The sequence below is a fragment of the Castanea sativa genome, chromosome 3, assembly GCF_040712315.1.
Source record: "Castanea sativa cultivar Marrone di Chiusa Pesio chromosome 3, ASM4071231v1".
Taxonomy (NCBI): domain Eukaryota; kingdom Viridiplantae; phylum Streptophyta; class Magnoliopsida; order Fagales; family Fagaceae; genus Castanea; species Castanea sativa.
Window position 1 is genome coordinate 58,346,829 of NC_134015.1, and position 72,089 is coordinate 58,418,917.

At 37.2% G+C, this 72,089-nt stretch overlaps 4 protein-coding genes across 7 annotated transcripts; 3 read left to right on the plus strand and 1 right to left on the minus strand.

Annotated features, from left to right (window-relative positions):
* The first annotated feature begins 41,949 nt into the window (after positions 1-41,949).
* On the plus strand, positions 41,950-42,402 carry LOC142629240 (F-box protein CPR1-like). The gene has a single exon (XM_075803197.1). It carries the CDS (start codon positions 41,950-41,952, stop codon positions 42,400-42,402), a length of 453 nt encoding a protein of 150 aa, XP_075659312.1.
* Positions 42,403-42,569: 167 nt separating this feature from the next.
* LOC142629241 (uncharacterized) lies at positions 42,570-46,584 on the plus strand. The gene is made up of 2 exons (XM_075803198.1): positions 42,570-42,677; positions 45,196-46,584. Exons 1-2 carry the CDS (start codon positions 42,570-42,572, stop codon positions 46,582-46,584), a joined length of 1,497 nt encoding a protein of 498 aa, XP_075659313.1.
* A 4,138-nt stretch (positions 46,585-50,722) lies between these two features.
* Positions 50,723-55,533, plus strand: LOC142628127 (folate synthesis bifunctional protein, mitochondrial-like). 4 transcript variants are annotated; one of them, XM_075802130.1, is made up of 4 exons: positions 50,955-50,986; positions 52,361-52,719; positions 53,503-53,580; positions 53,873-55,533. In XM_075802130.1, exons 2-4 carry the CDS (start codon positions 52,659-52,661, stop codon positions 55,345-55,347), a joined length of 1,614 nt encoding a protein of 537 aa, XP_075658245.1. In that variant the 5' UTR covers positions 50,955-50,986; positions 52,361-52,658; the 3' UTR covers positions 55,348-55,533. The 4 variants fall into 4 exon arrangements, with proteins under 4 accessions (XP_075658247.1, XP_075658245.1, XP_075658246.1 ...); XM_075802132.1 differs by lacking the exons at positions 50,955-50,986; positions 52,361-52,719 and adding an exon at positions 50,723-50,820; XM_075802131.1 differs by lacking the exon at positions 52,361-52,719 and having other exon boundaries at positions 50,961-50,986.
* Positions 55,534-56,157: 624 nt separating this feature from the next.
* Positions 56,158-58,551, minus strand: LOC142628128 (uncharacterized). The gene is made up of 2 exons (XM_075802134.1): positions 58,033-58,551; positions 56,158-56,531 (listed from the first exon to the last, which is right to left on the minus strand). Exons 1-2 carry the CDS (start codon positions 58,349-58,351, stop codon positions 56,320-56,322), a joined length of 531 nt encoding a protein of 176 aa, XP_075658249.1. The 5' UTR covers positions 58,352-58,551; the 3' UTR covers positions 56,158-56,319.
* Between the last annotated feature and the right edge of the window lie 13,538 nt (positions 58,552-72,089).

Sequence of the window (72,089 nt, forward strand, 5' to 3'; positions counted from 1 at the left end):
AACCAGAAGTTTCCCCTCCACTGTTCAAGTGTCACTTCCCCATTAATGCGGCCAGGGTGGTAGGTGCAGGGTCTTTAATGTGGAGGTAGCAGCCTTTATCTTTGACATTTTTCCAACATCGGTGCTTCTAAGACATTCAAGGGTTCACCCCCTTTAACCATTGGTTTTGTCCGTGTCCTTCCCTAACCTTTACCATGAAGTCCCGGGTTCTTCGGTGTCAGTCCGAAGGGAAAAATCATCCTCGGCTGGATCCTCGGACCCTCGGCGTATGGGCCGACCCGTAGTACTAACAAGTCCTAAACCCAAGAGCAGGTCGGCCTTCCTTAGCATGACCCAACGGCCCATATTCCCATCAAGGTCTTTTTACTCCCCACAATAGCCCCTCAAAACTCTAATTTTCGACATCCGAGGAGAAAAATAGGGTTTTGATCTAACAAGGATCCACTCCACACACTTTATAAGTGATGGCACGTGTGGAAATCGTTTCGCGTCCCAGAAGATGCCACTTGGCGGTTTTATTTTCAAAAACGCGCGCATTTATTACTGTAAGTTACTCTTTGTCTCCCATGTTCAACGGTGAGATGGGCATCCAACGGTCCTCGTTACTCCACGAAATTTTAGGCGGGACAAATATAATTTCGAGGCCGCCTTTTCGCACGTCGTGACGCTTCGGGAACCTGCGCCTTCATTTAATTCATCAGGGACTAATCCCATCAAAACATCAACAATCATACTTTACCTGCAGAAAACCGTGGAAACCTGTACCTTCAACTTTGTAAGTTCTTGCTCTCTCTATTCTTAACCTTTTCTCCTCGGATACAGTCCTCGGCTGTCTTCGTAAATATTCTCCCCTTTAGAGTTTAGCCTTTCGTTCTTTTCTAATGGGTAGGTTTAAGTGTCTAGTTGATACCGCCGCTGGGATGGAAGGCTTTAGGGCCAAATACCGTATTCCCAGCGATGTAGGGTTAAAATATTGCCCGGCAGAAGCCGTGGCCGGTTCTAGGAAAGAGGGAGAGGTTATCATCCCAATGGTAGCCTTTATAGAGGGTGGGATGACCCTTCCAATGAAACCTGTAACTAGGGAGTACCTTCGCAACCACCGGTTGTGTCCCAATCAGTGCCTCCCAAACGTTTTTAGAGTTTTGGGTAGTGTAGATGCTCTGAACGAGCAGATGGGTTTAAACCTCACATGGCACGATGTCGTGTTTCTATATGAGTCCCATAAACTTTCAAACGTAGGTTACTACATTAAGTCCCGTTCTAGTGTCGTTAGGTTAATCTCCTGTCTGCCCAAATCCAACAAAGGCATGAAGGACGACCACCTGATCGTCTCTGGGAACTGGCACGACGGCTTCCACTGCCCAGTTGAGTGGGGGGATCCAGGTGCGATGCCGTAGGATTAATCTCCCCACAACACAACTTCTTCTAACACACACAGAAATGCATATTCATACTTACTTAAACTTGTTAAATATCTGTGTGAATCTGACCAGGTTTGTTTGTTTTGATGTCTTTTTTGCAGATAAGCAACACGTGCGTCCTCGTCTGAGTCACTGTAACGTCGCAGATCTAAACCGAGTACTTCGCTCCGAGGTGTTCGTTAGCGAAGACTTACAACTCCGGGCTGCTCATCTCATTCTAGGGTACACTCCCATTTCCTCGGACTTCCAAGAGATAGAAAATGCCATAGTTGCGGGTGACCGAAGACGAAGGAGGATAAACGTAGCTCGGCCACACTTTCTGGACGACCGCGACCTCTCGGACGCTCCTAACACCGTTTTGTTCAACTAGCCTATAGCAGCAATTCCCCTCGCCGTGCACTCACAAGCAACTGTCGTTCCAGAAGAGCAGGTGTCTTCTTCGCATACACTTGACGACGAGATAGATCAATTCCATTTCGAAGACACCGAGAGACCTCGCGGGAATCAGTTTGTTGTACTTTCCTACGAGGAGGAAGAAGCCACCGAGGCCTCTGGAATTGCAGGGTTTGTGGTTGCCCTACCCGAGGACGAATCTGAAGAAGATATGGGAAGAATGCAGGGTCTCCTTACCAATAGAGCTGCTAAGGTTGTAAAGAAAAAGACGGGGACGTCCCAAGTTCCCCCATCCTTACCACCTCCCCCTCCTCCAGCTGAGCCAAAACTTCCAGCTGAGGATCCCAAGAAGAAGAGGAAGGGGGATACCGAGGGGACGATCAATAAGGACCCCAAGAAACCACGACAACAACTCCCACCGGTTCAGCAGCAGAAGCTGGACAAAGGCAAGAGTAAGGCCCGCTCGGTTGAAATCGGGGAAATCAGGGACGAGGCTGAAGTGCGCCGAGCACCGACCACCTGGTCCCCCGATCTAAGACTGGACGGCGCACCCATCTCCTGCCAGTCCAGTATAAGGGCGGTTCAACAAGGCCATGCCCACCACTTGGCCGAAGTGTTGGAACGCCCTCTCCTGCTGCCCAAGGACATGGAGACCTTGGAAAAAATGGGCCAGCCACAACTATTCCTCTCACTAAAAAGAGACTTAGCGCTGGTAAGTTTTTCCCTTTTTTAGGAAGATTCCACTTTTAACAATATTTATAAGTAAGTTTTTTTTTACTATTCCTAATTCCATCATACTTTGTTACAGGCCATTCAGGAGGTCTTTGTAGCCGAGAAGTTTATAGAAGACACTCGGAAGATAGCCAGAACTGAGCTCGAAATCAGGCTGGAGACTGAGAAGTCCTTGGGCACAGCCCTTGCTGAGAATGAGAAGTTGACCTCAGAGGTGGCTGATCTGAGGAGAGAGAAAAATGGGGTCGAGTCAAACTTGAAGACCATGAAGACCCAGATAGAAGGACAGTGCAAGCTCCTTCGCGAAAGAGATGAAGAGCTCTCCCAAGCTCAAAAGGAGTGCTCGGATCTGAAAAAGGAACTGGCGTTGATGAAGGAAGAAGCCAGCTCATTCCAACTCTCTCTTCAAGCTGCCAAGCAGGCGAGTTTCGAAGAAGGGGTAGCAACCACAGAGGAGCAGCTGACAGAGGAGTTCGCGGCTTTATGCCAGGAATACTGTCAAAAAGTATGGGGGGAAGCTTTAAACGTAGCAGGAGTTCCTCCATCTTCGGATCTGAGGAAGTCCGAGAACGTTTGGCTTCCCCTGGAAATACAGGAGATTGAAGAAGCTCCTGCTGCTACTCCTACCCCTGAGACAACTCTTCCTGCTCTACCTCCGGTGGTCCCACAGCAAATTCCTGATCCTACAGAACCTTCTGGTTCCAACAAAGAGAAGGAAGGAGGAGGGGATGCAGAGAAGGACTTGAGCCAGACAGTGGAACCCAACGTCCTTCCAACGAAGACAGCAGATAAGGGAAAACAAGTCTTGACTCCCTTTGAGCTGGAGTTGAGAAAGACCGAGGGCACCAGTACCTCTCAGCAAGACCCCCCTACCAAAGCTTAGGACCTATCTTTAGGACTTCTCTTTTTCCATATTTTAATTATATATGTAATGTATATTTGACTGATTAATGAAGAACAATTTCATTTGCTTTTCACTTGGGTTGTATCTGTTTTTACTTTATTCTTTTTGTACTTATTACAGAAGTTTCTCAGAGTAAATAAATCTAACTCCAAGGACTGCACAATCATAACTTTCACATAATCACGCGCATATTATTAAAGATTTAATAAAATGTGACATGGTTAATATATTTGAACAATGCCTCGATTAAAAAGAAGAGAGGACCTCATATAACGATTAAACCCTTATAATGCATAACACTGTTTCTAGTAGGATGTAAGATCCGAGGACCATTCCTTACACAAAATTGCTTAACACTTAAAGATATAAAACTTAAGATCCGAGTTTAATAAACAGTAACGCATAAACATCCAAACATAATAAGGAGATAACCTTGATCAAATTTGTGGTCCGAAGATAAGACTTAACCAAGTTTCTGTTTGATTCTTAAAAATTATAACTTCAAATGTTAATTTTCCCAAAATAGGAGGTCCGAAGACCCGGCATAGCTAAGGTTCTGTTTAACAAATGACAAGACATCAATTTCCACAAGGTTGGTGGTCCGAGGACGACACTTAACCAAGTTTCTGTTTGATTCTTAAAAATGATAACTTCAAATGTTAATTTTCCCAAAGCAGGAGGTCCGAAGACCCGGCATAGCTAAGGTTCTGTTTAACAAATGACAAAACATCAATTTTCACAAGGTTTGTGGTCCGAGGACTGCACTTAACCAAGTTTCTGTTTGATTCTTAAAAATGATAACTTCAAATGTTAATTTTCCCAAAGCAGGAGGTCTGAAGACCCGGCATAGCTAAGGTTCTGTTTAACAAATGACATGACATCAATTTCCACAAGGTTTGTGGTCCGAGGACTGCACTTAACCAAGTTTCTGTTTGATTCTTAAAAATGATAACTGCGAGCATCAGAGCTACTCATAACTTTGAAATATTAATTGACAAAAGCTCATTTCATTAATAATAATACCTTCTAAGATTATTTACATTCCATGGTCGTGGTACAATTCGTTCGTCTAGGTCAGCTAGCCTATACGACCCTATGCCTGCTATTGAAACAATGCGATAGGGGCCTTCCCAGTTAGGTCCCAGCTTACCCCAAGCTGGGTTCTTAGAAGTGCCTACAACTTTCCTTAATACAAGATCACCAGGCGCAAGTGGCCTTAGCTTCACGTGGGCATCATATCCTCGTTTTAGCTTCTGCTGATAATAAGCCATTTGGACCATAGCTGCCTCACGCCGTTCCTCAAGTAAATCAAGATCTTTCTCTAGAAGTCCCTTGTTACTCTCTGGGCTAAAAGAACTTGTCTTTAGAGTAGGAAAACCAGATTCCAGTGGTATCACCGCCTCGGCTCCATAAGTCATAGAGAATGGCGTTTCTCCAGTGGACCTGCGCGGTGTGGTCCGATACGTCCACAGGACATGAGGGAGCTCTTCTACCCATTTGCCTTTCGCATCATCCAACCTCTTCTTGAGCCCGTTGACTATGACCTTGTTAACGGCCTCGGCTTGCCTATTTCCTCGAGGATAAGCTGGGGTAGAGTATCTATTTGTGATACCCATGTCACCATAATATTGCCTAAAGGCGTTGCTGTCAAATTGAACGCCATTGTCTGAGATAAGTGTATGCGGTATACCAAATCTAGTGACAATATTTTTCCATATAAATTTCTTGGAATCAACATCTCGGATATTGGCTGAGGGCTCAGCTTCAACCCATTTAGTGAAGTAGTCTGTTCCCACGAGCAGCCATCTTTTGTTTCCAGCAACTCTCGGAAATGGCCCTACAATGTCCAAGCCCCATTGTGCGAAAGGCCAAGGGCTGGAGAGAGGGTTAAGAACCCCTCCAGGTTGGTGAATATTAGGGGCGAACCTCTGACATTGATCACATTTTCTGGTATAGTCCTGAGCCTCCCTCTGCATATTGGGCCACCAATAACCCTGAGTCAGGGCTCTATGGGCTAAGGACCTTCCCCCAGTGTGGCTCCCACAAATTCCCTCATGCAATTCCTCCAGTAATGCTTCTGTTGATTCAGGGTGTACACACAACAAGTACGGTCTTGAAAAGGATCGTTTGTATAGCTTCTGGTCCTCGGACAACCAGAAACGCGGCGCCTTTCGACGTACCTTTTCTGCTTCAGCCTTGTCCTCGGGAAGGATGTCATTCTTAAGAAAAGATATGATCGAATCCATCCAGCTAGGACCAGGCCTTATTAGATGGATGCGAGGCGCGTTAGCAGTTACAAGAGAAGGTTCTACCAAATCCTGAACGAGGATAACCCTTGGTAAACCTTGAGCCGAGGATGTTGCCAACGTAGCCAAGGAATCTGCATGAGTGTTTCCACTCCTAGAAACGTGAGCTAAGGCAAAGGAGTCGAATTCAGCCTTCTAGCGTTTGACCTGGGCCAAATATTCCTGCATTCTAGGGTCTCTAGCCTCCATGGTCCCCATGACCTGGGCGACCACTAACTGAGAGTCTGAGAACACATGGATTTCCTTGCCACCCATCTTATGTACCATCTGCATGCCTACTAAGACTGCTTCATACTCGGCCTCATTGTTAGTAGCCGAGAAGGCCAATCTCAAAGATTTTTCGAAGACAATTCCTTCAGGGGACATTAGAACAAGTCCAACACCAGACCCTTTTTGATTAGCAGCCCCATCCACATAAACTCTCCAAGCCGAGGGCGATACGGCCGTGATCACACCAACTGATTTTTCACCCATGTGTGCTTCTTTCGAAGTTTCTTCTAACAATGGTTTAGTAAACTCTGCCACCAAATCAGCGAGGACCTGACACTTTACCGAAGTGCGAGGCTTGTATTTAACATCAAAGGCTCCCAAAATGGTTCCCCATTTTGCCACCCTGCCAGAATAATCAGCACTACGCAACACAGCCTTGAGAGGCAACTGGGTCAAAACAACCACAGTATGAGATTGGAAATAATGAGGAAGTTTGCGCGTGGCGTGGACCATAGCCAGAAGTGCTTTTTCCAAGGGCAGATAGCGCACCTCGGCCTCATTCAAGGACTTACTAACGTAATAAATCGGTCTTTGCACTCCGCTTTCACTCCTTATAAGGACTAAGCTCACCGCGTGGACAGCCACAGCCAGATAAGCGAACAAAACCTCGTCCACCTCAGGGCGAGATAAAATGGGTGGGCGAGAAAGATAATGCTTAAGCTGTTGGAAAGCTAACTCGCAGTCCTCGGTCCATTGAAACCCTTTCCACTTGTTCAACAACTGAAAGAAAGGACGGCATCGGTCAGCTGACCGAGAGATAAATCTATTCAACGCAGCAATCATTCCGGTCAATTTCTGAATCTCTTTTGGGTTCCGAGGCGGCTGCAAATTCTGAATAGCCTTAACCTGCACTGGGTTTACCTCTATGCCCCTATGAGTAATCATATATCCCAAGAACTTTCCAGATCCCACGCCAAAAGAGCATTTGGAGGCGTTAAGGCGCAACTTATACTTCCTTAGCATCTGGAAGGTGTCGGCCAGATCTGTCATGTGTGAAGGTACTGTCTTACTCTTCACCACCATGTCATCCACGTATACTTCTATGGTTTTCCCCAGTTGCTGTTCAAACATTCGGGTCATCATTCTTTGGTAAGTAGCCCCAGCATTTTTTAATCCAAATGGCATGACCTTATAATGATAGTTCCCGGTTGGAGTAATGAAAGCAGTCTTCTACTGATCTTCTAACGCCAAGGGAATTTGGTGGTAACCCTGGAAGGCGTCCAAGAAACTCATCCGAGGATGTCCGACAGTGGCATCTACCAGTTGATCAATCCGTGGCATTGGGAACGAATCTTTAGGACAGGCCTTGTTCAGATCAGTAAAGTCCACACATACTCTCCACTTGCCGTTCTTCTTTTTAACAACAACAGTATGAGCCAACCATTCAGGGTAGAAAACTTCTTTGATAGCCCCCGCCCTTTTGAGTTTAAGAACCTCTTCCTTCACAGCCTCAGAATGTTCCCAAGAAGATCACCGAGGTGGCTGCCTCCTCGGAACGATGGCAGGATTCACGTTTAAACAATGACAAATGAAGTTCGGATCTACGCCTGGAGCCTCATAGGGGTCCCACGCAAAGACATCTAAATTATCCTTCAGAAATTTCAACAACTCCATCTTCTCTTGGTGTGGCAAACGTATGCCAACTTGGAAGAACCTCTCTGGATCATCTGCTATTACAAACTTCTCTAACTCCTCACAAACAGCCTCATCTCCTGTCATGGCTCCAGGTGCCTCCGGAGCTGTTAATTGCTATGACTCCTGGATGGGCAAAGTTGATAACTTAATTTCTGACTGACGAAGTACTGCAGCCGATATGCATTGCCTGGCCACTACCTGGCTGCCGAGGATTTCCTCAACATGTTCCCCCGAGGGGAATTTAACCTTAACGTGCAAGGTAGAGGAGACGGCTCCCAGAGCGTGCAGCCATGGCCTAGCGAGGATGGCTGTATATGGAGAGTACGCGTCAACCACAATGAAATCCACCTTAACCGTTTCGGTACCGGATTGAACGGGTAAACGGATCTGTCCCTTCGGCATAACGGCTCTCCCTTCAAAGCTTATAAGTGGGGAGTCGTAAGGAGTTAGATCTTCCAACTCCAACCTTAGCCCTTTAAATAGATCAGGGTACATGATATCTGCACCGCTGCCCTGATCTATCATCACCCTTCTCACATCATAATTCCCTATCCTGAGGGTAACCACAAGAGCATCGTCATGGGGCTGGATAGTCCCTACTTTATCCTCCTTGGAGAAACCCAAGAGGGGTAAAGTGCCCTTTAATCTCTTCGGCCTGCTACCCACATCCTCGGCCTGAGGATGGGAAACCGCCATCACCCTAGTGGGACCTGAGCCGGTCCTACCAGGTGCAGCGAAGATAACATTAATTGTTCCCAATGCTGGCCGAGATGAATTGTTCCTCTGGTTGTTTGAACCAACTTGACTGACCTGCCCAGTGGGCTGACACAAGTGCTGCTTTAACTTTCCCTCACCGACGAGCTGCTCTAGATGGTTCCACAGGGTCCGACAGTTCTCGGTAGTGTGGCCCATATCCTGATGGTACTGACAAAAGAGGTTTTGATTTCTTCTCGCAGGGTCCCCTGCCATCTTGCCGGGCCATCTGAAGAAGGGCTCCTTACGAACTTTTTCTAATAACTGATGCACTGGTTCTCGGAACACAGTACTTACAGCCTGAGGTGCTGCCGAGCCGGATTGTCCGAAGTAATCCCTCCTCGGCTTGTTGTTGTGATATCTGTCCGACCTGAAATCCCTTCTCTCCTGCGGGATAACCTTCTCCTTTCCTTTCCCCTGCTGCTGGTCTTCCTCTACCCTTTTGTACTCATCAATACGATCCATAAGACGGCGTACGTTGCGGACGGGCTTTTTCGTCAAAGACTTTCTTAGGTCGTGATCAGTAGGGAGACCCACCTTAAAGGTATTAAGCGCCACCTCATCAAAGTTGCCATCTATTTCATTAAACATCTCCCAGTATCGATCGGAGTATGCTTTCAGTGTCTCCCCTTCCTTCATGGCCATGGATAGCAACGAGTCCAATGGCCGAGGGACTCTGCTACACGTAATGAACCGCGAAGCAAATGCCCTAGTTAGCTCCCCAAATGAGCCTACGTACCCCGATTTGAGACCGTTAAACAATCTCATATCAACAGGTCCCAAGCTGTATGGGAATACTTTACACATCAGAGTCTCGTTGTGAGAGTGCACTGCCATCCTCTGGTTGAAGTGACTCACGTGCTCCACCGGATCAGTCCGGCCATTATAGATGGTAAAGGTGGGCTGGGTGAACCTCCTGGGAAGCCTCCCCCTCTCAATCCTCCGTGAAAACGGAGATTTAGAGAGTTGGTGCAACGCCCTACTCATGGTATCGTTGCCTAAGCCCCTAGAACGAAGCTTCTTATGTCTGCGGGTTGGCTGGTCGTCCTCCTCACCGGAGGATGTTGCGCTGGTGGGGGAACACGACCTTGAACTGTAGCCAACTCCCCTATCCTTCTCCGAGGAAGAACTAGACGAGGACGGGGAAACCTTACGTTTGGCACGGCGTAACTTCCTCTTCAAACGATTGATTTCCTTCTGCATGGATTTAGAACCCTCATCGTGGGTAGTGCTACCCCTACCATGAGTATGGCTAGCCCCTGGGTATTCTGTATGGACGCTTCCCTCACGATCCCTACGATGTTCAAGACGTTCGAAATGATCTTCCGGTTGTGATCCTTGTGACTCTGCATGGTGAGAGCCTAAGCCTGCCATAATATCCCTACCTCTTCTAGACTAGATTCCCACAGACGGCGCCAATTGTAAGTGCACAATTGCACCTGGCCCCAAGAACAGTTATGGGCTCAAGCCCAATGACCCTTAAACAATATGAATTTGTAGAGTGTGGGCTTGAAACCCAGGTTAGAAGTGTGTGAGGATTAAATGACAAACTAAGATTGCAAGTACTTGGAAACAACAAGGAATATTGTAAATCAGCTTCCTCGGATGTAAGCCGAGAGTTGTTCTTATATTATATCTTTTTCTTTGCTTCTTTTTCCTTTTAGGTTACAAAAAGTCCGTCCCCTTTTCTGTTCTAGGTTCCTCCTTAAATACTCCTCTTTTTAATATTTTGTACATGTGTTGCCCCAACTCCCCCTTAGCCTAGATATTTCTTTTCTTAGTGCCTTTGAATAGTAACCAGAAGTTTCCCTTCCACTGTTCAAGTGTCACTTCCCCGTTAATGCGGCCAGGGTGGTAGGTGCAGGGTCTTTAATGTGGAGGTAGCAGCCTTTATCTTTGACATTTTTCCAACATCGGTGCTTCTAAGACATTCAAGGGTTCACCCCCTTTAACCATTGGTTTTGTCCGTGTCCTTCCCTAACCTTTACCATGAAGTCCCGGGTTCTTCGGTGTCAGTCCGAAGGGAAAAATTATCCTCGGCTAGATCCTCGGACCCTCGGCGTATGGGCCGACCCGTAGTACTAACAAGTCCTAAACCCAAGAGCAAGTCGGCCTTCCTTAGCATGACCCAACGGCCCATATTCCCATCAAGGTCTTTTTACTCCCCACAGCAAGCATAGTAGAAAAGGTAGAGGTAGAGATAGAGATAGAGACCAAGGTCACCTCGAGACAAGAGCCTCACCAAAATAGGTAGAGATGGAGATAGAAGACGAGTACCACCCGGAGAATATTCTATTATTGATAATGATTACCCTAATTTAATAGATTTACAATATAGTAGTGATTTGATTAATTAATTTATTAATTGATAGAAAAAAAATTATAAATTTTATTAATCAAATAATGAAAATTACATAACTTGTCAAAGGAAAACAAATTACAACAATTGAAGAAAAGAATTACATGGTTTCATTTCCATCCTAAAAAGAAATATTACAAACTTACTCTAGATTATAGAAATTAAGTTAAGGGGTTAAGGTAAGTTAATGTGGTAGGCACTCACCCTGTGGAAACTAAAATCTGTCTTTTAGAGTAAAATGACCAATATGAGCACGCTCACTTAGTCTATTATAAAATCTCAAATAAAGACATCAACATATAATTTTTTTCTTTCCTTTCAAAAAAAAAAAAAAAAAAACCTTCATATATTCAGATATTGTTCGCATAATTGAAAATAGCAAGCTAAGACAAAAAAGGGTTAGTCATGAATCAAATAAGTTGATAACATTTTTCTCAAAAAAAAAAAGTTGATAACATGCAATCCAAGAAATAAAACCATGCAGTGCCACCTATTCTAAGATGTGTGGATCTCCACAAAATCATATTGAAATGCATGAAGCCGTGAACATGTGAGAATGTGTGTACAAATCCTAGATATTGTTTTTTCATGATGGATGAACACATTTCTATATCCTTAATCAAAACCCACTAAACAAAGTTTATGGTTCTATAAGGTTTGAAAGCGTTTAAACTCAACCTAACATGCACAACCGTCACATCAAAATATGACCTACAAAATAGGTAAATTTGTCATGAATTTTGACAAGGATGTTGATAAAAAAGGAAATGAAAATTTTAAAAATAATTTAAAATCTTCAACAACCTTGTTGAAAAATTAAATCCATAACAAAAGCCAAAATATATAGTCAAACATACGCTTTAAAAAAAGGTCGATGGACTAAAGGATTAAGGTCTATAGCCATTCGTCTTGATTTTTGACGATCTTATTTCCGAAGATGTTTCAAGGAACTTGTCTGATCAATTTCTATATGTTCTAGAATCCAAGAAAACTTGGTCCATATTAGTATGAGGTTTGTATTTAAAAAAAATAAAAATAAAATAAAATAATAAAAAAAAAAATCAGGTAAGGTTTGTTTTGTAGTCAACTTAAATCTTGAACTTCCCTCCGATGTATACGTTCATATTAGAGAATCAAAGTGACTATGAGAAGTTTAAGCCATGTACACTGTATTCAACAACTAAGTCTAGTTTACGGGTGTTAGAAATACTGAATCAATGTATTGTATTTTTCAAGTAATAGAATATACATGAGTGTCTTTATATAGGAGGCAGAGCGTGCCGTACAAGTAAGGGTGCTATACAAGTAAATAAGGTGGGCCTAAAGCCCACATACCCTAATATACGTTAACAACCCCCCTTAAACTCAAGATAGATGTGAAACCAACTTGAGGTTGTCAACCAAAGTATGAAGGCATCCCTTAACTTGGTGAAGATATCTGCAAGTTGATCTCTAGAGGAGACTGAGATCAGCTTGAGAACACCATGGACAAGATGATGACAGATAAAATGACAATCGATCTTGATGTGTTTAGTCCGTTCATGGAAGACATCATTGTAAGTAATATGAATGGCACTCTGGTTGTCACAATAAAGAGGAGTAGCAGAAGATGTGGACACACCTAAGTCTTTGAAAAGCCATCGTAGCTAAAGGAGCTCAGATGTGGTATCAGCAAGGGCACGATATTCTGCTTCAGTACTAGAGCGGGCCACATGAGTTTGTTTCTTGCTTCGCCAAGAAATCAGAGAAGAACCAAGGAGAAAGAAATAACTAGTGGTGGACCTATGATCAGTGGGATCTCCCAATCAGCATCAGAAAATACACGGAGAACAAGAGGAGACTGAGCAGAGTAGAAAAGACCATGGAAGATAGTGTCCTTTAGGTATTGAAGAATGCGCAAAATAGTAGCATAATAAGTCGATCGTGGAGCAGACAGATACTGGCTCACTTGGTGAATAGCATAGGAAATGTCTAGACAAGTGACAGTGAGATAAATTAGGCTACCAACCAAGCATCTATAAAGAGAGGGATTAGACAATGGTTTCCCTCCCTGAGGGAGTTAGATGCGCATTAAGCTCAACTAAAATGTCAACAGTCTTGCTATCAGTGAGTCCAGCTCAAGACAAGAGTTTAGAGGCATACTTGGCTTGAGTAATATAAAGTCCATTTGTAGAATGAGTGATTTCAAAACCCAAGAAGTAGCTGAGATGTCCAACATCTTTCATCTCAAACTGCTGACTGAGAAAATCATTGAGTTCTTGAATGCCACTGAGGTCATCGCCAATGGCAAGAGCCCCATGTAATCTGAGCAAGGACTATTATTGCATGAATTGGCCTACTTTGTTTTCCTTTGAATGAGTGCTTTCTCATTAATAAAAGTAGGACTCAATTCAAGAGTGGGTTAGTTAAGCAAACCTTTGCTGCTACACTTGGGCACTCCAGCTAGTTTCTATGCATTGTAAGTCATGTGATTATTCAATCAAGCTTCGCTTTTGATGCTTGTTTAATGTGTAATGGAAATGGGAACTGATGGTTCCATTTTTTTTATGTTGAATTATCATGTTTAAACAACCATTTATTAAATAACAATTTACTTGAAAAAAAATAAAATAAAAGTAAAGATGAGAGGAAGAATAATATGAGTCCCTTAACATATGTGAATGTAAGTCTTCATACTTATGCAATCGATAGAACTGTAAGTCTTTGTTCTATGATATGTGATGTGCTTATTTTTGAGACATTAGAATGAATCTCTATACCTAAAAAGAAAAGGTTTTTATTATTATTAGCAACTGTGAACATGTTTTCTATCCTTTGGAAGAATATAGTTATGTATCTTGGATATCTTATGGATCCACCAACTTATTCAAATTCTTTGGAGGTAATTTAGATGCCATGGACACCCATTTCACCTCTTTCCTGCTTGCATATCTTTCGAAATAATTAATTGGTCAATCATGGTTTGAATTCTTCTTATAAATTGATGGTCAATTACTGTATTTGGTTGGACATTATTATTAACAAACCTACATTTTGTTTAGATGGTTAAGAACAAGGAGACTTCAAATCCCAACACTAAACAATCCCAAAATAGCTCAAATGTTAGAGTTCAATGGCCATCAAGAGTAACGATTATCTTTTGTGAAGCTTGTGTGGACGAGGTATTTAAGGGTAATCGACCTAATACCCACTTTAGTAAAAAGGGTTGAACAAATATTATAGCAACTTTTGAAAAGAAAACTGGAAAGGAATATCCTAGGGCGAAGTATAAGCATAAGTGGGATGGAATGAAGAAAGATTGCGTACTTTAGAATAAGTTGAAAGGAAGTGAAACTGGATTGGGATAAGATGTAGCCAAAGGAACAATCGCTGCAATTGATGAGTGATGGGAGAGGAAACTAATGGTATGTTTTGTATAACCCATTGTATGTATTTTATATTAGTAGATATTTTTTTATCCTTTGAATAATGTGACTGTTAGGATGTTTTAACTTGTTGGGCTATTAGGGTGTTTGAATTACAAAGATAAAAGCTTGGCTATATCTTTGAACAGAAAGCTATCAAATCAAGAATTAATGCAACTCTTTTCATTCTTCTCCCAATTTTCTGCCAATTCATCAACTTTATTTTTTCACTAGTGTTGACTATTTTCTACATTACTGTTGTAATTAGTGAATTTGATGTAATTAGTGAATTAGCTACATTACTTGGCTGTTATAAGTGGTTACTTGCTAGACTCAAATGCTGAAATTGCAAAGAATAATCTTCAACCTGTTACAGTATAATTGCTGAAATTGCAAAGGATAATATTCAACCTGATTTGACAAACTCATATTTCATATGATACAAAATAGAATTAGAAGGAAAACATCCAAAGGAGATGCACAATTACTGATATAAATGGCTCTCTTATTAGAAAATTCAGCATCCTCTATCTTTATAGGATTCCTAAGGATCCATAGAACTGTAGAACTGTAGGAGTGGGACAGCAAAATCACTATTGATGTGTACTATTACAGTATCAATAAATGCTTTAGGCATTGTCATATCTTCAAGAATGCATTGTGGTGTTTGCCAGTCAAGTTGTCTTTGAGCCTGCCAAGGGGATTTTCGTCACAGACTAACTACGGCAATCATGATCACTAGGTAGATACTTTTGTGGGCTTTTATTGTGCAATAGATACTTATTGTGATTTATCTGATTATTATTTTTTAAATGTTTAATAATTTTTTTATTGTGATTTATCTAATTTATTGCTATCATATTTTAGGTGTTATTCCTATAAATTACAATGATTATATTGATAAAAGTGATGATGATCATTCTTATGATGTGAAAAATGATGAACATGAGGATGAGGAATTATATGATCTTGTTGTTGCTAGACGTCATGCTGCATTGACATATTATATGAAATATATTGATAAACAACTTTGTAGAGATTTTGAATAAACTGGCTATATGTGGTTGATGGATTGTTTGACGGATAATGAAAAGAAATGTTACGAAATATTTAGAATGAAGCCACATGTTTTCCTTTAATTGTGTAATGTTTTACAACATACATATTAAGCCTTCAATTGTGTAATATTTTACAACATACATATTAAGCTTGAAGAGTCAGTAGGTAAATGTTTGATGATACTTGGACAAGGAGCATGTAACAAGTTGGTTCAAGAAAGATTCCAACATTCTGGTGAAACTTTACATGGACATTGTCATAGAGTTTTGAAATGCCTTAACATAATATCAATGGATATTCTCAAGCCTTCTGACCCTACATTTAGTGTAGTTCCAAGACATATACAAAAGAATCCATTGTACATACCACACTTTCAGGTATTCATTTCATACATTCTTATTTGCTTCTAATATTTGTAAGGATTATTTCCTAAGTAACTAAAATTTATATTCTATTTTAGGATTGTATTGGTGCTATTGATAGAACACATATCCAAGTTGTTGTTAGAGACAACAAGAAAGTTCCATATCATAATCATGGTTTTAAAACCTGGACCATTCATTGAACCGTAAAAGAAAAATATTCAAGATTTTTAAGGTCAAACCGAGATTGAACCGGAGTCGAACCGTGATGACATCATAATTAATTTAAATATATTAAATTAATATAAATACAAAATTTGACTAAAATAATCCCTAAATAAATATAAAAATTTATATTTCAAATGTATTTTTTATATCATAACTTTCATAAGATAAATAAAAAAAATATTAAATTCAAAGCAAACATAATAAATAAACAAATATATAATTAAATGCATAACAATGTCAAGGTTCATTTGCTGATTATAAAAAAACGTAGTTGATATACTTAAATCACTAACCAAACCAAATAGTAAACCGTTGTTATCAATTTTAAATCTAATATAAAATATTATTAAAATATTAAAGAGGACAGTTGATGAAGCTTAAGCTACTGGGGTAGTAGTGATACTGTGGTAATAGTGCTATATCAATCTCATCTTCCACCCATACAATACATGTGCCAATTCCTCTGGCCTGCTGTGCCAGTAAGGAAACAGATTCACTTTGATGTATCAAATTTGAACTTTGCTTAGTTAATGATAGTTCCTCGTATGCTTCTTATCAAAATATATATATATATATATCAATATCATCAAAAAGAAATGAATAAATAAATATATCAATACTTATGTGATCTGACGTTTATGGTACACAATGGGCAAGAAACTCAAGGCGTGTTTTAGTAATTTTGGATGATTAGTGGTTGTTGGTTCAAATTTAAATTTAATGTTAAGATTAATATTTTGCTCTAATAATAACAATTAATAACAACTTATTATTTCAAATTTGTTATAAAAATATTATGGATATCTCATTTCTCTTTTAAATTTCTTATACTTTTCAAAGAGAAATGATATGTCCATAATATTTTTACAACAAATCCTAAATGTCAAGTTGTTACTGGTTGTTATTGTTGGGTTAAAAAAGTAATTTCAGTGCAAAATTTAAATTTGAACCAATAACAACTAATAACCTGTGATTTATTGTGAAAATATTATAAAAATATTATGAACATAGCACTTTTTAAATTACCTAAGTACAACCCGTTTTTCCTTTTTTTTTGTTTTTTTTAGTTTTTTCTTCCTTTTTTCTCCATCGTTTGATTGATTGATTTATCTTCTCCGCCGTTTATAATTCTACATCTTTATCTCTTTCTTTCTTTTTCTTTTTTTATTAGTATCTTAAAATTTTCTCATCCACCCATTTAAAAATTTTACCTTCCCAATGCCTCTTTTACTTTCCCAATGCCTAGTTGCCTACACGTTTCTTCCGGGAACTCTCTTTTTTTATGAGCTCTCTTTCTTCTTCACAAATCTCCTCAGTCCTCACAAAACTCTTCCTCTGCTCCTTCGGTTTTTTTTTTTTTTTTGTCAAAAACTCCTGCAGAGCATTGCATTGTCACCGTGCAGTGGCTGCTCCTTTCTTCTTCTTTTCTTTTTCTTTTTATTTTTGTCAAAAAAAAATTCGCAGAAGCACTCATTGCCTAAAAGAAATTTTCGCCTGAGACTATCCAGAACATTGATGTGAGCTCAACGTTTGACAGAAATGTGCCGGCTGAAGCTATAGGCCAGCTAGGCCACCGCCTAAGGCCCCACTTATAAGAGAGGCCCCCAAATAGTAATAATATATTATACAATATTGCTTTTTCATCTTAAAAAAAATTTATTACAACCGGCCATAACCAAATCCCATCAGGCCATGAAGGCCCGTTTCTCATAGGGGCCCATTTCTCACCAAAAAAAAAAAAAAAAAAAAAAAAAAAAAAAAAAAGATTACAAACGGCTATTACCAAAAATCTTATCAGGCCATGAAGGCCCATTTCTCACAAAGGCCAGTTTCTCACAAAGAAAAAAAGCTGAAGTGACTATGTGACACGAAGGCAAAAGGCTAATCCCATCAGGCCATCACCAAAGCTTTAGCTTGCAGAAGAAAAGATTACAAACAGCAGAAATCTTTAGCGTGTAGAAGAAAAGATTACAAAAGGCAGAAAGAAGAGACAAATAAGAAAAGGCAGAAAAAAGAAAAAAGAAAATAAACACTCACTCTCTGACTCTCTTCATCTTGATTAAAAAAAAAACACTCTTTTTAGTTGGCTTACACACAGGGCCGACTCAATGAATTTGGGGGCCCTAGGCGAAAGCTTTAAATGGGGCTTTTTATTATATTTAATTATAAATTCATATATATTTTTCAATTAAAATTTATTTTTCTTGCTTTTTGAGAGGCAAAATTACTAATTAAATTTTGGCCAGTTGATTTGTATTATGTTTTGAATTAAACGACTTGCAACAAAAACAAAATACTTTATCTAGGTCTTTCGAATACACTAACCATTTTCTATCATGTTTCTCCCCATTTGGTAATTTTCAAATATAATGTGTAGTAGAAAAATGTCTAGAGTTCTTATCTATAGGAAAGTTTAGATCATCAACTCTTATTGGACCATTTTCTACTAACAAATCTCTTAATTTTATATCAATAGTTTTCCATTGACTTGGATCAAAAATAGTTGTAGGAATATAATTAGGTTGATCATTAATATTTTCACTCTCCTCTAAATTATTTTGAGCTTCATTATCAAGAATGGTGACATTACATGTTTGAACATTATCATGACCACCTTCATTATTATCATTTTGTTGTATATTTTCATTATCTTCTAACTCTTTTTGATGAATTTCTTGTTCATTTATGAAACCTTCACTCAAATTTTCTGCAAGATTTTGTTTTTTACTAGTAATAAATTTGTCCATAGCTCTTTTTTTTTTTTTTTTTTTAGTTTTTCATATCTAGATAGATATTTTCTAGTAGACATTTGTAATTCAAAAATATTTATGAATAAATGAAACACAATCTATAATAAATAAAAATTACAATTTAACTAGAATAATATAAATTTAATGTATAAAACAATAGAACCTGGTTTATCAAAATCATAATTGCAGCTTTACTTGATATGATCACTTTACACTTTAAACCTGCACAAAAAAATTAAAATTAATATTAATACAAAGTAAATTATTCTAAATTTATAATTTTGTTATCAATACTCTTTTTTTTTTTTGTAGCAATAAAATTTTTTTTTAGCAAAATGTGTAGGACTCAACTTGATTGGATCCACTAAGACTAAGACTAAGAATAGCCCCCTATCCCTTCATGACTCCATCCCACTAAATCTGATTTCTTTAAAAGAAAAAAAAAAACAAAACAAACTAAGGACTAAAGTTCAGCAGTTCAGCCAAAAAGAAAGAATAAAAACCCAGCAGCAATTTTTCCTCAAGAAAAGAAAAAAAAAAACCCAGTAGCAATGAGCAAACTCCTCTTCAAAAAAAAAAAAAAAACCCAGACACTTAGCAGCAAACATGAAGAAGACGAAAGAGGCAAAGGAAGTGAAAACAAAAAAGAACCTGAAATGAAGATTTGTCAACACACCAAGTCTATTGCCAGCACCAATTGATGTGTAAGCCAACTAAAAAGAGTGTTTTTTTTTATAATCAAGATGAAGAGAGTCAGAGAGTGAGTGTTTATTTTCTTTTTCTTTTTTTCTGCCTTTTCTTATTTGTCTCTTCTTTCTGCCTTTTGTAATCTTTTCTTCTACACGCTAAAGATTTATGCTGTTTGTAATCTTTTCTTCTGCAAGCTAAAGCTTTGGTGATGGCCTGATGGGATTAGCCTTTTGCCTTCATGTCACATAGTCACTTCAGCTTTTTTTCTCTGTGAGAAACTGGCCTTTGTGAGAAATGGGCCTTCATGGCCTGATGGGATTTTTGGTAATAGCCGTTTGTAATCTTTTTTTTTTTTTTTTCCTGTGAGAAATGGGCCCCTGTGAGAAACGGGCATTCATGGCCTGATGGGATTTGGTTATGGCCGGTTGTAATAATTTTTTTTTAAGATGAAAAAGCAATATTGTATAATATATTATTACTATTTGGGGGCCTCTCTTATAAGTGGGGCCTTAGGCGGTGGCCTAGATGGCCTATAGCTTCAGCCGGCACTTACACATCAATTGGTGCTGGCAATAGACTTGGTGTGTTGACAAATCTTCATTTCAGGTTCTTTTTTGTTTTCACTTCCTTTGCCTCTTTCGTCTTCTTCATGTTTGCTGCTAAGTGTCTGGGTTTTTTTTTTTTTTTTTGAAGAGGAGTTTGCTCATTGCTGCTGGGTTTTTTTTCTTTTCTTGAGGAAAAATTGCTGCTGGGTTTTTATTCTTTCTTTTTGGCTGAACTGCTGAACTTTAGTCCTTAGTTTGTTTGATTTCTTTAGATTTTTCTAGAATGCTATGGAATGGTCCGAATGGACCCATTTAAAAGAGTTAAAGTATTGATTCTTTTAAGTTAAAGTATTGTTCTAGAGACTTCTAGTTCTAGTCTTACACGTTTTGTTTATTTGTTTTTTTTTTTTTTTTTAAAGAAATCAGATTAGTGGTATGGAAGTTAAAGTGTGATCTAGTCCTACACAGTTTTTTTTTTTTTTTTAAGAAATCAGATTTAATGGGATGGAGTCATGAAGGGATAGGGGGCTATTCTTAGTCTTAGTGGATCCAATCAAGTTGAGTCCTACACATTTTGCTAAAAAAAAATTTTATTGCTACAAAAAAAGAAAAAGAAAAAGAGTATTGATAACAAAATTATAAATTTAGAATAATTTACTTTGTATTAATATTAATTTTAATTTTTTTGTGCAAGTTTAAAGTGTAAAGTGATCATATCAAGTAAAGCTGCAATTGTGATTTTGAAAAACCAAGTTCTATTGTTTTATACATTAAATTTATATTATTCTAGTTAAATTGTAATTTTTATTTATTATAGATTGTGTTTCATTTATTCATAAATATTTTTGAATTACAAATGTCTACTAGAAAATATCTATCTAGATATGAAAAACTAAAAAAAAAAAAAAAAAAGAGCTATGGACAAATTTATTACTAGTAAAAAACAAAATCTTGCAGAAAATTTGAGTGAAGGTTTCATAAATGAACAAGAAATTCATCAAAAAGAGTTAGAAGATAATGAAAATATACAACAAAATGATAATAATGAAGGTGGTCATGATAATGTTCAAACATGTAATGTCACCATTCTTGATAATGAAGCTCAAAATAATTTAGAGGAGAGTGAAAATATTAATGATCAACCTAATTATATTCCTCCAAATATTTTTGATCCAAGTCAATGGAAAACTATTGATATAAAATTAAGAGATTTGTTAGTAGAAAATGGTCCAATAAGAGTTTATGATCTAAACTTTCCTATAGATAAGAACTCTAGACATTTTTCTACTACACATTATATTCGAAAATTACCAAATGGGGAGAAACGTGATAGAAAATGGTTAGTGTATTCGAAAGACCTAGATAAAGTATTTTGTTTTTGTTGCAAGTCGTTTAATTCAAAACATAATACAAATCAACTGGCCAAAATTTAATTAGTAATTTTGCCTCTCAAAAAGCAAGAAAAATAAATTTTAATTGAAATATATATATGAATTTATAATTAAATATAATAAAAGGCCCCATTTAAAGCTTTCGCCTAGGGCCCCCAAATTCATTGAGCCGGCCCTGGACAGAATGTTATGGTTGAAGCTTCAACAATGGTGATTTGGTGCTGTGAGTCTAATATTTTTATTTTTTAAATAAAAATAGCTGATTTGAACCGTGAAAACCGTTCATGGTTCTCAAACCCGGGCGATTTAACCACGGTTTTTAGGGATAAAAGAACCGTAATAGTGAGAGGTTTGCGGTTTTTCTGATCGGACCGTACAGTTCGGTCCGAATTTCAAAACCATGATTATAATAGAAAGAGTGTCATCTTTTAATACGATGGCAATATGCGATTTTAATTTACTTTTCACATTTATTATGGCTAGATGAAAAGGTACCGCCATAGTTTTAAAAATCGGACCGGATCGAACAGTCCGACCGGTTCAACTAAAAGCCGGTCTTTAATCTGGTATGATTATGACATAAAACCGAAAATAAACTAAAAATTGCTAAATAATAAAAACCGGCCCGATCAATCCTGTTACTATTTCTCACCTAAAACTAGGTCGTTTAAGCGGAGGAGTCCTAAAAACTAACCCTAACAGTTAACACTCTCATTTGAAAATCTCACTTCTCCTTAACAGTTAACACTTTCATCTGAATATCTCACTTCTCCTCACTCTTAGAGAGGGTTTGGATAGAGATTATTTTTTCTGCGTTTACTTTTTTGCGTTTTGCTTTTTTTTTTTTTTTTTCTTTGTTTGCTGCTGCGGTGGGGACAAATGCACTGTGCATGCACTGTGTGTGCACTTTTCATGTACTTTTTTAACAATTTTTTATTAAAAATAAGTTCCGCAACACTATTCACACATTTAAAAATTATTTTGCTACAGTGTTTTCAATTTTCAGTTTTCAACAATAAGTTCTATTTAAACGGATCCTTAGTATTCTAACTTTTCTCAAGTCTCACACGCCTCTCAACTCTTAAGAGTCAAGCCTCACCGTCTCACCCACTCTGTGAGTCAAGCGGCACGCCTCTCTGCCTCGCCCACTCTGCCTGAGGCCTTGGGTTCGAACTGCTGCAATGGCGCCTTTGAGAACCACAGGCGCTATTGTCGTTGCTGCTGCTATATCCATGGCAGTGCTTTCCTACTTGTTCAGCTCCAAAAAACCCAACTTGGCCCTCTTATAAAGAGGCTTTTTTTTTTCTGCTGCATTTTAATGATTTGCTACTTCAGATAAGCAGATTTTTTTTTTCTGCTGCTTCATTTTTAATGATCTACACATGCTCATATTCACGAGAGAGAGAGAGAGAGAGAGAGAGAGTGTGTGTGTATTGAAGAGAGAGATATGAAAAGTGAAATGGGAAAATGTAAAAAAGTAATGTTGAAACTTGAACCAAACGTGTGGCTGGCAGTGGTTGTATAGATTTAAAAACGTGTGGTAGTTGGGATATTAAAGTTTAGGAGATGTGTTGGGGAAAAAATATCAAGTGGGTAATGATATTACTAGCTATTTGTGCACTTATTTTTTATTATTTAAAAGGTTAAAAAATAACTAAAATATTTAATAGTGGGTTGTGGGTTCTTGTATATGTTTTTTTGTTTTTGTTTTGGTTGAATTGTGTTGAGTGGTGTCTAAAAGTTGGTAAGCTAAAGTTTAATGTTTACTATTATTTAATTTTTTAGTTAAAATGACCAAGTATAAAATTATTTTTTTTATTTTTTTAATTATTAATTTTATAATATTAATTAAATTATTTATGACGTCACCGGTTCGATTATCGGTCGGACTTCGGTCCGACCAGAAAATCGATAATCAGTCTCTTTTTCAGTTCTTTCACCGTATCGGTTTTTAAAATCATAGATGTAGCACATGATACACGTATTTTCTTAAATGCTATCCATCAACAATCTGTAAACTTTCCAAAACCATCACCAGGTATATAATATTTTTATATATTAAATATGTATGAAAGATATTATTTATGTACATCTTATATTTTTTTTCCCTTTTACTAGGAATATATTATTTAGTTGATGTTGGATACCCTTTAAGGAATTTGCCACCTTATAAGGGACAGAGGTACCATCTTTCCGATTTTTGACGAGCTGGTCGAGGGAATCACATAGAAGAGAGGTTTAACTATGTTTACTCATCACTTAGAAGTGCGATTGAGTGAACTTTTGGAGTGTGGAAGAAAAGATGGAAAATTTTGAAGGAAATGTCATCTTATGACATTAAGGACCAAAGAAACATTATAGTTGCTATTTGTGTTTTGCATAATTTTATTAGAAAACATGATAGGAAGGATGAGGGATTCAATGAGGATGAGCATGACTTGGATAGACCAAGAAACAATAGTAGTGGAGAGGGTAGCAACAGACAGGCAAACGTCTGTGGCAGCGCCACGTTGATCCCAGGGTGTTCCCAAGAACACCTGGACTGAAAAAAAAATTATTTTATATATAATAATTAAAATTATTTTATTTGTTTACCCTTAAAAAAAATGAGGAACACCCTCAATCAAAATTAGGAACACTCTCAACTAAAAAAAAAATTTTGTTCTTACTTTCAAGCAAAAAAAAAAAAAAAATTGAACTAAAAAATGAAAAAAAAAAAAAAAAAGGTAACAAAGCAAGCCCACCAGGAAAAAAAGCCCAACATCAATCGGTAAAGCAAACCCAATCTAAAGAAAGGTAAAGCAAACCCAAACAAACCAAAACCCAATATACTAAAACCAGAAACCAACAGAAGGCGCTTGAAAGAAAGAAAGAAACCTAACCTAAAGTCTAAAGAAAAAAACCTAACCCATAAACCCAATATACTGAGCTCTAGAACGCCAGAACCAACGGATCACTGGATCGGAGAAGGAGATCTCCAGATCGGGCTTCAAACTCGAGCTCCAAAACGGCAGAACACATCAGATCGGTCTTCCTCGCCTCAACCTGCTGCCCGAGTCCCAACGGCGCCGCCCCTCAGCCTAAGGCCTCTCATCTCTCTCTCTTCATCTCATTCTCTCTTTTTTTAACATTTACCCTGTTTGTTTTTGGCTTTATCCGGTGTTGGTGTTGGTGCTTTTTTTTTTTTTGATACAGTGTTGGTGTTGGTGTAAGTGCAAGATGTTGGTGTTGGGGAGATTATTAGTTGTATTTTAGTGTTGGTGTTGGTGTCTTTTGGTGAGATACAATAAATTGGTTTTATCTTATTCCCAGGGTTTTATCTTATTCACTGTGTGGTGTGTGCTAGTTGATTAGTTCAAACTAATTGTCATAAAATATGTAATAAATCACTCTTTTTTAGACTTGGACTTAAGCTATATTGCCTATATATATTTGCTGCACAATTTATTGACCTTTCTTTTTTTTGTTAAGTAATAGTGTGATATTCCAAGTATCAAACAACCATAGTAATTAGTTGAATTAATTAATTTGGTTGTTTGGGAAATTAATTAACCAATAATTAATTGGGGAAAACAACTAATAAACAATAATTAATAATTTAATTAACCAATATATTATAAAAGACAAACAAAAAAATTATGTTAGGCTAAATAACAATTAATAATTTTATAATTAATGAAACAACAATATAACAAATTACAGTATATAAAAGATAAATAAATTAATGAAACAACTAAACAACAATACATTTGGGAAAACTCCACTGAGAAAAATTATGTTTCTTAAGGAACACCCTGGGAAAAATTCCTAGAGCCGCCACTGGCAAACGTTGAGAATATATAAGATGAGGAGATGAAATTTGTTCGTGACAAAATAGCTCAGTCCATTTGTGGGTTGTTAACAATATTTTTATTATTTCTATTTTGGTTTTTAATGTTTTGGATAAGATCTTTTTTTATTATTATAATGGATTGTCTAGTATTAATATTGTTGGCAATAAACATTTTAATATAATTATTTTCCTAATCATTTTAATATCTTCCTCTTGATGAGCTCTTTTTTTTTAATATTTTAAATTTGATAAATTTCTCTCCCTAAATTCAACAATGACAACATCATTATTTTTGTTATTATTAATGTAATTGTTAAGCTTAATTACATATTTTCAATTAAAAAAAAACACTGATTACAGGAAAAATGACAATATAGCCTTAACAAAATAATTAAGTCCTTTTTTGGAATTTACTCCAAAAACAGTTATTTTAAAACAGCTTATCCAAACGTTTAATATAGCTTTAAAAATAGAAAACGCATATTTTCACATTTTTACCAAATGTTTATCTGTGGTTTTTAAAATGGTGTTTTCAAAACGCACCTTTTGAAACAACTTATCCAAACGAGCTCTAAGTGTACCAAATATATTGTTTCAAACTTTAAATTGAGTGTTCATTTGGATGCAATTTTTTGTTAAAACCTTTTTTTTATTTACTTAATATATATATATATATATATATATATATAGAGAGAGAGAGAGAGAGAGAGAGAGAGAGAGAGAGAGAGAGGGTTGGGTTGGGTTGGGTTGGGTTCAAGTTACACCAAGTGTAACTTGAAGTAATGTTACTGTAAGTGCACAATTGCACCTGGACCCAAAGACAATCACGGGCTCAGGCCCAATGAGCATTAAACAATAAAATTTGTAGAGTGTGGACTTGAAACCTAGGTTAGAAGTACCGGGAGCGTGATAACAGGTTTTTATAAGTAAATACAGGTAAATAACGAATGATAATTGCAAATGGATCTCCTCGGACTTGAGCCGAGGACTACTTCTTTATTATTTCTCTTTCTTCCTTAAAGATTACAATTTCTTAATTTCTTTCTTAGTTACTGATCCCCCTCCTCTCTGGCCTCCATCCCCCTTAAATACTTCCTTTCGTGACACTTTTTGGACAGTGACTAGAAGTTTTTTGCCCTACTGTTCAGGGGTCACTTCCCCATTAATGCGGCCAGGGAGGTAGGTGCAGTGCCTTTAATGCGAAGGTGGCAGCCTTTGCCCTTGATATTTTCTTTAACACTGGTGCATCTAGAAGGTTCAGGGTGTCCCCCCTTTAACCATTAGTCTTTCCAGAGTTGTGCCTTGACCTTCATAATGAAATCTTGAGTTCTCTTAGATCAGTCCGAGGAGGAACTCACCCTCGGTTGTATCCTCGGAACCTCGGCATATGGGCCGATTCGCAGAGTTAAATTCTGGAGCAGGTCGGCCCTTCATGCTACAGTCCAAAGGCCCATATGCCCATTTGGGTCCTTTTACCCCCCACAATAGCCCCTCAAAACTCTATTTTTCATCATCCGAGGAGAAAAATAGGGTTTTGATCCAACGAACACTTTCCCCACACTCTCTGTAAATAACTACACGTGTGAAAACCGTTTCGCGTTCCAGAGGGTGCCACTTGGCGGTTTTATTTTAAAAAACGCGCGCATTTATTACCATAAGTTACAACTTGTCCCCCATGTTCAACGGTGAGATGAGCATCCAACGGTCCTTGTTTCCCCGTGAAAATTTGGGCGGGAAAAATACAATTTCGAGGCCGCTTCCCGCACGTCGTGACGCTTCGGGAACCTGCGCCTTCATTTATTTCTCTAGAGGCTAATCCCATCAAAACATCAATGATCACCTTTTGTCTGCACAAATCCGTGGAAACTCGCACAACTTCAAGTCTGTAAGTTCCTGCTCCTTTTTTCTCTTAACCCTTTCTCCTCGGACCCTGTCCTCGGCTCCCCTTATAATCATTCTCCCTCTTAGAATTTAGCCTTTCGTTCCTTTCTGATGGGAAAGTTCAAGTGTCTAGTTGATACCGCCGCTAGGATGGAAGGCTTTAGAGCCAAGTATCGTATTCCCAGCGACGTAGGTTTAGAATACTGTCCGGCGGAAGCCATGGCCGGTTCTAGGAAGGCTGGAGAGGTTATCATCCCAATGGTAGCCTTTGTAGAAGGTGGGATGACCCTCCCAATGAAGCCTGTAACCAGGGAGTACCTCCGCAACCACCGGTTGTGTCCCGATCAGTGCGCCCCAAACGTTTTTAGAGTTTTGGGTAGCGTCGACGCTCTAAACGAGCAAATGGGTCTGAACCTCACCTGGCATGACGTCGTATTTATGTACGAATGCCACAAACTCACTGGAGTCGGTTATTTCGTCAAATCCCGCTCCAGCGTAGTTAGGTTGATCTCCTGTTTACCCAAGTCCAACAAAGGCATGAAGGATGACTACCTCATCGTCTCTGGCAATTGGCACGACGGCCCCCACTGCCCAGTTGAGTGGGGAGTTCCAGGTGCGACACCTTAGGATTTAACTTCCCATCCCATAACTCCCTAAATCATCTAGGAATGTACATTTGCATTTACTCGAGCGTATACCTTTACTTTATTATATGTTCTGCGCCTCTGACCATATTTGTTTATTTGGATGTTTTTCTTTGCAGATAAGCAAAACGTGCGCCCGCGCTTAAGCCACTGCAACGTTGCAGACTTGAATAGAGTGCTACGCTCCGAGGTGTTCGTTAGCAGAGACCTACAACTTAGAGCGGCCCACTTGATTTTGGGGTACGATCCCGTCTCCTCGGACTTCCAGGAGATCGAGAACGCCATAATCGTGGGTGACTGAAGGCGTAGGAGAATTAACGTAGCCAGACCCCACTTTTTGGCCGACCACGACATCCCTGACGCCCTACATACAGTGTTGTACACACAGCCCATAGCGGCAGTTCCCCTCGCTGTGCACTCTCAGGCTATTGACGTCCCAGAGGAGCGAGTGTCTTCCTCGAACACATTGGACGAGGAGATAGACCAGTTTCGGCTTGAGGACTCCCCACGACCTCACGGAAACCCGTTTGTTATCCTTTCCGACGAGGAAGAAGAAGAAGTTGAGGCCTCTGGGATCGCGGGTCTAGTGATAGCGCGTCCAGACGACAGTTCCATTGAAGAAGAGATGGACAAGCTAAAGGATCTTATGACCGATAGAGGCGCCTGAGTGGCAAAGAAAGGGACACGGGGGTCCCAGGTTCCCCCGATTTTACCACTACCTCCTCCTCCTCCAGCCGACCCTAAGCCTCCAGCCGAAGATCCCAAGAAGAAAAGGAAAGCGGAGGCTGAGGGGGCTGGAGGTGAAAAGCAAAAGAAGATGAAACAGCCTGCGCCGGCCCAGCAGCAGAAGTTGGACAAGGGCAAAGGGCGCGCCCGCTCAGTTGAAAGCGGGGAGATCAGAGACGTGGCCGAGGTGCGCCGAGCACCAGCTACCTGGTCTCCTGACTTGAGACTGGACGGCGCTCCCATTCCCTACCATTCCAGCATTAGGGCGGTCCAGCAAGGCCACGCTCACCACTTAGCCGAGGTGCTGGAGCGCCCTCTTCTGCTGCCCAAGGACATGGAATCCTTGGAGAAGATGGGCCAGCCGTAGCTGTTCCTCTCGTTAAAAACGGGTTTAGCTCTGGTAAGTTCCACCTTGCACTCGTACCTTATATTCACTTGTAAATACTTTAGCATATTTAACCTCCCAACATTTTTGCAGTCCATCCAAGAAGTTTTCGCGGCTGAGAAGTTCGTGGAGGATTCTCGGAAGCGCGCCGGGATGGAGCAAGAACTAAGGCAAGAGGCAGAAAAGTCCTTAAGCCAGGCCCTAGTTGAGAATAGGAAGCTCACATCAAGGTTGGCCGATCTAAAAAGAGAGAGAGATGGTGACAAGGCCAGCCTAAAGACGATGGAGACCCAAGTGGAAGGACAACGTAAGCTCCTTCGTCAAAAGGATGACGAGCTCGCCCAAGTCCAACAGGCACGCTCTGACTTGGAAAAGGAGCTTACGCGGGCTAAGGAGGAGGCTTGCGCCCATAAGCACGCACTGGGGGCTGCGAAGAAGGCCAGTTATCAGGAGGGGGTGACTAGAACGCAAGAAGAGCTGACAGAGGCTTTTGCGGCCTTGTGCCGAGAGTACTGTCAGCAGGTCTGGGGAGAGGCCATGAATGCAGTAGGGGTTCCTCAAGCTTCCGAGATGAGGAAGCTCGAGAACATCTGGCTTCCCCTAGACATATAGGAAATTGAAGACCCTCCTGTTGCTGCCTCTCCTGCCCTTCCTCCTGTGGTGGAAGAGCTCGTTCCTGCTCCCACAGAACCTGAAGGTTCCCATAAAGAGAAGGACGAGTGCGGTGGTGCCGAGAAGGAGCAGATCCAAAGCGTGGAGCCCCCCATTCCTTCAACAAACAAAGGGAAACAAGCCTTGTCCACCTTTGAGCTGGAATTGAAGAGTACTGACGCTGGCAGCAGCTCCCTTCAAGACCCCCCTTCCCTAGTTTAGGGCCTAGTATAGGAACTTTCTGTACTTCCCTTCTTTGTATATAATTAATGAAGAAAATTTTTATTCAACTTTCGTTCATGTTGTCTTTGTTTTACTTTATTCTTTTGGTGCTTGCCATGAAAGTTTTCAATAACAAATAGTTAAAGGGAAAACAGAATAAATAAGTATAACTCCACCATGCAAACCACTATGACTTCAAAACAGCCACATAACTTAATTTAGATATCAAATAATGTCACAGTTAGACAACTCACATGACAGTTAAACCTTTTGTAACCTGACGTATTGCTTTCAGTAGGATGTAAGGTCCGAAGACCATTCCTTACAAAAATTTGTTTAATACTTAAAAATGAAGAACTTGAGATCCAAATTAATGAATGGTGAGATAATGATTTCCACAAAACGGGTGACAAGAATAAGAACAGTGACAAGATATTAAGAACAGTGGCAAGGTTTGTGGTCCGAGGGCTACACTTAACCAAGTTTCTATTTGATTCTTAGGAATAGTAACTTCAAATGTTAATTTCCCCAAAGTAGGAGGTCCGAGGACCCGGCATAACTAAGGTTCTGTTTAACAAATGATAAGACATCAATTTCCACAAGGTTTGTGGTCCGAAGGCTACACTTAACCAAGTTTCTATTTGATTCTTAGGAATAGTAACTTCAAATGTTAATTTCCCCAAAGTAGGAGGTCCGATGACCCGGCATAACTAAGGTTATGTTTAACAAATGACAAGACATCAATTTCCACAAGGTTTGTGGTCCGAGGGCTACACTTAACCAAGTTTCTGTTTGATTCTTAGGAATAGTAACTTCAAATGTTAATTTCCCCAAAGTAGGAGGTCCGAGGACCCGGCATAACTAAGGTTCTGTTTAACAAATGACAAGACATCAATTTCCACAAGGTTTGTGGTCCGAGGGCTACACTTAACCAAGTTTCTGTTTGATTCTTAGGAATAGTAACTTCAAATGTTAATTTCCCTAAAGTAGGAGGTCCGAGGACCCGGCATAACTAAGGTTCTGTTTAACAAATGACAAGACATCAATTTCCACAAGGTTTGTGGTCCGAGGGCTACACTTAACCAAGTTTCTGTTTGATTCTTAAGAATAGTAACTTCAAATGTTAATTTCCCCAAAGTAGGAGGTCCGAGGACCCGGCATAACTAAGGTTCTGTTTAACAAATGACAAGACATCAATTTCCACAAGGTTTGTGGTCCGAGGACTACACTTAACCAAGTTTCTGTTTGATTCTTAAGAATAGTAACTTCAAATGTAAGAGGTACTTATAACTTTGAAATGTTAACTAACAAAAGCACATTTTATTAATAATAATACCTTCTAAGGTTATTTACATTCCATGGGCGTGGTACAATTCTTTCATCTAAGTCAGCTAGCCGATATGACCCTATGCCTGCTGCTGAAACAATGCGATAGGAGCCTTCCCAGTTGGGACCTAACTTACCCCAAGCTGGGTTCTTAGAAGTACCCACGACTTTTATCAGTACAAGATCACCAAGTGCGAGCGGCCTTAGCTTCATGCGAGCATCATATCCCCGTTTTAGCTTCTGTTGATAATAGGCCATTTGGACCATAGCTGCCTCGCGTCGTTCCTCAAGTAAATCAAGACCTTTCTCAAGGAGTCCATTGTTATTCTCCGGGCTAAAAGAACTCGTCTTTAGGGTGGGAAAACCAGATTCCAGAGGTATCACCGCCTCGGCTCCATAAGTCATGGAGAATGGCGTTTCTCCCGTGGACCTACGCGGTGTGGTCCGATACGTCCACAGAACATGTGAGAGCTTTTCTACCCATCTGCCTTTCGCATCGTCTAACCTTTTCTTGAGCCCACTGACAATGACCTTGTTAACAGCCTCGGCTTGCCCGTTTCCCTGAGGATAAGCTGGGGTGGAGTATCTATTTATGATGCCCATATCACCACAATACTTCCTAAAAGCCTTACTGTCGAACTGAACGCCATTGTCCGAGATGAGTGTGTGTGGTATACCGAATCTAGTGACGATGTTTTTCCAGACAAACTTCTTGGAGTCAACGTCTCTAATATTTGCTAAGGGTTCGGCCTCAACCCATTTAGTGAAATAGTCTATCCCCACGAGAAGCCATCTTTTGTTTCCTGCAGCTCTCGGAAATGGCCCCACTATGTCCAATCCCCATTGGGCAAAAGGCCAAGGACTGGAGAGAGGGTTAAGAACCCCTCCAGGTTGATGAATATTAGGGGCGAACCTCTGGCATTGATCACATTTTCTGGCATAGTCCTGAGCCTCTCTCTGCATATTGGGCCACCAATAACCCTGAGTCAGAGCTCTATGGGCTAAGGACCTTCCCCCAGTGTGGCTTCCACAAATCCCCTCATGCAGTTCCTCTAGTAGTGCTTCCGTTGATTCAGGGTGCGCACACAACAAGTACGGTCCTGAGAAGGATCGTTTGTACAGCTTCTGGTCCTCAGACAACCAGAAACGCGGCGCCTTTCGACGTATCTTTTTTGCCTCAGATTTGTCCTCAGGAAGGGTATCATTCTTAAGAAAAGATATAACCGGGTCGATCCAACTAGGTCCAGGCCTTATCAGATGAATGTGAACTGTGCTGACAACGGTAAGAGTTGGCTCCAACAAATCCTCCACGAGGATAACCCTGGGAAAGTCCTGAGCCGAGGACGTCGCCAACGTAGCCAAAGAATCTGCATGGGTGTTTCCACTCCTAGAAATATGAGCTAAGACGAAGGAGTCAAACTCAGCTTGCTGACGCTTGACCTGGGCCAAATATTCCTGCATTTTGGGGTCTCTAGCCTCCATGGTCCCCATGACTTGGCCGACCACTAACTGAGAGTCCGAGAACACATGGATTTCCTTTCCACCCATCCTACGTACCATCTGCATGCCCACCAAGACTGCTTCATACTCGGCCTCATTGTTAGTAGCCGAGAATGCCAATCTCAAAGATTTTTCGAAGACAATTCCCTCAGGGGACATTAGAACAAGTCCAACACCAGACCCTCTTTGATTAGCAGCCCCATCCACATACACTTTCCAAGTCGAAGGCACTGCGGCCGTGATCACACCAACTGATTTTCCATCCATGTGTGCTTCTTTTAGAGTTTCTTCTAGCAATGGTTCAGTAAACTCTGCCACCAAGTCAGCGAGGACCTGGCCCTTCACCGAGGTGCGAGGCTTGTATTTAACGTCAAAAGCCCCTAAAATGGTTCCCCACTTTGCCACCCTACCAGAGTAATCGGCGCCGCGTAACACCGCCTTGAGAGGCAATTGGGTCAGAACCACTACGGTATGAGACTGGAAATAATGAGGAAGCTTGCGCGTGGCATGAACTATGGCCAGAAGCGCTTTCTCCAAGAGCAGATAGCGCACCTCGGCCTCATTTAAAGACTTACTAACGTAGTAGACCGGTCTTTGCACCCCGCTTTCATTCCTTATAAGGACCAAGCTGACCGCGTGGATTGCCACTGCCAGATAAGCAAACAAGATCTCGTCCGCCTTGGGACGAGACGAGATGGGCGGCCGAGAAAGATATTGCTTAAGCTGTTGGAATGCTAACGCGCAGTCTTCGGTCCATTGAAATCCTTTCCATTTATTCAACAATTGGAAGAAAGACGGCATCGGTCAGCTGACCGAGAGATAAACCTATTCAATGCAGCAATCATTCCGGTCAATTTCTAGACCTCTTTTGGGTTCCGAGGCGGCTGCAAATCCTGAATAGCCTTGACCTGCGCTGGGTTCACCTTTATGCCTCTGTGAGTAATCATGTATCCTAAAAACTTTCCGGACCCCACGCCAAAAGAGCACTTTGAGGCGTTAAGGCGCAGCTTGTATTTTCTTAGCACCTGGAAGGTGTCGGCTAGATCTTTGACGTGTGAAGGTATTGTTTTGCTCTTCACCACCATATCATCTACATACACCTCGATGGTCTTCCCTAGTTGCTGTTCAAACATTCTTGTCATCATTCTTTGGTAGGTAGCCCCAGCATTCTTTAACCCGAATGGCATGACCTTATAGTGGTAGTTCCCTGTTGGAGTAATGAAAGCAGTTTTCTCCTGATCCTCCAATGCTAGTGGAATCTGATGGTAACCCTGGAAGGCGTCCAAAAAACTCATTCGAGGATGTCCAACAGTGGCATCCACCAGTGGATCAATACGCGGCATTGGGAACGAATCCTTGGGGCAGGCCTTGTTCAAATCTGTGAAGTCCACACATACTCTCCACGTTCCATTCTTCTTTTTAACCACAACCGTATGCGCCAACCATTCGGGGTAGAAAACTTCTTTAATAGCCCCAGCCCTCTTAAGTTTAAGCACCTCTTCCTTTACAGCCTCGGCATGCTCTTTGGAAGAACGCCGAGGTGGCTGCCTTCTCGGCACAATGGCAGGGTTAACATTCAAACGATGACATATGAAGTTCGGATCTACGCCTGGAGCCTCATAAGGGTCCCACGCAAAAACATCAATATTGTCCTTCAGAAATTCCAACAACTCCATCTTCTCCTAGTGTGGCAAACGTATGCCGACTTGGAAGAACCTCTTTGGATCATCGGCTATCAGAAACTTCTCTAACTCCTCACAATGAGCCTCCTCTCCTGTCACCATTCCAGGTGCATCAGGAGCTGTTAACTGCTATAAGTCTTTGGTGATCAGAGCCAAAGACTCGGCTTCTGTCTGGTGCAGCACTACAGCCGATATGCATTGCCTGGCCACCGATTGGCTGCCGAGGATTTCCTCAACATGTTCCCCTGAGGGGAATTTAACTTTAACATGCAAGGTAGAGGAGACAGCTCCCAGAGCGTGCAGCCAAGGCCTGGCGAGGATGACTGTGTATGGAGAGTACGCGTCAACCACAATGAAATCCACCTCAACCGTTTCTGAGCCAGATTGAACGGGCAAACGGATCTGTCCCTTCGGCACAACGGCTCTCCCTTCAAAGCTTATAAGTGGCGAGTCATAAGGAGTAAGATCTTCCAGCTTCAATCTTAACCCCTTAAATAGATCAGGGTACATGATATCTACACCGCTGCCCTGATCTATCATCACCCTCCTCACATCATAGTTCCCTATCCTAAGCGTAACTACAAGAGCATCGTCATGGGGTTGGATAGTTCCTACCTTATCCTCCTCGGAAAATCCCAAGACGGGCAATTTTAGCTTCAACCTCTTCGGCCTGCAGCCCGACTTCTCGGCCTGAGGATGTGAAACTGCCATCACCCTGGTGGGACCCAAGCCGATCCTGCCAGGTGCAGCAAAAATAACATTAATTGTTCCTAACACCGGCCGAGATGAATTATTCCTCTGATTGTTTGAGCCAGATTGACTGCCCTGCCCGCTAGGTTGGCACAAGTGCTGCTTCAGTTTTCCTTCACTGACAAGCTGCTCCAAGTGGTTCCAAAGGGTCCGACAATTCTCGGTAGTGTGGCCCACATCCTGATGGTATTGGTAGAAGAGGTTCTGATTCCTCTTTGTGGGATCTCCTGCCATCTTGCTAGGCCACCTGAAGAAGGGCTCCTTACGAACTTTTTTCAGCAACTGATGTACTGGTTCTCGGAACACAATGTTCACGGCCTGAGGTGCTGCCGAGCCGGGCTGCCCAACGTAATCTCTCCTCGGCTTGTTATTGTGGTACCTGTCCGACCTGAAATCCCTTCTCTCCTGCGGGATAACCTTCTCCTTACCCTTTTCTTGCTGTTGGTCTTCCTCCACCCTCTTGTACTCGTCAATACGGTCCATGAGGCGACGTACGCTGCGGACGGGCTTTTTAGTCAAAGACTTTCTAAGGTCGTGATCAGTAGGAAGACCTACCTTAAAGGTATTGAGCGCCACCTCATCAAAGTCGCCATCTATTTCATTAAACATCTCCCAGTAACGGTCGGAGTATGCTTTCAACGTCTCCCCTTCCCTCATGGTCATGGATAACAGCGAGTCCAATGGCCGAGGTACTCTGCTACACATAATGAACCGCGAAGCGAATGCCCTAGTAAGCTCCCCAAACGAACCTATAGACCCCGATTTAAGGCCGTTGAACCACCTCATAGCAACAGGTCCCAAGCTAGAGGGGAAAACTTTACACATCAGGGTCTCGTTGTGAGAGTGCACCGCCATCCTCTGGTTAAAGTGACTCACATGCTCCACCGGATCAGTCCGGCCATTGTAGGTGGTAAAGGTGGGTTGAGTAAACCTCCTGGGAAGCCTCCCCATCTCAATCCTCCGTGAAAACGGAGATTTGGAGAGTTGGTGCAGCGCTCGACTCATAGCATCGTTCCCTAAGCCCCTAGAAGGAAGCCTCTTGCGTCTGCGAGCTGGCTGGTCGTCCTCCTCACCAGAGGACATTACACTAGGGGGTGAGCATGACCTTGAGCTGCAGCTACCTCCCCGCACCTCCTCTGAGGAAGGATCAGATGATGACGGTGAAGACCTGCGTCTGGCGCGGCGTAACTTTCTCTTCAAACGATTAATCTCCTTCTGCATGGCTTTAGCACCATCCTCATGGGTGGTGCTAGCCCCACCATGAGTATGGCTAGCCCCAGGGTATTCTGTATGGACACTTCCCTCACGATCCCTTCGACGCTCAAGACGCTCGAAAAGATCCTCCGGTAGTGACCCCTGTGACTCTGCATGGTGAGAACCCAGGCCTGCCATAGTATCCCAACTCCTTCTAGACTAGGTTTCCCACAGACGGCACCAATTGTAAGTGCACAATTGCACCTGGACCCAAAGACAATCACGGGCTCAGGCCCAATGAGCCTTAAACAATAAAATTTGTAGAGTGTGGACTTAAAACCTAGGTTAGAAGTACCAGGAGCGTGATAACAAGTTTTTATAAGTAAATACAGGTAAATAACGAATGATAATTGCAAATGGATCTCCTCGGACTTGAGCCGAGGACTACTTCTTTATTATTTCTCTTTCTTCCTTAAAGATTACAATTTCTTAATTTCTTTCTTAGTTACTGATCCCCCTCCTCTCTGGCCTCCATCCCCCTTAAATACTTCCTTTCGTGACACTTTTTGGACAGTGACTAGAAGTTTTTTGCCCTACTGTTCAGGGGTCACTTCCCCATTAATGCGGCCAGGGAGGTAGGTGCAGTGCCTTTAATGCGGAGGTGGCAGCCTTTGCCCTTGCTATTTTCTTTAACACTGGTGCATCTAGAAGGTTCAGGGTGTCCCCCCTTTAACCATTAGTCTTTCCAGAGTTGTGCCTTGACCTTCATAATGAAATCTTGAGTTCTCTTGGATCGGTCCGAGGAGGAACTCACCCTCGGTTGTATCCTCGGAACCTCGGCATATGGGCCGATTCGCAGAGTTAAATTCTGGAGCAGGTCGGCCCTTCATGCTACAGTCCAAAGGCCCATATGCCCATTTGGGTCCTTTTACCCCCCACAGTTACACCGCACAATATTTTTTTAATTGGATGTGAATTTTGACAAATTCACTATTAGATTACATTATCTTTGTATATTCTTAATGCTTGCAAAATTTCAAGGTGATCATAATAATAATACACATGACATTCTACAATTCCTCTCCCTAATATCCAAAATACAAACTATGTTTCAAAAAAAAATTCAAAGAAAAGAAAAATAAATTATATATCATAGACTTTTTGTTTGTAAGGGCAACATTAAACACAATCACATTTGTACTGTACAATATTTATTTTAAGGCTTAATTTCTATCATGACGGTTAGTAAATGATGCTTTTTAGGTACTACGAAGTCTTCTTATTATGCACAATAGAAGAGAATGATGATTTTGGCATGAAGGAGAAATCAAAATTTTGAAAGCAATCTCCATGCTCTTGCAATTCAATGTATTTATGCTGAATAAGGGTAGTGTGTTAGATAGATATAGATGTGGCAAATGGGCGGGTCAAGTTGACTCTTATTTTTCACATTATTTTTTAAAAAAAATTTAATAAAACAATTTACTATTTGGAAAAGTCAAGAAACAAATTACTTGATGTAAAATACATTGCTTTGAATTCACCACTCATATCAAGAATGAGCTCATCTTAACAAAATAATATTTGTTCAATAATTTTAAAATTATACAAATCCCAACATTACTAATTAATACAAAATAGCACGAAGATAAGTAAAACAAATACACAAGTTTTATAATTTCTACACAATATCAATGTCCCAAAACATAAAACAAAATTACAAATGACTTATTGGATAACTCATTTGACAAAGAATTAAAACATATAAGAAATTTATAATCTTGAAAATTAATTCTATAATCTATTATTACTTGTGGTTGACACTCTATTTTAATTTGAGAATATATATTAATATTTGATTGTTTACTTATTTATACATAGTCTCTTTTATGAATATCATGTCATTGTTAAACAATGCACATTCTAGGAAATATCATAATTTATTTTGAAAAGCCATTTATTTTGAACTTGAATTATTAAAAAACAAACCTAAGTATTCATAATTTATGCTAATTTCATTGAAACTTTGACTTCACTATTTTTACACTTATGAATGTTTCACACGCATGTCTACAATTTTAAATATATATTTTTAACTCTATTGTAACCAGCTTTCTTAGCAGGTACTCTCCTATTTGATATCTAAAAATATTTACTCATTATAGAATGACTCAACCATTCATCTTTCAATTCATTTGTATGCAGTCATGTAAATTTCTCAATTGTTTCCTTAAAGCTCATAACAAATAATTAAACTAATATTGTCTTAATTTTATTTTTTTTAACAAAAAGTTTTTTAAAAATTGTTCAAGTCACAGGTTGGGTCAGGTTGACTTGCAAAACACAGGTCAAGTCATAGGTTAACCCGTTTTTGCTTCGGGTAAAAAATTCGAGTTTGAATCAGGTATTTTTCAAGTCAAGTTGGGTTAGCAAATTCTAACATGTTTTGCCATGTTTAGATAGATATATGAATATGATAGTTGGTTCGTGATGAAGATATGTGGGAAAAGACCAAGGAGCAACAACTATATGTAACACCCCAGCTTTTACAAAATAAATAAACAAATAAAAGGGTTGTTTTGGAAATTATTTAAGTGGGGGCATTTTTGTGATAAGACCCAAGCCCAGCCCTAGCTTTGTATGTAACCCACATTGGCATCCTCCTCTATTTTTTTAAAGTGCCACCTCCCATCACCTTTCCCTCTTTCCTTTGGTGTTCCCATTCCCCATGGCCAAAAATCCTCTCTCTCATCCTCATGTGAAGTTTATTCACTATTGCCTCTTAAATTTCTATCTTAGCCGACTCATGAAAGGTTCTTTTCCAATCAAAATCAACCACCAAGAGCTCTAGTGGCTATTTTGGCAGACCCATTTGAAAGACCATCCCTCTAAGTTTGGTTAATTCAATAGATAAGGTCAAGACCTAAGTTTTCTGTTATTTTCTTCTATGAAATCCTTTGGGCTAGTTTATGATGTTTATGGTAAATACTTGATGGGTTTGGTGGGTATTGGAAGTTTAGAGGGTTACAAGGATTTGGGTAGCAAGAGTTTTTATTAAATCCGAAATTTTCAAACTATTTGGGGGTGTTTGCTTTGATGGGGTGTTTTGGTTGTCTATTTTACTAATGGGTATTTGAGGTTCGGTTTCCTAGAGTAGCTATATGGGTTTTGTTGTTGCATGAGTTGATTCCAAAGTGTTTCATTTGCATTTGATTGGCATTGACATATGTGAATGTGGGCATGTGCTTGATGCATGTCAAGTGTTTGGTAAATTGCCTATATGAGTTAGAGGATCGAATTTCTTAACTTGTGTTGTGATGACTATTATATGAGGTTATTGGTTGCATTCATAGTTGTTATCATGTGCTAAAACATGTAGCTTTGAGTTTAATCAAGTCTGAAAGTTTTTGAAATAGTATTAAGTTATAGTAATTTTATTTTGGAATTGTAAATCTATCCCTAACAGATTTGAGTCAGTTCAATGCATGATTTTTAATATATTACAGAAAAATATTTTTGGGCTGAATTTTTTATGGTACATACTACACATATAAGAGTTTATCCCTATTTAATTTCAAATTAATCAGATAACTTTTCGTGGACCAAAAAATTTTTACAAAATGGCTGACCTGCTGTGTATTGAATCTGAAGGTGCGATGAAAATGCTGGGATTTTGTGGAATTTACTTCAAATCTTTGTGGAATTTACTTCAAATCTTTGTTGAATGGATTGGTTTGTAAATTCATGTGCTTTTCTTCGACATGTGTTTTACTTAGTTAAGTCTAATAATGGGTTGGTTTAATCATTTAGTGCTCTAAAGGGAAACTTATGAGATATGCTACCCCTATTATGAATTGATGTGTTTTATGTTATGTTCATATGTGCACATTGCTTGTAGTAGAGAATTAAAATGCTTTGGTTTTGTGTTGTGGCACTATGAGTTTGTATGCTTGTTTGGTTCCCATTTGGGAATGGGTACTTGTCTTAGGTTGAGCAAGCTAGGCTTTAGTGCATTTGATTTGTTTTAGGGGATCCTATTCTATTTTGGAGACAAATGTGATGATAAACTTTGCGATAGTTCTTGTTATTAATAGGCTTGTTCCTTATATTTCTAGGTTTTGAGATTCTTGGTGATGGACCTAATGACGGGATTGGTTGAATACTTTTATTTTTGCAAATAAGAGATAAGTGGTGTTTACTAATTTTGGGGGTTTCCCAAAATAGTGTTGATTATTAAATTATTCTATATCAAAGAAATATGTTGATATTCTATATATAAATTGATATTTTATAAATGTTTGATATGTACATTAACTATTCGTTTTATAAAAATCTTGTGAGACATAAATTTATTTAAACTTGTATGTGTGAATATATCTTTATATTTTGAGAATTATGAGTGGATTATTTTTGTGAGCATATTGAAATGTGTTTTGAAAACCTATGGCAAGTCGTGATTAAAAACTCAGTATTGTATGTAGTCCTTAGCAAGGGACAATCATACTGCAGCTAGTCCTTAGTAAGGGACGGTCCTAAGAAAGGGGACATTACACATTTGATAGCTCCTTAGCAAGGGAGTATACTATTGATGATCACAAAAGGAAGCTCCTTAGTAAGGGAGTGCACTTTTAGGTTCCAAAGGAGCCATCTTTAAGAAAGGGATGTAAAGGAGGTTCTAGTCCTAAAAGGGGACAGCACAATCCTGTCAATGGGGCGTAAACATTGACCACGAGAAAAGCTTAGGAAATTATTTATATGATGATATTGGTATATGTATTATGATGACTCACAATATAAAGATATTTTCTTTTATATGAAATATTTGATGATAAAATATTGATAAGTTACAAGTTATGAATTTGTTGTAAGAATTATTTATTTGAAAGGTTTGTTCTCACACCCCAATGTTGGTGAATTCTACTTATTGAGTTATCTCACCCCCTTTTATTTCCCCTTACACATACATTGGAGGGATTATTGGAGTAAAGATTCTTGGAAGACAACCGTTTCGAATTATTTTGTGGAATTGGGAATTTTATTATTATTTTTATGGCATTAAACATTGTCCTAGGAAATTATTTTGAGGATGTTTTGTCTTTGGTGGATTAGAGCTCTGACATTTGTGATGAGATTTTGAATAACTGGTTTCTTTTATTTAATATTTGTTTATGGATTATTTAGATTGAATAGACTTTTATTATTTATGATTTTAGGGTGTTACACTATACATCCAAATTCAGTACCTATTTGTACAAAGCAATGGACTACACTTGGTTCATAGCCAAATGGTTTTTTTTTTAAAATTTTTTTTTTTTAATTTATGGGAATAGCCAAACGCTTATAATAAACCAAAATCGCTTAAAAAAAAAAAAAATCAATGATAGTTGACGGACTCAAACAGAAAACTTGGAGTTTTATCTACATCCCAAACAAAAACCCAAAAAATAAAAATCAGAGTTTTTTATTTTGATTTATTTTAGACAATAATAATATATAATAAAATTAAAGCTGACAAGGCAATTTTATAAAGTGTAATGGTCGTAAACATTCTAGTATATATCGTAGAATTCTATAACATTAGTGTGGATCTTGATTGGCTAAAATAAAACCAAAAATAGTAGAATAAAAGGTCGGTTATGAGTAGAATTCTTTTCCACCCAATATAATATATTAACTATGTAATTTGGAGTTTCACCAATTAATGAATCAATAAAAAATGGAGAGGTTACCGGAAGACTTGTGGGAGAAATTCTCTTAAGAATTCCAGTGAAATCTGTGATACGTTTCAAGTGCGTAAAAAAGTCATGGTTCAATCTTCTTCAAGGCCAAAGATTCATTGAAAAACACCACCGCTACCTTTCTTTTCAAACAAATCCAAGTTTTCTCTTCAAGACCATAAGAGTTAATCCCAAGGATTTTCATGTCCTTGCATCCTGATGATGGTGATGAAGAACATGCGGACATTCGAGACTCAACATGACATGTGTGCTTGCATCAAGGGCATAATCTGCATAATCTGCTTAGGTGATTTAGTCGCTGGCGGATTTGTCTTATGGAATCCGGCTATCAAACAATTTAAGGTGGTTCCCTGTCCCACTCTTCCTGATTCTCCTATCAATATTCCATCAAAAGCTTTTCCTAGTTTTGCAATTGGTTATGATCACAATTCTAATGACTACAAGGTGGTTAGAATTGTCACTTATAGGAGATCAACTGACATTTCAAACGTAGACAAATACAGTTTTGTTCATGTTTACACCCTAAGTACTGATTCCTGGAGGCAAATCAAAACTGCTATTGATCATTCAAACATTTATTTTTATCATCGTTTTAATGAAATCTACTTGAATGGAGTTCATCATTGCTCGGTTACCTCACGCGTGGACAAGGTCATGAATGTGAGATAATTGTATCCTTTGACATGGGCAATGGGGTGTTTCGAATAATAAAAAGTTGTCAAAGCTCGACAATATTTTGCAGATGGAGAAAACCCTTGCAGTGTTCAATGATTGCCTTGCTATGATTTTTTACCACGAAGAAGAGACAGTGACAAGGAAAAAGTTTGATATACGTAATGCGTGAATTTGGGGTTCAGGAGTCATGGACCAAACAAACTGTTGTTGAACCCCCGTTAGGCATCAAGAGGCCACTAGGATTTGTCAAGAGTAGAGAGCTTCTTCTGGTTGGTAACGATGAACGGACTACGAACATTCTCGTATAATATAGTTTCTCAAGAAATTAAGAATCTTCAATTAAGAGAGGGTCCAAACTGGTTCATAACATCACAAGTTGTAGTTTATGTGGAGAGCCTAGTTTCATTCACTGGTGGAAATGTGTTTTAGAATGGTTGTGTCAAATTCTTATTTTAATTAATTGTATACAGTAGGCTTTATATTGTTATTGCTGTTATTGTTTCTGTCCTTAGTAATATAATTTTTCAAATAGTAATATGTGATTTAGAGAAGATGATATTGCATCTTATATTGATTATGTGTTTGTTATATTTCAATTCTCCATTGATCTGTTGACTCTTTGTAATTTGTTGATGAATCAGTAAATTATGTGAAACATTTTGGTTATTAACATGCCCGTTGTGATTATGGGTCAACAATTTGTTGAGAATCCATAGTGATTCAAAAATTTTGGATTTTGGATTAAGGCTTTGTTTTTATTGTTTTTGTAATCCATCGATGTACTTATTGCAAAAAGTTCTTTTAGTTGTGCTTATGGATCAAACTAAGGGAGAGCTTTTTGTTTTGAGAAGGAGCAAAGTGAGAGTTAAGGGTTTGGGGTAGACTTCTTTTTTTTAGAAGCCAACTCGGCATGAATAGAATTAAAGAGCTGATAAATCAGCAAGAACAACAGATTCTAAATCTGGTGGAACATTCTTCATCCAAACTAGCAACAGAAAAGAAAGTCCCGCTCTTTGAGCTAAGGATTGCACAACAGCATTCCTTGGTTTACAGTGTGAGAGAAAGAGAAATTCCTAAGTGAGTTAACAAAAAATAATGTGTCCTTGACATGATGACCAAAAGAAGTGGAAAAATCCCCTATCTGGAGGGCTTTAACACCTGCCTCCGAATCACCTTCAAAATGAGATTGACAAAGACCAATCTCCTGGACAAATCTGGCTGCTCTTCTTGGGTAGACTTAGATGATTTAGGATATTGAGGGTCAACACTATGACAAATTAAGTTTCAAATATTTTACTTGAAACCATGGTTAGTGTAGGTAGTTGATTTTAAATATATAGAGAATATTATAAGAGGGCATCTGACCTAGGTTTTGTCTTTCAGAATCTCAGTTTTTTTTAGTTGTGAAAGCCCTTGGATAGGTTGTTTGAACCAAAGTTATTGATTCCGTTCCGTTTCGGCCGGAACGGCCGGAATTTTTCGTTCCGGTATGCAAACCGGTACCGAGATACCCAGCGTTCCACCTCGGGCCAAATTTCGGGGGGTTTCGGTCCGTTCCGGCCATTCCGGAAAATTTCAGCCAATTCCGGCCGAGATGTGAATTTCGGCCGGTACCTGATTTGGCCTATGGGAAGGGAAAAAAAAAAAAAACGTCCAAACGACGCCGTTTTGGACTTAACTAAAGTCTAAAAACCTAATCTTTTGATTCTTTTCTATTCGGCTATCTCTTTCTCTCCCATTCTTTTCTTTCACTCTCAAATCCCTCTCTCACTCACTGCCGCCGCTGTGCTCACTGCTCATCGCCTCATCAATCTCACTCTCTCGTGACTCCCTCTTTCTCTCACTCTCTCAGATTGAAGCTCAACGGTTCAGCTTCAACCAGGTATTCTTTCTCTACCCTCACTCTCTCGAATTGTTTTGCATTTGATAGAAGTGTGGAGAATATCTGAAACTTTTACATGTTTTGATGCACTCACACACACACACACATATAAAGAGGAAAATGAATTAGAGACAGGGAATAGAATCTTGACTTAAATTGCCAATTTTTGTAAGAAATGAGAACTTTAATGTTCATATTCTGAAGGAGAAATTGGAGATAGCAAAATGAGGGGCTTTGTTGATCCTTGTTTCTCTGATTTGTGTTGCTGGTGTTGTAGTGAAACACGAGTCTGAAGGGTGTGTGTCATAATAAGTGTTATTTTAGAAATATTGGATTTGTGAAGAGAAAGATACCCTCACTCTCTCGAATCTATGTCTGGTTTTTCCACCTCGGACAGACCTCTCTGTTTTTATAAATTTTTGAAGTCATTTGCATTTTGTTGTGGTTTTATTTATTTATTTTTTTCTCTCGGATTGTCATGAACTTCTATTTTTTTTTCTCTTGGATATGCGATTAAGTGTACTTAAGTTAAGATATGTGATTTGTTCATTTAAGATATGTAATTTGTTTGCTCATTCACTTCATGCAAATTAAATTAAATTTTAGCCACTGCATTTGATTGAATTTGATTACATTTCATTGAACAGTAAACTATGGTTGATCATCATAGTTCAGCTGCTACTTCTTCTGCATGGGCTCATGCCCGTGCAGTGCCTAACGTAAAAAATAACACTATATGTTTGCATTGTAATAAGTTGATCAAAGGGGGTGGTATTACTAGACTTAAGTATCATCTTGCTGGGATTAGGGGTCAAGTTGAATAATGTAAAGTTGTTTCATCTGATATTAGGTTTCAAAAGAAACAAATGATTGAAGAATTAAAAAAATCTAAAGAAACTAAAAAGAGGATTCAGTCAGAAATTGGGAACCCATATGGTGATCCATTTGATGTTGATGAGGAGGAGGAGGAGGAGGATGAGGTTAGGGTTGTTGAAAAGAGTCCCCCTCAAACATTAGGTAAACGAAAACCTAGGGGAAAGGATGTTGACATTGATATGGGTCAAATAAGAGGAAAGAAGAAAATTAAGAGTTATTTTGCTCCTAGAACAACCCCTGGTGCTCAACCCTCTATAAGAAGTGCTTTGGCTACAAAAGCAATGATTGATAATGCAAAAATGAATGTGGCAAGATGGTGGTATCATTCTAATGTACCCTTCTATGCATCTCAATCACCCTATTATCAACCTATGATAGATTCCATTGCTTCTATTGGGGCGGGATTTAAGGGGCCTTCTTTTTATGAGTTAAGGGGACCCCTTTTGAGAAATGTTGTGCATGAAGTTAATGAATTTTTGTTAGATATAAAAAATGATTGGAAAGTATATGGATGTTCAGTGATGTCTGATGGGTGGACAAATCAAAAACAGCAACCAATAATGAATTTTTTGGTGTATTGTCCAAGGGGTGCCATGTTCTTGAAATCTATTGACACTTCAGGCCTTACAAAGGATGCTGAAACGTTGTTCAATATATTTGATTCTGTTGTTCAAGAAATTGGCGTGGAATATATTGTGCAATTGATTACAGATAATGCTTCTGCCTATAAAAAAGCTGGAAAAAAATTGCAGCTGAAGTATGGTACTTTATTTTGGTCTCCTTGTGCAGCTCATTGCATAGACTTGATGTTGGAGAATATTGTTAATCCTAAGTGGTTCCCTCTTGTTGATGAAGCAATTAAGAAGGCAAAAAAGATAACAAAGTTCATTTACAACCATGGAGTTGTTTTAGACTTGATGAGGCAAGATTTTACAAATGGAAGAGAGTTATGTCGTCCTGCAATTACAAGGTTTGCCACTAACTTCTTAAGTCTACAAAGCATGCTAAGGTTCAAAAAAGAGCTTAGACAAATGTTCACTAGTGATAAATGGCTTTCATGCCCCCATGCTAAGACCGCCGTTGGGAAGGAGATTAGTAAAATTGTTTTAGAAGATTATTCATTTTGGTCTCAATGCGCGCACATAGTGAAAGTTAGTGAGCCTTTAGTTAGAGTACTTCGTTTTGTTGATGGGGATGAGAAACCTGCTATGGGGTACTTGTATGAAGCAATGGACAAAGCAAAAGAGGAAATAAAAAGAAGGTTAAAGAACAAAGTTTCTTTGTATGGACATTATATTAGAGTTATTGATGCTAGATGGGACAAACAACTTCATAGTCCTTTGCATGCAGCAGGTTGCTTTCTTAACCCTGCAATTTACTTTAGGCCTTCATTTAAAAGGCAAAATGAAGTTCAATGAGGGTTGCTAAGCACTCTAATGAGGTTGGTTCCCGATCCTGACATTCAAGACAAAATAAGTTCACAACTTGATGAGTACAAAAAGTCAATTGGTGACTTTGGCACATCACTAGCAATCCGCCAACGAGAGAGACTAAATCCAGGTAAACATTAATAATTTAATAGTATTTCTATTTGCTTTCAATATGTCTATTTATCCTTTATTTTTGTTATTGTAAGATTACATGGGCAATGCTTATTTTATATTTTTATTTGTTATTGTAGTTTCATGGTGGGAGCAATTTGGCCTTGGAGCTCCTGATTTACAATCATTTGCCATTCGTGTGCTTAGTCAATGTTGTAGTGCAACTGGTTGTGAGAGAAATTGGAGCACATTTGAATATGTTCACTCAAAGAAGAGAAATAGATTGGAACATAAGCGAGTAAATGATTTGGTCTTTGTCCATTATAATTTGAGGCTTCGACAAAGGTAAATTTATCATCGTTACTCATATGTAAATGAAATGTACTTTCAAATAATTATAATTTATAAAATGTTACTAATGTTTAATAATTTCATTGGTAGGAACATTCAAAGGAATAAGTATGCATTAGATCCTATAAGCTTGGATAACATTGACTTGATGGGAGATTGGGTGGCTGAAGAACCTGCACTTCTTAATCCAGATGACGTAAATTGGGATTGTCTTAATGAACCAGCAGCCATAGTGAATGTGGAAGAGGATGCTGAACTTGAAACTATTGATGTTGATAACGATGATGATGATGACAACAATGAACATGACTTGACAAATCTTCCAATGGGTCTTGGTAGTTCTTATGGGAGTTCTTTTGATGATGAATTTGATCCTTCTCTCATGGATGATGAGGAGGACTAATATTCTGTTATAAATTTTGTTGGCTTATTAGTTATTAATTATTATGGGCTTATGTAATGAGTAATGACTTGTTATAAATTTTCCTATTGTTTGATGTTGTATTGAGGTTTAAGACATAAGAGTTAAGACTAAATGTTTTGTATTATTTGATGTTTAGTTATTGTCTTGTAAATCTTCTTATTGTGTGATGTTAAATAGATGTTATTATTGATATTTAAGACTTAAGGGTTAAGACTAAATGATTTGTATTATTTGAAATTTAGTTATTTATTTATTAGAATTGACAATTTTATGTTTTACAAGAATATATATAATTTAATTTTTAGAAACCCGAAACACCTTAAAACGGTACGCCGAAATCGGCCGGTACCGAAATATTCCATTCCACTGGACAAACCGAAACGGGGTCCGAAACGGTATTAATAACAATGGTATGAACCTTAGTGATTGCTAGTTTATGTGTAATTGTAAGCTTTTAATTAGATATTTAGAAGAATAGTTTTACATGATCATATGGCATAGTTACCGTTTTCACATTTTGTTAATAACTTTTTCCTTTCAGCCGATTTAGAAATGTCAGCCCTTGAATCCTTGCATTAGCATAACATTAAAGGATCCACTCTCCGAGAGTTGGATAATTAATACTCATGGTTTACATGTTCTTGTAATGTCGGCTTGTAAATGAAAAAACCTTGGATTCCATGACTATAGTTTGATTTAACGGCGGCTATAGAAATTTTTTTAGAGTATGTAATTATTAAAAAACTTAAATTATATAAAATATAATAAAAAGAAAACTTGAATATATCATCATCAAATTTTTTTAAAAAAAATTGAATATATGAAGTTTGATAATTTCTTTCTACTAATTAAGCTATTAAAAAAAAAAACATGATTCAAAGAGGATTTGTTATGCCTAGTCTTGCTTCTATAATATGTTTCAAGTACATAAAAAAAGTCATGATCCAATCATCTTCAAAACCAAAGATTCATTGCAAAACACTGCTGCAACCTTTCTTCTCAAACAAATCCAATTCTCTTCTCGTCGAGAGCATAAGTCTTCATTCCATGCCCGTCCTCACAACTCCAAGGTTTGTCTTCTCCTTGCACCCTCATCGGGATGAATTGCATTTGTTTGAGTGGAGGTTTTGTCTTATGGAATTCGGCTTTCAGACAATATATTAAGGTCATTCCCTATGCCATATTTCTAGATTCTCTGCCAATCTTCCATTAAAAAAAAAAATTATCATTGCGCTGCATTTGGTTATGATCACAATTCTAATGACTACAAGGTGGTTAGAACTATCACTTACAGGAGATCTACTGAACTTTCAATCATAGACGACAAATACAATTTTGTTTATGTTTACACCTTAAGTACTGATTTCTGGAGGCAAATCAACACCGTTATATTGATGATGTGTTTATGAATTAGATTTCAATTCATTCTCTTTTTCTTTTTGGATTTTCAAGAAATAGAGAATAAGAAGTAAAGTATGAGTAGAATTTTTTTGTTAGTTTATTATAATTATGTTTGCATAAGAAGTAAAGTATGAATATAATTCTTTTCCTACCCGCATGAGAATTACACAAATGCAACGCAATGATAAATATACTGAAATACATATCCACCCGTTGCATTTATATATATATATTATGCATATTTTTTTTTATATGTATTTCAATATAATCAAGCTCCTAATGATTTGTATAACATATTGCATCTTATTGTATCCTAGTGTTAATGCTTGTTAAAGTTCAATTATATACTCCTATTCAATCTTTGTAATTTTTAGTTTTAGATGGATTAGTATATTGTAATTTGTAGTTTTAGATGGATTAGTAAATTGTTAGTTTTTTATACATTGGAGTTTGATAGAATTTTGGGGAGATAAAATTATGTGGAACATTTTGGTTATTAATCTATTTGCTGTTTCTATTGGGTGATTCTAGGTCAAGCTAGAGTGAGAGTTAGTTAATCATTTACTTATTTTGGATGCATTTTTTTTTGTTAAAAAGCTTATTTTTAATTACTGAAAGTATTTTGATAAGTTTATTTACTTAAAGTTAGTTGAAGTATAGCTATACATGTAAAAACTAGGGCCTTCAAAAGTTATAATAATAATAATAATAATAATAATAATGATAATAATAATAGTTGTAGGTAAAGCAAAGAGAAAATCCAATTAAGCTTTAAATTGAAATTTAATTAGAGGATAATTTTGTGTCATGTGTCTCATCTAATATAAATTTTAGAATTTTGTGCAAACTGAGTTAATTTAGTGTAAAAAATAAATTTCAATTAGAGTTTAATTTTGCGCCACGTGTCCCATTTAATCTAATTTTTTAAAATTTTGTGCCAAATTAATTAATTTAGTATAGAAAACGATGAGTCCAATATAATAAATCATAAAAACATAATCATATAACTAAAAAAATTCAAATTTATAAGTTATATATATATATATATATATATATATATATATATATATATATATTAATAGGTAAAACTTAGAGAAAATTGAATTTGAATTTGAAATTATAATCCAATTTTGTGCCATGTGTCTAAATTTATGTGGAAACTACACCATAATTATCCACTTAAGCTTGTGCCATTTGTTTACTTAAGTTTTTTAATTTTTGTGTCAAGTGAGTTAATGAGTGCAAAATACTAATAATCTAATATTAATAAACTATAAATTAAAAAAAAATCAATCACATTTACTCAATAAAAATCACATGTTTCTCAAAAAATAAATAAAATAAAAATCACCACATAACAAAAATCACTACACATACTAATTAAAAATTAGAAAAAAAAAAGATCATTAGTAGTATTAAATTTAGATAAGAATTTTAATATGTGACTAATTACGTTTACTTTAAAAAAAATTAATTTGACTAATTATTTATATTTTATGATAAAAATTATGTTTAATTTTAAATGTATCTATATGTATGCATGAATATATGTATTACATGCTTTAAAAAAATTAATTTAACTAATTACTTATATTTTTATAATAAAAATTTTGTCTAATTTTAAATACATCTATACATTAGCATGTAACAATGATGAACATGACCTAAAGTTAAGACAAAGTACTAAGATTTATAGTTGGGCTTTTAGCAATGGTTTAAAAATATTTTGGCCCAAAACTAGTCCCTTTATCCATTCTCCCTCCACAAAACTAGAGGGCCTAAAAAAAACGTTAAACTGCGTCGTTTTGGGTTTTTTTTTTTAATTTTTTTTATTACTCTTATTTTTTAATTTCTTCATTCTCTGTCTGTGACTCTCACGCGAGTCAAGATCAAGTTGCAGACGGCGACTCCGGCGGCGAGGATTCCGACTACGGCAAGTTCGTTCTCTCTCTCTCTCTCTCTCTCTCTCTCTCTCTCTCTCTCTATGTCTTTGGCTGAAATGGGTTTTGATTTGCTTATAGTTTTAATGATTTCAGGAGGTTGAAAAAGGGGTTTTTTTTTTTTTTTTTTTTTTTCTTTCAAATCTTCAAAATCTTCAACCAGGTACTAATGCAAACGTTAGAGTGTTTTTTCGTAGTTTAGGATTCTGTTGGACTTTCACAATCACAGGTACTAAAGCTATTCATTGGCTACCAGAAGTTATCTAAATTTTACTAAAGTCATGCTTAATTCCTAGTTGTCTAACGTTTTAATCTAAACCTTTTTGTTTTTGTTTACTTTGCTATTGACATTTGCTATGATTATGAATGACATTTACTATCAAAGTACAATGAGGAAGAGTTTGATTAAAGTCAAGCAAAAGAAAAGAGGTGAAAGAATGAACTTAAATAACATTAAAAAAAAAAAATGACATGGTAATTAAGGATGTTTCAAGGTGACAAAAGAGTATATGATTTTGGATACAATAGGATAGAATGACAAAGAAAAAGCCGCTAGTGGTTGACCTGATTAATCTATTGAGAATCCATAGCCAACCCAACAATGTTTTGGGACTAAAGCTTTGCTATTGTCGTCATTTGGTACAAGGAGGAGATAGATAAGCATTCTAGGTTTTATGTAATCCTTTACTCTTTTTTTTTTGGTAAGTTGTGAAATGAGGAATCTGAATTGGAGCTATTCTTATTACATATTTTCTTCAATCGGTTATATTTCACTCAAGCTATTTGGTGATTTTAATACAAGGAACTAAAAGGAGTTTTGGCTCATGTTCCTTTAGCAATATAAAGGGTAAAGTTGATTTTTGAATGTGTTTAAAAAGGTTGAATTGAGGTTTAATTCTGAACAAGATTGAGTACTTTGAAAGTTAGGAGTTGCAAAAGATTGGTAGAAGAGAAGCTTTGTGATGTACAGTTCCATTTTTATGATTGCGATTATTGATTTGAGGGAGTATTCTAGATACTTGAAAATTAAGAATTACTGACAATCTGTTCATGTTCTTGTTTTAACAAAGCATTTGATGTCAACTACCAAAAAAAAAAAAATTCAAACTCTGGATGTTGGGACTTACATGCTTTTGCTTCATTGCTTCATTTGGTAGTCTACAAGCATAGTTTTGTAAAATAAGAAGTTCACCAGAATGGTGGCCGCATGGGAAGGGGGGTCTTTCCAATATTGTAATTTTTTATAATCTGATTTCCAATATTGTAATTAGTTTTATACAGTTCAAATTTCACAAGTCACAACACCTTATAAAATATGGTTATATCATATACTTAGAACCAACTTTTTCCATGTTGATCTCTTACATATTTGATATGCTAAACGAGACATATTATTATATAATTTTTGATGTTCAATCAAGTCATAGGCATGATTACTTTTTCTAAGGATCTAAGTCTAAGTCCTCTTTTTTGGGGATATATTGTAACACTTCTCTTTTTCTAACCTTTTTCCTCCCCGTTGTTTCTAACATGTTAGTATAAGTGACATGAATGTAGTCCACCCAAGAAAACCAAAAACAGCACTCCATCCGTTAGAGAATTATTCAATACTCGAAGAGCAATGCTCCCTCTTCCCACTATGAATTTGATCAACAAGACCCACTATGATGTGAGAGGAGAGAGCACTGCTTCCCAAAGATGGGGCTAGAAGTAGAAATTACAGCAGCAATGCAGGCAATAAAATTTGCCCATGAGATTGGGCCACGCGACATTATTCTAGAACGACCCTCTTTGAGTGTGATTGAAAAGCTTTTGGCTCATGAGGAAGACAGTTCATGTTGGGGAAATTTAGTACAAGAGGCGAAGATGGGGCTAATGCAGTTCCGAACCTGGGAGGTAAGCCACACCAATAATGAGGCCAACAATGCAGCTCATATTCTTGCTAGACATGCACATGGAATCGATGATTGTGAAGCTTGGTTAGAGGATGTACCTTATTTCCTTTCTAAACAACTGCAATATGGTGTAATGCAGATGAATATTTAATTTGATAATGAAGATTCAGTTTTCATAATTAAAAAAAAAAAAAATGGTGCCAGTAGTGAGCCCATGTGAAAGTGGCATTGCTCCAATCACAATCTATGACCTTAGCAAGTCGTAAATTTTATATATATATATATATATATATATATATATATATATAAGTAGCAAGTCATAAATAATGTTGTAAAATAGTTGTCCTTAGCATTGCTTGTTTAGTTCAGCATTATTTTTTTCTACTAATTCATAGGAAATTGAATGCTGGGAAGAATATATAACTGTTTAAACTTTTTTTCCCCTGATAATCAGCTGTTTAGACTTTAGATTATAGCAAACCTGAGACAATGCTCACTTCTTAATTGGAAAAGGTTAATTTTGATATTTGCTTTTGTAGTCTTCTTTCTTAGCTTAGGTTCTGTTCATGGATTTGTATGTTTGGTTTTTTGCCTGCTAGGTTTTTCAATGTACTTTGTCAAAGGATTTCTCCTACTGCTATTTTGTTTTACTCATTTTTATCACCTTTACTGAGAAAAGGGAACACTTTCTGATTTTAAGTTTACAAGAGATGACTTGTATTTTCATTTATTATGAAACTTTAATTACTATAATATTTACTTCAACTTATACTTTGTTGAGCAGCCACTCCTGATATGAATATTTTGAAGCAGCTTGTGCCCACCAAACATCACTTCAGTGGTTTAACCAAGCATTGTAGAGGTAACGTAAATCCAATTTATGAGTTCAGATACCCTATTAAATTCATTGATTTTAAAAAAAAAAATTTAAAAATGGCATCTAAATGACATAAGTAATGGTTTTTTTCACTTGAATGCCACTTAAACTGCTAGACTGTGATAACCAAAAGCAGATCTCAGGGCTAACTGTGGTATATAAGACATAAGAATGAATATATGTGATGTTTTGAGTACAGAAAACCTAAGCCTCCTTTTTTTTTGGGTAAAGTTATCTAAAGCCAGTTTCTGTGTACTTGTTTTCATCTTCTCTTCAGCACTGCGTTCTTCCTACCTCCATTCATCCACAGATGCCTCAGTTGAAGTTTATTCTCCAGAGCAGGAGGTAGTGATTGCTTTGGGAAGCAATGTGGGAGACAGACTAGATAATTTTAATAATGCCTTGGAGTTGATGAACAAATTAGGCATAAATATTACAAGACATGCTTGTTTGTATGAAACAGCTCCAGCATATGTGACTGATCAGCCCAACTTTCTCAATTCTGCAGTCAGAGCCGTTACTAAACTCGGCCCACATGAATTACTGGGAGTGCTCAAGCAAATTGAAAAGGACATGGGTCGTTCCAGTGGTATAAGGTATGGTCCAAGGCCAATTGACTTGGATATATTGTTCTATGGAAAGTTCAAGGTCCACTCTGATATTCTTACCATACCCCATGAAAGAATTTGGGAGAGACCATTTGTAATGGCCCCTCTAATGGATTTATTGGGATCATCTGCTGATTGTGATACAGTTACTTGTTGGCATTCCTTTTCACTGCTATCAGGTGGACTTTTAGAGTTTTGGGAGAAAATGGGTGGTGAATCCCTTGTTGGAAAGGAAGGCATGAAAAGGGTTTTACCCATTAAAAGTGGTTTATGGGACTGGTCACAGAGAACCTCTGTCATGGGTATCCTTAATGTGACCCCAGATAGTTTTAGTGATGGAGGAAAGTTTGTCTCTGTGGAGGCTGCAGTTACCCAGGCCCGCTTGATGATTTCTGAAGGGGCTGATATGATCGATATTGGTGCTCAATCTACACGGCCAATGGCCTCTAGGATATCCACTGAAGAAGAATTAGATAGACTAATGCCTGTTTTAGAAGCTGTTGCAGGGATGCCAGAGGCAGAGGGAAAGCTCATATCAGTTGATACTTTCTATTCAGAAGTTGCTTCTGAAGCAGTCAGCAAAGGGGCTCATCTTGTAAACGATGTATCTGCTGGGCAATTAGATTCTAACATGCTTAGGGTGGTCGCTGGCCTTAGGGTTCCATATATTGCGATGCACATGAGAGGGGAACCACATACAATGCAAAATAGCGAAAACTTGCAGTATGATGATGTTTGTAAGCAGATAGCGTCTGAAATATACTCAAGGGTTAAGGATGCAGAATTATCAGGTATCCCAGCTTGGAGGGTAATTATTGACCCTGGAATTGGATTCTCAAAGAAAACTGAACACAATTTGGACATCCTAGTGGGATTACCAAACATCCGTGCCGAGATTGCAAGGAAAAGTTTTGGTGTCTCTCATGCTCCCATGCTGATTGGACCCTCCAGAAAGAAATTTTTAGGTCAAATTTGCTCTCGAATTGCTGCAGATGAGAGAGATCCTGCCACTATTGCTTGTGTCACTGCCGGTGTTTTGGGTGGAGCAAATATTGTACGAGTACATAATGTAAGAGACAATGCAGACTCTGTGAAGGTCTGTGATGCAATGCTGAAACAGAGGAGCACCAAAAATCTCTCTTGATGTTTGCTTTGTAACAAGACGTTTATTTAGTTAACGCAGTGTTGTCAGCTTACAAAAGTGCATGGCATTAACCAGATTCTTTGTTTTTGTTTTTTGTTTTTTTTCAAATCACCAACCATGTACTCAAAAATTTTGTTGTATTAATATTTTTCCTTCAATAACCTATTGGATTTAGCTATCTTCTCATCAGTTTGTCAATCAGCTCCAACTTGAAGGCATTATGAATGTACAAACGGCCATGTTATATGGGTGTTTTTATTTCTGTTTAAAGCCAGAAAGAGAGAGAATAAATTAGGGCATGAGATGAGAGCTGAGCATCAATAGAATTGAATGAAGAAGAAGTTTGGCTAGCTAGCTCTTCAGGTATGGGAAATAGAACTTGATACTCCATTGATGTGTATGAACATCTCGGAAGAGAGCATATTTTGATGTTCATAATCACATAGTTTCCTATTAAGCCAAGCAGCTTACATCCTTCTGCCAATTCTTACAAGTAAATTACAGGAGGCTAACAAACTTTTTTTTTTTTTTTTTTTGAGCGAGGAGGTTAACAAACTTGGTCCAATCTGATTGCAATCAGCATTTAAGAGACTAGCACCACTATTCAGTTCTCAGTTTTCTGTGAAAATGACAGTGAAAGCTAGCCATATAAAGATTGAATGTAAAACCGCAAATAAGAATGCAAATAGCCAACGTGTGAATATAAAATCAAGATCATGGACAACTGCCACTAGCCATGAAGCAGGAAGTGGTTATGAAATCAAAGCAATTAAACCATCCCATAAGTCTTATCAGAGAAGCAAATGCTCAAAAAAAAAAAAAACTATTCATTTCCAATGCAAAGTTCTACACCGAGAGTTGTGACAGATTACAGAGATTTGATTAAAAAAAAAAAAAGGATTTTAAGAGGAATGATAATGAAAGCATTTCCCTTTCCCTCATCAAGTGTTTAGTTTGGTTAGCTTAGAAGAACTAATCTTTCTGTTTCAAAACCTCAGCTTCAGCCCTTGCCATGGGATCATCCTTCATCTCTTCATCATCCTTTTCCCCTTCTCGATCTTGGGCCATTTTCTTTCGATGCAACTCCTCTGCAGCCTCCATTGCAGCCCGATTCTCTGCCTGAATTCGCTGCATTTCCTCTTCTTGCTGCTGCCTTTCAAACCATGTGTCGGCATCCGCCCAAACTACAAAAGATTGAAGCAAATACAGAAAAGATTAAAGCAGAAATAGAATTAATATGACAAGCTTCCTTATTTTGAATGAGAAATTTGAACTATTTGTTTAAGCTATACAGATTTAAGAAGCAACAAATATTAACCAAAAGGTGGTTCCAGCACAACCTCCAACCCATTATATGTGACAATTAGATAACTACCATTTTAATAGGTATAGTTCTGTAAATGTTATAGTTTATGTTTTGAATTAAATTCAACCATGTTGCCTTGGAAGCTGTAACATAAGCCACATGGTTGTGCACTTGTGCTGCATTTACAAATAAGTCAAGATGGTAGAATTTTAATTAGCAAACCTAAAACATAAAACCTGAGTCACACAGTTGAATTTAATTAGAGAACCTAAGTCATAACACTAACAGTTTTGTACCCAGATTTTGCACTTTTAATTGCAAACTTATTTTTCAGGGTAAATTTAACCAGGGGAATCTAAGATACACAACTGGGACCAAAATATAACAAACCTAAGAAATCGAATATAAATTTTGCCCAACTTTTAATTACATAAACTAAAATAGCTCACATGATTAAAAACATTCATTCATGGACATTTGAAATTTCTTATCCCAATATAGGCACTAAATCCTAGGTATTGTACCTTCATTTCCTTCAACCCACTCAGATAATCCACATGTATTTCATAGGTATAACGCCTCAAGCTCCCTAATTAAATCCAACCATGTGTCCTTTGAAGTTGTAACCATACATACACAAGGAAGTGCATTGGTCAATAATCCACATGGTTGTGTTGCATTGACCGCCAAGCCACTCCATTAAACTTAATTAGGAGGAACTAAGGCTCTGCACCTAAGAATCTGTAACTAATTTTTTTGCACCAACTGGTTTTAGAGGAAAATTCTAACCCCAATATAAGCACTAAATCCCGCAAACTGGTTTTAGAGGAAAATTCTAACCACATAGAATGACTTTACCATTGGACTATCACTTAAATTGAACCCAAGCTTAAAAAAAAAACTACTATTAAAGAGCTAATGTGATCAGATTCTTAGCAGTGTAAGTGTGAAACTTGGATTCTCCAATTAAAATCAACTGTGTCATTAGAAACTGTAACTATACACAAAGAGATGCATTGGCCAATCTGCCAACAAGTCTCACGGTCGCTTATAACTCAACTGGCACCTATCGAATTTATCAACCAAAAAAAAAAACCAACCCAAGTAACTGTAACTAAGTTTTGCACTTGCTTTGAATCACAAACATGTTTTAGAGGAAAAAAATTTACCCCAACCAATATAAGCACTAAATCCTAGAAGCCCAGAACCCCAAAACTTGAAAAGATCATAACTTCATAACAAGAGTAGCATTTAACAAATTAAAAACCACAAATAAACAATACCCAATTCACAAAAAGAGACAAATGATACAAATAAAGTAGTGAAATAGAGAGAGAAGCAATAATCCAAAAGTGGGCAAAAGGGTAAAGAAAACATACTGGGCTGTGCGGCCCAACCCTGCTCGCCACCCTTGATGCGTTCAGGGAGGGCGTAGTTGACAGTGAGGACACGGCCATAGAGCTCAGCACCATCCATGTTGTCCATGGCGGAGGTGGCGTCTTCTTTCTCTAAGAAAGTGACGAATCCGAAGGAGCGGTGCTTCTGTGTGGCTTGGTCCAGAGGGGTCTTCACGTCTTTTATGTCTCCGAATGGTATGAACGCAGCGTGGAGTATTGACTCGTTTACTTCCTCTGCTAGTCCTCCCACGTATAGCGTGGTCTTCTGTACTGGTTGTGTTGCTTGAACTTGTTGCGCCATTGTTTTTTTCTTTTACCTCTGAACTCTGAATTCTAAGCTGAAGTACCTTCTTTTCCTTTGGTTTTCTTTTTCACAAACAGGTGGTGGGTTGTGTGTATTTATACTTATGTTCCTGCCACATTATATAATGGGCTTTTGGAGGGCATGTTGTTGTTGTTTTGGTGTTGAGTCTTGGATGGATGGGTGGCCCATGCTGTGTTAAAACTCTTTCTTTCTTTTTTCTTTTGGTTCCCGATTGGATAGTTATAACTTACAGCAATAAGAAATGAGTGATATGAATATTGAACGTTTTCATTGTTAACACTAAGACGTGTTAATTGAATTACGAGACTTTTGGCAGCATATATTGTGTTAAACATTTGAAATCTCTCTCTTAAATTAGATTTTAAATTATATTGTGTTAAAATTCTTTCTTTTTTTTCTTTCTTCCTTCCTTTTTTGGTTTCTGATTAGATAGTTACAACTTACAACGATAGGGATTGAATGATATAAATGTTTTTTTTTTTATACAAGATAGAATTTTTATTCAAGCTTAATTTAAGTGTATATGTGTGTGAAACTCCCTCCTAGAGACTTAAATCCCTGAATGATATAAATGTTGAACGCTTTCGTTGTTGACACTAAGAGCTGTTAGTTGAATTAAAAAGTTCTTGATGGCCTATATTGTGTTAAACATTTGAGATCTCTCTCTCTCTCAAATTAGATTTTAAATCATATATTTTAGGAGAAATTTAGATTAAACCTTACAATTTTTAAAAATTGCAAATTATACTTTGAAGTTTATGATTGTTACAAATATAAATCCAATAGTTTCATTAGTTTCATATGTAACCCTATATTTTTAAAATCATTTTTTTTATAGATACAGTAGGATTTAAAATCTTTGACGTCAGCTATATAATGATTTTTTTTTTAACTATCAAGTCAAGATATCAATTTTTTTTGGGTGTATGTGGGATTTGAACCCAATATCTTATTTAACAACAAAAAACTTTACCAATTAAATTAACTAGAATCCACAAATTTGTGTCAATTTAAACCTTTGACTTTTTGAATTTGATTTTAAGGTTTGATTGCATGCTTTAAAATCATATGATTTTAAAAGTATAGGGTTTGATTTGAACTAACAAAACAGTTTTGATTTGAAAATTTTCAAAATAAATTTAAGAACGTCCATAAAGTATAGAATTTGTAATATAGTTTGCCTTTTTTAATAATTAATTATGAATATTAAGAAATAGATTAATTGCCTTATAAATATGAGTTCCAAACTGATCTGAAAAATATTTGACAAACACAAACTGAAAACTATAGAGAAAGCTTGAGAAATATGGAGTTCTATTATTTGTTGAGAGATACAAATGGTATGCACTCTTTATATAGAAAACAAAGATGCATGGATACAAAAGAATAAGAATATCCTAGATCTTCCACTTCTCATGTTGATCCCATTTTAGACTTATTTCTTGAGATCCCATCCACCAACTTGCCTCCTACTAAGCCAGCCACTCCTATCCTTGCAGAGCCCTTAACATCTACCCCAATTGAAGATCCTGCCGGTATACCTGTTCCTGAGTTTCATTGTTCCTCTATGGTAAGAACTCTTCCCTCCCATCTTCATCTATCCCATTGTGGCATTGATGCACTGCATAAAATGGGCATTAGAGGTTAGATTCTTGAAGTTTGTAAGCCTTGGCATGGTAGACCTAGAAATGCTATTGATGTGGCATATTCTAGGGAGGACCGTGGCTTTTTGTTGAATAATTAGGTGTTTTGGAATTTATTTATGTATATTTTGGAGACTCGATTTGTAGTTTATGTCATTTGTAAATGTGTTATAGAGTATTTGACTTATTGTGAAGATTTTATCACGTAGATATGTTATTTACTTATTGGAATAAGCAATGTTTACTTGGGAGTTATCACTTGCAACTCCTTTAGCTTTAAATCAGGTTTTTCAAAATTCTTTTGTAAGAAATCACTGAGATATTCATCTCATTGTGAAATATCTTCAAAAACAGTATATCCAGCAAAAGAATGTATTCCTTCTTTAATCATAAGAGGTTTGTTATTATCAAAACTTATTTTAACAGTTCCATCAAGATATTGTTAGATATGATCAAGATTTAACTCATAAAAAACAAACTTTTATATATATATATATATATATATATATAGCCCCTATAGTTTCTCTTGAAGGTTCATTTTCTCATGTCTCAGGCTCCTTTCGGTTTGGGGCATGAAAACTGGTAATTTTCAAATCTTTTGATTATGATGAGATAATAACATGGGATCATTACTAGTATTGAGATGGAAATTTAAACTCCAATCGTATATTATGTAGCAGATTTAACAATTAAGTTTCAATTAACCAGTTTCTCAACAACAAAATAAGTTTCAATTAACCAAATTATGTAATTGACAATTTCAATATTAATCACCATCAGTCAGTAAACACCATATCATAAAACAATAAACAAAGTATAAACACTATATCATAAAAAAATAAACAAAGTATAAGACTAACAATATGGTGACCAAAAAAAAAAATCTCAAAGAAAACTATTCAAGAGGAAAACAACAAACCTCCCCAACAAGACAATCCATGGTAATAGTAGCACTAGCTTCAACCTCGATCAGCAATCTCCAAAGAGACCATCTTCAGATCTACTCTGGTTTCTCTTTACCATATTTTATCCTCTAAACAAATTACTAATATTTTTTGTTAAATATATTAGCAATGTGATGTGTTATACCATTTACTAGAGTAGATGTGGTAGTACAAAACCTATGTTACAATGAACCCTAACATGAGTAAACATAGATGACTAAACCCTAGACTACTAATACAAGTAGGAGTGGGCTTAGGCCTATTACATTAGGCTAATATGTCTAATATATCTCTAACACCCTTCCTCAAACTCAAGCCAAAAGCTTGATAAAGGCTTGAGGTTGGATAAGCATGAGAAGATCCCTTGAAGATGCGTTGAAGAATGTGCCAATTGACCAATTTCAGAGCTTCAAATGAAGAAACAGAGTCCAAAATCAGAATCTACACGAAAAACTAAGCAAGATAGGCCCTTTTGGAAATTTTAACTTTTGGTCAAAGGTAAATGCAAAAGTCAAAGTCAATGAAGGTCAAAGTCAACGGTTAGGTTTGTCAGTCAACGGTCTACACAGTCTAGGTCAGTTTTGGGTTTTCCAGGTTGGGTCACGGATCGGGCTACATAGCTGCTGACGTCATCCTGATGATGTGTTAATGACGTGGAATAGGGTTGACATGGACGTGCTTGCAAGGCTGCTGACGTGGAGTGATGACGTCATTATATGACATCAGATGACATTAGCAGGGGTTTTTTGGCACGTGATTGGAGTGTGAGATGTCCACCAGTGCGTGCAAGAGAACTAAAAAATTAGTCAGCGCATGGAGGCGCGTGCATTAGCGGTTGAAAGCCAGATTTATTCCATAGCCAAATCGGTGGTCGAGATGGCTGATAGGATGGCGCGCGTTGCCAATGGATGAGCTGCACATGTTGAAATCGTGGCGGCGCGTAGGAGAAAGAGCCAAGGACTCCGTCCGTGCATGGAAGCGCGTGTGATTGCTTATGGTTGTCGGACTTCTGAGTTTTTCTCTCGAGAGGCCGATGAGCACGTCTGTGTGGTTGGTTTCGTTGGGTGAAGGCTTGAGTTGTATAGATCTAAAAGGTAAGTGGCATGGCTTGCCTGAGAGATCAAAGACCTAGCGGCAAGGCAGTAACATAATTTCCATGGGAGTTGCGTGATGTTGTAGGCCCATATCTGAAAGAAGGCGTGGGCACTATTGTGGATCTGTGTTGCGCGTGGGAATCTTGTTTGCTGTGTAGAGATGATTGTTTGATTCCAAGAACGAAGTTTGGCTCTGATACCATGTTAAATATATTAGCAACGCGATGTGTTATACCATGTTATATATGCTAAAGTGGATGCAGAAGGGAAAGCATAGAATAAGAACACCGAGAACATAAGGGTTACATGGTTCAGCCTTGTTAGCTTATGTCCACGAAGGAATTCCTTAAGGGCTACATCTTTATTATGTAAGGGTGTAGTATAATAATTTGTGTTACAATGAACCCTAATATGAGTATATATAGGCGACTAAACCCTAACATGAGTGGACTTGGGCCTATTACATTGGGCTAATATGTCTAATATATCTCTAATATTTTTCCTAAAATTTTGAGTAAGGAATAAGGATCCATTTCATTTTCACCGCCTTGTCAACAAGTTACGCATTACTCATGTACACAGTTTGCCTTATCCATTTCATTTTGATCCTAATTTTTTTGTCAATGTTAAAAAAAAAAAAAAAAGATTGACTTTTTAATATATTCTCTTTCTTTACTGTTGTTTTTTTTTTTTGTTGTTGGTGCAATCCACATTCGTGCTTGTGCAATTGATAATCGCAATCAAAGGAAAGGCATTAGAATGTTGTTCTTGAACACCCATGAGTGGAAATGTGTCCATGGTGAAGGTTAATGCTATAGTTTGATCCTAGAGGGTTGTTCAACCAAGAGAACTAGTCTCACAAAATATTACTTCAAGTAGCACAAATCAACTTTTAAGGACAACACTCTTTGTGTGATTTTATAGCACTATAAGATTGTTCCTAAACTCTTTGTTTTATGTTCTTGCTTATCATTCGGGATATTGTCTATTGAATCAAAAAGTGTTTTACACAAAAATGTTTCTAACATACTATACATGGAAATGAAAATTTTGATTGATAACATAATAGACTAAAGAATAAATAGTTGATTAATGAAATTTTAGATAAGTTTCCCTGCTAAAGATACTTATTTACTTATTTAAAAGGAAGTACATAAGCAAATGGTAAAGTAATAAGTTAAAAAAAAAAAAAACCCTCTACTTTAAGCAGCAAAAGAAAAAAAAAATTGTCAATAAAACCAAAATAATAAGTCTAGGGTCACAATATTTTCACAATTACTAATGAGGCCTATTGTAATTAATAATGAATAGTAAAAGTGGTATTGTTGCGACTTAAATAATGCTCCAAGTGCAAGATTGTCGCGAAGTAATAACTCGGTAAGTCCGAGGTCGAATCCCCAGGAAAAAAGGAATTGATTAGAAAACCACAAGAGAATAAAACTAAAATAATAAAGTTTAATTGAAGAGATTTTGATGGTTTATTAAAAGTAATTAAAATTGAGAGAAAAATAACAATATATTAAGGTGCTAAGGTTTAGGAATCCACACATAACACATCTATTGGTAGTTTTAATAATATGTATTTTATAACTCAACTAAAATTCATACAAAGGATGATCTTAGTAAGATTATTTAACAATAAGAACTTAAGAATTAATTGTCTAAGGTAGTTTCATTAAATTGATTGATTTTAGGCAAAACAAAACTAGTGAATTAGTTTGCAGGGAATACTAAGCATTTAATGTGCCTAGAGTTTACGATAAATTAAAGAATTATATAGAACTAAACAATTTTCTAGATGAGTAAATCAATCAAAAACATAATAACATAATCATTAAAACCATAAAATAATTGTTAAGAACATACTAATAAATGGCTGGGTTTCACCCCTTGCCTTAGTAAGACTTCTAGCAAGTCATAACACAAATAAAATTCCAAAAACTGTGAAGAAACTTTAAGTAAACCTAAATTAAGTTCTATGGCAGCTCTCTCTCCTGAATTTTGCCTTAAAGAGCCTTTAAATGGATAAAGGAATCCTATTACAAGTTGAATTCCTGTTTAGAGAAAATCCCAGGATTTTAAGCTTCACTTAATCGACGTATTTTGCCCATTTAACTTCCGAATTTGGACTTTTGGTAAACTATAAGTTGTAGCCTTTTAAGTTAAATTTCCATCCCAACTTGAATAATTTTGATTGGACATCTGAGCTGAAAGTTATGCCAAAAATATTAACTGGTGTGCAAGCTGGAATCCTAGTCCGAATTAGACTTTCATTTGGTGCAAATTTCCTTTGATTCCTTGCTCCAATTTGACTCAAATTTAATTGGGTTGTTCTTCTTTAACTTCATTATGGCTCTTGTAATAGTAAAGTCCATTAGCCTTTTTCTTTGTACAAATCTGCTTATTTAATTTCATTCTCCTACAAAAGACAAATTCACGCATTAAAATTCAATTAAGCACAAAATTAATTATTCAGCTTTATTCCAAAACCAAATATAAAATGCATGAATTAACTCAAAATAAATATGATGATTCTTTTTTAATAATGATATAAATATGCAAAATTAAGTTATTATCAAGTATCAATGGTACCATGTGAACATGATGTTGCTATTAATATGAAAAAAATTGGTATTCCTATGTTATTCAACAATAAAATAAGCACCAATTTGGGGAAAAGGAAAAGTCTCCATAATTGTGGCCCCATGTTCATCTAATGTAATTTAATTCACTATCTTAAACTTAAGGGCCAATTGTGATCAAGATCAAGATCCTACATAGGATTGGCGAGATGGTCACATGGATTGGATTGTATATTGAATTGAGAATTATAGGATTATACTTTTTGTTAAAAAATGGGTGTAAAATCACATATATATGAAAAAAAAATGATATCCCTAACCTTACTCAAAAGCAAAATCAACACCAATTAGTGGAAAGGCAAAATTAGTGGAAAGGCAAAGGCACCATAACTGTAGCCCAATTTTTTTTTTTTCAAAGGTAGCCCCACGTTATTTACTGTAATCTATCATCTTAAGTTTAAGGACCCACTCTTGTCAATAAAGTTCACGTGGTACATTATGAATTCACACCATAGTTGTCAGAATCAAGATCCTATATAAGATTGGTGAGATGGTCATGTGAATTTGATTGTTGGATTTAATCAATTCACACTTCACACTAATCTACCCACTTACAAGAATAATGAATTTCTTCACTTACTCTAAGGTCGTGAACTTTATTATTTTGTAATTTCTTTTTCTTTGTCCTCCATGATATGGGACCCTGGAAAAAGACATTTGTACCCAATTTGACGCTTACTAATGGAAAATCATTAAACTCTTCACTGAATTTAATTGCTACATATATGAATAACCTCATTTTACAAATTAGAGCCTATACTTTCAAAGATTGTTGGAATGATTGTGAACCTTTAGATTTAGGAACGTTTTAGTGGACCAAAATTTGCTTGATTTGATAGTAGGTTGGAATTGGCTCAATACATTAAGGAACGTTTTGGATTGGGACCTAGGAAATGTAGGGTGGACATTACTGTTTCCATTTTCCCTAGATACACATAAACCTACCTGTAACCTTATGAAATTTTAGTCAATTTCTTAACAGGCACCATCTCTTGGGAATGGTGCAACACCAATCTGGTTCTCATTCCCCAAATCTCAAAATGCATAATGAAATAAGAGTTTACTACTGCTAATGAAAAGAAAAGAAAAAGGTAACTGGTGTATACAAAATTCTCAATACAGTATTTCACAAGCTCGACAATGCAATTGTATCTCTGTACGAACTCCTAAGTGTCAAAAGGATCATATCACAAATACAAATCAACTTCGAGGCATAGGCTTTTGATTATTTGATTACTGATCCACACAAAAGTGTACACGCAAACAATTCAATATATAAACAACTTGCTTCTAAAGCCAAATTGTTGATTTGACCTTTAGCAAACTGGGTGATTCAAGATTATTAAGACTCCAGTACATCTTTCAGCTGCAATAGTTTATCTTTGGTTTGTTAATGATCAGAAACCCAAAATTTAAAAGAAATATTGCTTATGCAATTAAAATTCCCCTCTTAACCAAAGCAATCTACGTACTTTTGAAATCACTTCCCTATAATGAAAAACTTGATAACCAGTCATTCACATTCAAACAATGAAAGGACATGGAAAGAAGAATTTACAGATTCACATAAAGCCAGTTGTTTCCTATTCATCATATGGCACTGCTTGCCATTTTTTCTTCTTGACATCCATGACATGTTAGATTCAGGATGTTGATTAGAGCCTCATATATAAGCCCTTGTGTCCATGAGTTGAGTATAGAGCTTTGTAAACAAGTTTTTTTTGGGGGGGGGGGGGGTGGAGAAAGAGAGCTTTGTTGTTTTGATATATTGAACTTTGCTATTCTGCATATGGAGCCTTTTCAATTAGCTATCTCGCACCAGAATGTAAGAGATGGCTATATGAGGTGCATCCTTGCTTAATGATTTTCAATAGCATAAGCTACGCTTCTCCAGTAAGTTTAGACTGCATAAGTACAACAAAGAAGGTTGTAGCTTCAGGACAAAGGGCAGAAAATACAAAAGCAAAGCTTGAGAAATAAAAAATTTCAACAACAGGTATATTACTGCAAATCCAACAAATTTTTTTTTTTGGTACTATAACATGAAAATGATTCTATCAATTGAAAATATTCAGTAAACTTCACTTGTATTCCCTTATTTTTAGAAAAGGGTAATTAGAGTCTTAAGCTCAAACCCATCCCAAGATCAACAAGGTGTTTTGATTCCCGAGTCACAAATTCTCAATAAGTAGTACACCATACTGAATATCGTAGTAAATTTCTGTGTGTGCTGGACGTGACCATTATTGCATTGTAGCATTATATTTAATTGATGCCAAAGGAAAACCAAAAATGTTTAGCAAAATTCCAAACTGTGCACGACTGAGATAAATCAGAAATTGAAAAACAATACGGAAAATGTAAGCTTTGACTAGACCTCTTAATCCCCAGTAACTTCCAATTTGTTGACTATGATTTAAAACTTAGATAACCACATGGAGGAATGATGTTGAGCAATTTTATTGGAATCATATAGAACTTCATAATGATGATTACACACAAAGGGTTATACCTCTTAGATAACAAAAAAAGCTAACAGAAAAGCACCTTAATTATGAGAAGTTAAAAAAAAAAAGGGAAATAAAAATGCAAACCTTCAATGTAACCCTGATGTTTATGAGAAAACGGATGACATTAAGGTCTAAATAGACGAAATCTGGGGTCAATCTTTCAGATCTTCATCACTATTAAACTCAACACTGTACCGCACTACACCATTCTTCATGCTTATAACTTCAAACACTCACTGGCTACTAGCTTAATGAGCTTCGTCTGTGATCTGAATCATGAGTGACAACCATACCCAACAGATTAATGTAGAGAAAGCTATAAGAAACTAAATAGTTGCAGCCAGGCAGAGAACCTATAAAGCCAGGAAAGGAATAATGAAGGACAAATTCGAGAAGATTTGGTCATTGGCAATATTAGTATGTAAAAAGGAAAAACTTACTTTCCTTGGCAGTTCAAAATCCATGCTTGCATCCCCAAGTGCTCACTGAACATCCTTTCTATGTCCTTAGAGGTCTATTGTAAAGCAAGGAATTTCTTCTAGTGGCCAGGATTTAGGACTTATTCAGGGCAACCAACATCATCAGAAGTAAGAAGTTCACAAAGAACGCATAATTTTTTTAATGATTAGATTTATGATACTTTTAATCACAATGGACATCAATGTTATAATCTAAAGTGAATATATATAGTAGCCTAACCTTAATTTCAAGGAACTATAACATGTTAAGAGGAATTTCAAAGTGTATACATTAAACAAGGGATGAGCATCACGAGCTATACACGAGCAATTAAAATAATAGTCAGAATGATTTTTTTTTTTTAATAAAAAAAGGTGACTATTAGGACAGACTATATCCAGCAGCAGAATGCTAAGTCCTACAGTAAACTTTACTACTATGCCTTGCAACTTATTTAACTTATAAGCAAGAAGAGGAGCATAAAAATGACCCAGAAAATATAATCCTAATTCCTACAACAAAACAGAGCTATTAAAGACTATTCAAATGAGAAGCAGACATAAGTATGGATTTGACAGTCGAACAAACAAAACTGAAGTTAAAGGAAAAATATACCACATAATATATTTGGGAGGCATCATCTTCCTCAATTTCTATTGTGAGTGGTGGTGTCAAGATCATGTTCATTTCCTTCCTCAACTGAATCCTTGACATCCCTGAAGGGGTTTCCACTTTGAGATTGATCTTATCTTCCTCATCTGTCAGAAATAATCTGCCCACAAGGTATATGTTAATCAGTTGGTCGAATGCTATTTGTAACAACTAGAGGACTGAGATCTGAAAAAATGAATGACAAACAGAAGAAGATTGTTTTGAGAATTAAACATAGATTACACTAGGGGATGAGCTAGATATGACATTGTCAATGATTTTAGGAGGTCTAGCCGCAAAAGCTTTTGAAGGTACTCCAAATTTCCTATAGAGAAGAGTACCGTTTAACACAGGTTTCAAATGTATAAATTATAAGTAGCAAAAGGTCTTTTGCACCTTTTTATTTTTTTATTTTTTTATTTGATAAGTAATGGGGTTTCCTTTTGCCTGATGCTAAGATTGAGTCAGACCTAATGAGGAAAGAAGATTTTGCATGATGTTCTGATTGAATGAGAACCAAAACATTGCTAGGCCCTTAAGGGTTGGAAATAAAATTCGTTGACCAAGGATTTATAAGCAAAAACAATAGCATTAAGTGAATCAGAATTGAACTGCCTAGAGCGAACACTTGTAATATGGCTCCATTGCATTCTTTTCTCCATTAAAATATTGGTGACTAATTCAGGTATTTCTATTTTTTGAATGTCATTCCAAATTGGGCGACTTCCAATAGTAAAAAGAAAAGCAAGAATTTATCATCTCATGCCCTCCACTAACTAAGACAAGAAATCCTCATGCCTTTGTATTCATCAATCTCCTAAATGTATAACATTACACCATGAAAATTAGCAAACAAATTTCAAACCCTAAAACATAATGCCAGAAATTACATGAGATGAAGACTGGTCAATTACCTAGCTCACCTTTCATCTACTACCATATAATATAGATTGCACATGATATGTTCCATAATGCACATCCTTGCTTCCATTATGAAATGATAGAGGATCTGCTTTTGTGGCCCTTTCTCAAATGTGCATCTACATGTGAAAATTTGATTCAACACAAAATGTACATCCCTAGATATTAGAATCAAATGTTTGGTTCAAATGAGGCCAAAAAGAATTAAATAATTAGCATAAGATTATCAAGGATGGACAAAATGATAAGGTTAAATAGACATATGATTAAGAAGAAAATATTGAGATATACCTCACAGTGGAGGAGTAAATGATTCAACTAGCAAAGCCAAGGTATATGTAGTTTTTTCTTCTACCCTGGTGGTAACAGGCCTCTTGTACTTCAGACTTTTTCATGTAAAGAAATACTTCAGACTCTAAAGCAAGAAACAAGCATATGATATTGCTTTATAACTTGATAAATAGCTATTACCTAACCCTAAAACTTTCGTACTTGATAATTAACAAAAGCAATTTAAAGCCTTGAGGGTCCCCTCTCTTTTTTCTTAAGACTAGTATTACGTAGATTTCTTTCATTTGTGTCGCCAACTTAGATTGAATACAAAAGAAAGCTAACATGTTAAGTTAAAATTTGAGTAACATTCATTCAAGAATTATTTTTTTTCTTTTCTTTTCAAATAGAGAATCTTTAACACATTCACACATTCTGGTAAAGTTGCATATAGAGGGCAAACAAGATTGAACCATTCGTGTTAGTGTCTTAATTAGTTTGGTCAAAATCTATTCAATTAATCAACCAAAGTTGTGATTATTATATTTTTGACGGTATTTTTGAGAATTGAGTAGGATCATTAATTGAAATTTTGGTGAAATAAAAGAAGATGATGATGAAGGTGTTACCCATGTGACTGGATTAGAATTGCAACGCCGAATCAAGCTAATATTGAACTTTGTTGACACGCACAAGCGCAAATAACTTTTCACCATCATCATTCAAAAATCTGAACTTGTATCTAAATTTATGAATCCTGAAAGGGGGAATTTCTTGTCTTTTATACCAAAAAAAAAAAAAAAAAAAAGTCTATAAATCAATATCATAATATTTTGTTTGAAATTGATTACTTGTAAATAAACTCACAATGACAATGACTGTGAGTGAAGAGACCAACACCTTTCGACCAGTGACACTCATTGGGGAACTAGAAAATTGCAACCTCAATATGCATTGCATTGGATCAGTTAATAATATTAAAAAAATGGTACCACATCAGCACTTCCAAATGAGCCATTCACCTGCAGAGGAAAGTAACTAACATCATGAAAATGATCATGCCACTATCTTGATTATCAATTCTATGGAAATAATAACGAATCTTTTAAACTGTTCTAGAGTCTAGACTCAAATCCATGGATAGTGGGCCAAAAACTAGAGCCTGAGGTTTACAGTGGAAATCATTAATTGGTATTCCGTAGGACATGAGACAGTAGTACTGCTTCAAAATTTGCATGAGCTGAGAATTAACAATTACGGAAGCACATGTTTCAAAACATAGGATTGAACTGCTAGTCCCAGTGCCTTTGAGATTTTGGCCAAAATTCAGCGGTGGCTATAGGAATGTTTTCTAAGGTGGTTATTAAAGAAGTTAAATTATATAATATTTAATAAAAAGATAGTTATATCTCATTATCAATGTTGCAAGTTATATCTCTTTCAAAATTTTTCTTTGATTTTTCTTTTTGTTTGTAAAGGCCCAATATATTGTTAAAATGACCAAAGTTTGACTACAAACTTAATTGTAGTCTAAAACTACAGCTTTTACTAAATAAATTAACATGACTACATATTTTGAAATTCTAACAGTTGAATTGTATGTTTTTTATATTCTTAAAACACATGTCAAGTTTTATGTCAATCGGATGTTATTTACTATTTGATTCATAAACATATTTTTTGCATATAATTTTAGATTATAAAAACTAAAAAATTAAACTTTTGATTGATAACATAAACTATTGATCTTTAACCTTCTTGAAGTTTTGCAAGAATGAAGGATATAAGAAAAAAAATCCAATTTAATTGTGGAATTGTTAAAATTCATATCCAATAAAAGTCTAGCAAGCATGCACGAGTGCGATGAGTGAGTGCGCAACCAGGTCGAGAGAGGAGGATGCAGAACTTCAACGGAGTACGAAGAAAGTTAAGGAAAATCACTGCCAGGGTGACCAGTGCTCAGACAATAGTTCCACGGGCTTGAATGAGAAGATGTCATATAGGGATAAACTGCTTGGAGAGATCCCAGGAACCTTTGAACGGGCCTTTGACATCGGTCACAACATGGAGATGGACGTAGATTCAGATGACGAGTTCTCTGATCTCCCTTTAGGTGAGAAGGCAGTTAAGCTCTCTGGTACTACTAAAACTCGAATAAGAGCGTAATGGTCGAATGCCGTAATACTCAAGGTCGTGGGGAAGTCAGTTGGATATAGCTTCTTGCATTCGTGCATTGTGAGTATGTGGAAACCGTCAGGAAGGATGGATTGTGTCAACCTTGGCCAAGACTTCTTCCTTGTACGATTTGCAAAGAAGGTTGATCTTGACAGGGTGCTTAAGGGTGGTCTGTGGTTTGTGGGGGGACATTTCCTTTCCATACGTCGATGAGAGCCCAACTTTAAAGCATCCCATGCAAACCTCTCCTCTGTAGCGGTCTGAATTCAGCTCCCTGAGTTGCCGATTGAGTATTATGAGCCATCGGTGCTTCGGGAGATTGGGGAAGTTATTGGACTGGTGCTAAGGATTGACATGCACACGGCGGCAGTGTCCAGAGGGAGATTTGCCAGATTGTGTGTCCAG

Bases quoted from the DNA above. Each gene is read 5' to 3' on its own strand.
- LOC142629240 (XM_075803197.1), top strand. From the start codon at position 41,950: ATGCGGACATTCGAGACTCAACATGACATGTGTGCTTGCATCAAGGGC.
- LOC142629241 (XM_075803198.1), top strand. From the start codon at position 42,570: ATGCGTGAATTTGGGGTTCAGGAGTCATGGACCAAACAAACTGTTGTT. The intron at 42,678-45,195 runs GTTGGTAACGAT...GAAACTAAAAAG, and splicing joins AGAGTAGAGAGCTTCTTCTG to AGGATTCAGTCAGAAATTGG.
- LOC142628127 (XM_075802130.1), top strand. From the start codon at position 52,659: ATGTTGGGGAAATTTAGTACAAGAGGCGAAGATGGGGCTAATGCAGTT. The intron at 52,720-53,502 runs GTAAGCCACACC...TTTGTTGAGCAG, and splicing joins TGCAGTTCCGAACCTGGGAG to CCACTCCTGATATGAATATT. The intron at 53,581-53,872 runs GTAACGTAAATC...TCTTCTCTTCAG, and splicing joins TTTAACCAAGCATTGTAGAG to CACTGCGTTCTTCCTACCTC.
- LOC142628128 (XM_075802134.1), bottom strand. From the start codon at position 58,351: ATGGCGCAACAAGTTCAAGCAACACAACCAGTACAGAAGACCACGCTA. The intron at 56,532-58,032 runs GTATGTTTTCTT...AATCTTTTGTAG, and splicing joins GGGTTGGGCCGCACAGCCCA to TTTGGGCGGATGCCGACACA.